This window comes from Somniosus microcephalus, chromosome 21, assembly GCF_052327205.1.
Source record: "Somniosus microcephalus isolate GS21.2 chromosome 21, FLI_Smic_1.0, whole genome shotgun sequence".
In the NCBI taxonomy this organism is placed as follows: domain Eukaryota; kingdom Metazoa; phylum Chordata; class Chondrichthyes; order Squaliformes; family Somniosidae; genus Somniosus; species Somniosus microcephalus.
In genome coordinates, this window is record NC_141007.1 from 53,795,490 (window position 1) to 53,856,437 (window position 60,948).

Sequence of the window (60,948 nt, forward strand, 5' to 3'; positions counted from 1 at the left end):
TGGTTTGTGTTGAGTAATTAGACCAGCTAGAGTGTATATCTTGTCACAACACATTTTCGTTAGTCTCGCACACAGCCAGGAAGTTATTTTGATCTCTGTGATGGCCATCTCAATGGAATACTAAGGAACATCTAACCAGCAAATATGAGTTTTTAAACCACATGCACCCGAGAAGATAACTGTTAACTGTAACAATTCACATCAGCACCAACAGTCACACTGCAAATTCAAACTATAATGGCACAGCTTTAAAACATGCTGGGCTGGATTTTCCGACCCCCGCGGGTGCGTACAAGATGCGTACACGCCCGTAGGTGCCGCGCAAGTGCCGGGTTTGGGCAGGCGAAGCACATGCACTGAAACCCGGCACTTGCGATCTGACAAGAATCCTCTTGACAGATCCTCCGCCTGCCCTGGAGAAGGGCCCCTGCGGGTGGAGAGTTCCGCTTTCTGCACAACTTCCGCCTGCTGAATGACTGGCAAATTCTTACAAGGCCTGCTTTTACCAGCTTAAGAGTTTTAAAAAAATAGAAAAATGAAATTTGATAATCATTTATAAATGAAAAATACTCTTCAAAAAAGGTAAGTTTATTTTTAGCCCCGTAAAAACACTCCGTTTTTTCTTAAATTAAATTTTTGTTTAAAATATTTAATTAAATGGCATTTTAATTAATTTTAAATATGTAATTTTAAAAAAATTATTTAATGTGTTGGTGTATTTTTTAGGTGATCCCCATTCATACAAGTATGAATGGGGAATTCCCTTCTTCCACTGGTTGGGCTGGCCCACATGATCCTAGGAGCACCCACGAACCGCTTGCGCCCCTGGGATACGTGGGGCTCTGCCCGCGCGGACCTGGAGAGGCCCAAGATCGCAAGTCGCCATTCCTCCCGGGCTACCCGGTAAGTTCGCAAACATTTTGCAGGTTGGAGGCGTCTGCCCGCGGGAATCCTCCGATCGCAAATGTTGGCCAATTCTGTTCAGAGTAACTTGGATGTTCAAAGTCATTTGAATATGGAATGATAGCCAAAATGTTACTGGCATCACAGCAAAAGCAGCAATATTCATTCATGGGATGTGGGCACGCTGGCAAGGCCAGTATTTATTGCCCATCCCTAATTGCCCTAGAGATGAAGGTTTTCCTATCAGTTTGATACAAAAGAGTGACTTGCTCGGCCATTTCAGAGGGCAGTTAAGAGTCAACCACATTGCTGTGGGTCTGGAGTCACATATAGGCCAGACCTGGTAAGGACAGCAGATTTCCTGCCCAAAAAGGTCATTTGTGACCCAGATGGCTTTTTACAATCTGGTAGTTTCAGACTAGCTTTTTATTCCAGATTTCTTTAACGAACTGAATTTTTAATTCCACAGCTGCCGTGGTGGGATTTGAACTCATGGCTCCAGATCATTAGTCCAGGCCTACTGGACTAGTAACCACTATGCTACCATACCCACTTGTGTACTGAACTCTGTCCCTTTCAACAATGGGGTAAAATGGGCAACAATGGAGAACTGCAAAAATCACATTTGTGCAGTTGTTCAGAAGTAGCGGAAACGACATTAAAGCAACTGTGATGGTGTAATATTTTACATGTGGTCAAGGTCGTTCCATCCTCTGTCATCGAGTTACAGTATGCAGACGCGCTTGTGTCTGCACTCAAAGGAGGTCGAACTCCAAACCATCGTCAACACCTTCACCGAAGTGTGCGAGAGCATGGGCCTTACACTAAACATCCGTAAGACAAAGGTCCTCTACCAACCTGCCCCCACCACACAGTACTGCCCCCAATTATCAAAATCCACGACAAGGCCTTGGACAACGTGGACCATTTTCCATACCTTGGGAGCCTACTGTCAACAAGGGCAAACGTCGATGATGAAGTCCAACACTGCCTTCAGTGTGCCAGTGCAGCCTTCGGTCGCCTGAGGAAGAGAGTGTTTGAAGACCAGGACCTCAGACCCAACACTAAGCTCATGGGCTACAGAGCAGCAGTGATACCTGCCCTGCTGTATGCCTCAGAGACATGGACCATGTACAGCAGGCACCTCAAAGCACTGGAGAGGTACCACCAACGCTGCCTCCGCAAGATCCTGCAAATCCATCGGCAGGATAGGCACACCAACATCAGTGTTCTCGCTCAGGCCAACATCCCCAGCATCAGAAGCGTTGACCACGCTCGATCAGCTCCGATGGATGGGTCACATCGTCCGCATGCCCGATAAGAGACTCCCAAAATAAACGCTCTACTCGGAGCTTCGGGCAAGAGAGCCCCAAGTGGGCAGAGGAAACGCTTCAAGGACACCCTCAAAGCCTCCTTGAAAAAGTGCAACATCCCCACTGACACCTGGGAATCCCTGGCCCAAGACCGCACAAAGTGGAGAAGCATCCAGGAAGGCGCCAAACACCTCAAGTCTCTTCGCCGGGAGCAAGCGGAAGCCAAGAGCAAACAACGCACATCAACCCAAGCACCCCACCCACCCGCCCCATCAACCACCGTCTGCCCCACCTGTGACAGAGACTGTAGGTCCCGCATTGGACTCATCAGTCACCTGAGAGCTCATTTTTAACGTGGAAGCAAGTCATTCTCGGTTCCGAGGGACTGCCTAAGAAGTGGTGCAAGGTTTCATTTACAACTTTCCCAGTCTGACCAAGACTTTCCTTGACATTGGGGGATGGCCCATTTAGACAAACAGTGCAAAAATCACACTACTGGCCTGGAGCAATGGGCTGAGGATAAAAAATACCAACAGTTAAAGGCACCAGACAAAACCCCTCTCGAGTAGTTTTAGTGCCTTTAACAGCATTGGCATCCTTAAGTTTACCTTACAGGGTTGCCTCAGACAGTATGCAAGTTGTCAGAACCAATCTTCTAAAGTAAATGGAATACACAAATTAGGGTTGTATTCCCCAGAATTTAGCAGGTTAAGGGGTGATCTGACCAAAGTTTTCAAGATATTACAGGGAATAAATAGGGTAGATAGAGAGAAACTATTTCGACTGGTTGGGGATTCTAGGACGAGGAGGAATAGTCTAAAAGTTAGAGCCAGACCTTTCAGGAGTGAAATAAGGAAACACTTCTACACACAAAGGGTGGTAGAAGTTTGGAACTCTCTTCCACAAACAGCAATTGATGCTAGATCAATTGTTAATTTTAAATCTGAGATTGATAGCTTTCTGTTAACCAAAGGTATTAAGGGATATGGGCCAAAGGCAGATATATGTAGTTAGGTCGCAGATCAGTCATGATCTCATTGAATGGCAGAGCAGGCTCAAGGGGTTGAATGGCCCACTCCTGTTCCTATGTATATCAATGGTGTGGAGATGCCGGAGTTGGACTGGGGTGGACAAATGTAAGAAGTCACACGACACCAGGTTATAGTCCAACAGCTTTATTTGAAATCACAAGCTTTCGGAGCGCTGCTCCTTCTTCAGGTGAAGTGGAGAAATGCATAAAGACACAGCTTATATAGTCAGAGAATCATGTCAGATGTTTACAGGTAACCTTTCCAACTGCCATTTATCACACCTCGGCAGAGAGATAATCACAGCAGTCAAAGGTGTGAATGGTGTCCAAACAGGTCAGTCAGGGAAACATTACATCAAAGAACAATGAGGTGGGGTCACAAGGGGTCAAATATTGCAGATGCTGGTGTCTGTATGAAAAACAAAAAACAGACAAAAAACATTTTTTTTTGGCTGGAAATCACAGCAGGCACCTGTATATCAATTTCAGAGAAAGCCACAGCACGCATTACACTTATAGTGACCAAAGGGAATATTTTTGTCTATGATGGATTAATTATTCAATTCTTGTTTGCTGGTCATAGGGTTAAAATGAGTTATACCAGTTACTTCTGGAGGCTGAAGCAAAATCACATCCTAATCAGGTATGCCAATCAACAGTGATGCATATCTGCAATTTATTCCTGTAAAACAAAAGATAGTTTAATATGTTAATATATGTTGCGTGCAAAGCCATTGGTGCCATTTTCTCCAGCAGTGTGTCCGGTACTATTTGGATAAATAGAAGTAAGTGCCCTACAACTATAAGTCTTAAGCCTTGAGTTTCCAAGACTGCTAAAGATTATCTTGACCGCCAAATAATCTTGGTATTTGGAAGCCTGTGAGCAGCTGACCATCTAAACATAGTTATGAGAAATACAGTTTTTAAGTGTCCTTTATTCTAGTCTATCCTCAGAATTTGGAAACATAGAAACATAGAAGATAGGAGCAGGAGTAGGCCATTCAGCCCCTCGAGCCTGCTCCGCCATTTAATGAGATCATGGCTGATCATCCAAACTCAGTACCCTGTCCCTGCTTTCTCCCCATATCCCTTGATTCCTTTAGACTTAAGAAATATATCTAACTCCTTCTTGAATATATTTAATGAACTGGCCTCAACTGCCTTCTGTGGTAGAGAATTCCACAGGTTCACCATTTTCTGGGTGAAGAAATTCCTCCTCATCTCAGTCCTAAATGGCTTACCCCTTATCCTTAGACTGTGACCCCTGGTTCTGGACTCCCCCGCCATCAGGAACATCCTTCCTGCATCTAGTCTGTCTAGTCCCGTTAGAATTTTATAAGTTTGGAGCTATATCTCAGACTGTATTGGATCAGCACATCATTCAACCTGAACCCATAGGGGCACAAAGTTAATCAGAGGCTCTGTGGTAGTGTAAAGCCGTGTAAGAAGCACGCAACATGTTTCAATGATCAGTTTTATGTTTAACAAAGAAGTTTTGTTATTTTTGATATTTTAATAAGAATAGTACTATAAATATACTGTTTCAACTGAATATTATTCCTTTACCGAGTTAATGTTAACTAAACCTGTCTTGTAGTTGATAGCCTAACCTACATTCGGATAGTATTTATTCTTCCCCCTACCAAAGTCTAGGCGATTACATGATTTATTCCAGTAAACCAGAATACAGTGACTACACTTATCTGGATATGGGACAGTTAAAAGGCACACTCTGGTTCGTAGGGAGCAGAAGGCCCAGCAGAGTGACAAATGGTGCAAACCCAAGGAATATATCTACTGTAAAAAACCCAAAATGTAACACCTACCCACCAGCATATTAATTGGCCTGAAAAACTTCCTTCATATTTGTAAATAAGGAGTTATGCAACTCCATTGCACAAAATGATATATATTGGACTAAGTAGCACTGTGTCAGGCAGGTGTTAGGCTGGATCCAACTGCATATTATTCCATCGCCAGGCTACAACTGGGATTATCACATTATATATACACTCTACTACAAATGTAAATTCTTCTGTGTAAAGCAAGGTAATCACGTTTACTGCTTTGTTTTAACCATATTTACTGTTTGTGCATAATTCATATATATATATATATGCGCAAGTTTGGGCAACAATGGTTTAACAACAGCGAAAACTTACATGCATCCAGTTGGATGCCAACAGCAACAATGGTGCCAAGGGTTGTGTAAGAAAATTAACACAGTATGAAGAAACTGGAAACAGCAGTGAGCAGTTACATTCAAACTATATACAATCAAATTCAATTCAGCTGTGCAATAAAATGAGTAAATAGACAGTTTTGTAGGACCTGTTGCATTCTTACCTGTGTTCAGTACTTTCTGTTGAAGGATTCTTTCTATAGATTTTGCTCCAAGCAGAGAATGGAACACTCAACTACATCAGTTCTGATCTGCCAAGAGTTGATGTAACCAAGATAAAATTCAAAATGCACTTCAACTTATAAATTAACCAAGATTAGAATTTCCCATTTTTAACTTTCCCTTACAATACAATTGTAAAACACTAAAATAATTTTCAATCTATTGTTGCAACAAATATTCACTGAAGTAATAAACTCCAGCACCCAAAAAAACAGAAGGCAAGATCCACCTCAACTTTCAGAGAAAACTAATTAAATCTCTATCCCTATTAGTGAATCAGGACATGTGACCACTAAAAACCCTTAACTTGGAAGTAATTAAATTAAACTGTTTATTCAACAAATCTATTTTCACACTATAATCTGTAGTTTATTACGAAAAGTCATTTTAAACAGAATTAATTTTTTTTTAAATCCCAGCAGGCCCTGGGCACTGGCATATTTATAAATAAAGTTTGCTGAGTCAAAAGGCTGTTTCCCTTATGCTTACTGAGAATAGTATTCACTGAAAGAAAGAATTTGAATGTAAACATTGAAAGATGCAAGAGTTGATAGCTGGTCTACAAAAGATGAGATTTGATTTTGAAATTGTCTTGGAACAGCAGAGAGGAATTGTGGAGTTGCCCTTTTCCGGCATGGACAGTAAGTGGCAAATTGTAATCTGGAACTAAAACTGGGGGGGAAAAATCAAATGCTTGTTCTTAAGATGCACTGCTGCCTTAGTATTTAAAAAGTCTGTTATTGTTTTCATAGTATTGGGAATCTAAATGTATTGGAACTAATTTTAATATTGTGGCAGAGCCACCAAGGGTCTCAGAACAATTAGTAATAATCCCTTTAACTACAGTGTAGTGCAGCCGCGGACTGCACCTTTAAACTGCCTGTTAACTGTACTGTATTGTGTTTTCCTGCACTCCACGTGATGATGTCATGACACTGATCACGTGACCACCAGTGGTGCGAAGAACGCGATGACGTCATGACGTCAGCTTCCAGAATCTTCCAGTAGTCGTCGAGTGCCCAGCAAGCTGATTAGACCTGTGTACCGTTTCTCCTGTAGTTTCCCTGTTAACTTCGTTGTTCATTAAAACCTGTTGATTTGATTCATCGAGTCGAATACCTTATTAAGATAGGAACCTCCGTTCCTACATTGGTGACCCCGATCTCGTCGGACAACTTTCATCGAGGATGAACACGAACGCCGTCGCCCTTAAACTGCCACAGTTCTGGGAACAGCAGCCAGCAGCATGGTTTTTCCAGGCAGAAGCACAGTTCGCTCTCCAGGAGATCACAGCGGATGCGACCCGTTATTATTATGTGGTTGCCGCTCTCGACAGTGCCACGGCCTCGCGGGTCGTCAGCATCCTTGGCAGCCCACCGGAGGAGGGCAAGTACGAAGCGCTGAAAGCCCGTTTGCTACAGGTATTTGATCTTAAGTCGGAGTGGGCACACAAGCTTATTTCCATGCCCGGCCTCGGGGACTCTAAACCATCAGAGCTGATGAGTCAAATGCTCACGCTGTTGGGCGCGGAACCCCAATGTTTTTTATTCCGTGAGCTTTTCCTCCGCCAGCTACCCGAACCGGTTCAGGCGGCCTTGGCCAACACTGCCATCACAGACGGTGCTGAACTCACTGCAGAGGCAGACAAGATATTTACTGTTATTCAGCAATGTTGTGCAGCCACGAGGCGCCTTTCCCCTACGCGAGCGAAGCCCAGCCCTCCCCCAGCAGAATGGTGCGCGTACCATGCCCGTTTTGGCACCAAAGCTCGATGCTGCCGGCCTCCTTGCAGTTTCCCTCAAGAAAAAAAACTTCAACAAGCCCGCGTCCTCCCGGACGGACGACAAGGTCTGAAAAGCACGGCAAGTTAGCTATGGGGCGGGCTCAGCGGGCAAACTCATTTACGTTACGGATTCCATTACGGGCCGACGATTCCTGTGCGACACTGGTTCACAGTGCAGCATCCTGCCAGCTTCAAAGCTGGACCTACTATCCGGCGGCCAGGGGCCTTCCCTCGTGGCAATAAATGGCGCAGCCATGCGTACGTTCGGTAAACGGACGGTAAACTTAACCTTCGCCGGTTAGGTTTTGTCTGCGACTTTATTACAGCTAAGGTCTCACAGGCCATCCTGGGGGCTGATTTTTTCTGTGCCAACGGTCTGCTGGTCGACGTCCAACACTGCCGACTCATTAATGCGTCCACTTTCCACGCAGTGCCCTGCCACCGCAGCACCGCCGTGTCCTGGTCGGTGGCCTGTGCGGTTCCGTCGCAAGACGGGTTTACGCGCCTGCTCGGCGAATTTCCGGAGCTCACCAGGCCTACTTTTTCCGCTGCAGGCACACGGCACGGGGTGGAGCACCATATCTCCATGACCGGAGCACCCGTTTACGCTCGGGCGCGGCGATTAGAAGCCGGCAAGCTGGCAGCCGCAAAGGCTGAGTTCCAGACCATGGAGCGCCTCGGGATCATCCGGCGTTCGGACAGCCCTTGGTCCTCCCCACTGCATATAGTACCCAAACCAGGCGGCGGATGGCGACCTTGCGGGGATTACAGATGCTTAAACGACGCCACGACACCGGACAGGTATCCTATTCCCCACATCCAAGATTTTTCGGCACATCTGGCTGGCAACTCTATATTTTCTAAAGTGGATCTCGTGCGTGGATATCACCAACTTCCGGTGCACCCTCCAGACGTCCCCAAAACGGCAGTCATCACTCCGTTCGGCCTCTTTGAGTTCCTCCGCATGCCATTCGGTCTGAAAAACGCAGCGCAAGCATTCCAGTGGTTGATGGACTCTGTCTTACGGGACCTGCCCTTCATTTTTGTATATTTGGACGACATCCTAATAGCCAGCAAGGATACGACAGCTCACATGGCCCATTTACGTACACTTTTCGCCCGACTCAGCCAACACGGCCTTATTGTCAATCCGGCTAAATGCATATTTGGAGTATCCAGCATTGATTTCCTGGGACACAGGATTACCCCAGAAGGCGCCGTCCCACTAGCCACCAAGGTAGAGGCAGTTGCCGCATTCCCGCGGCCTCACACAGTCAAACCCCTGCAAGAGTTCTTGGGGATGGTAAATTTTTATCATCGTTTCGTCCCCAAGACGGCCCGGTTAATGCAACTTCTGTACGAAGCACTAAAAGGAAAGTCGGGCAAGGATGTTCTCACTTGGACACCGCAAATGGACCAGGCGTTCCACAATACCAAGGCGGTGTTGGCGGATGCAACTATGCTAGCACACCCACTCCCGGGCGCGACTGTTGCCCTCACTACAGATGCCTCCGACTACGCCATCGGAGCAGTTCAAGAGCAGTGGGTCGACGGGAGTTGGCAGCCGTTAGCCTTTTTCAGCCGCCAACTGCGCAAGAACGAGCGAAAGTATAGCACTTTTGACAGAGTTGCTGGCCCTGTTTTTGGCCATCCGGCATTTCCGTTTCCTTCTAGAAGGCCGTCCGTTCACTGCATTCGTGGACCACAAGCCACTCACCTTCGCCATGGCCAAAACGGCGGAACCTTGGTCAGCTCGGCAGCAGCGCCACCTCACGTTTATATCCGAATTCACAACGGATTTGGGGCACGTGTCAGGCAAGGATAATCTCGTGGCGGATTGCCTTTCCCGGGTTCCATTCCAGGCAGTCCACCTGGGCATCGATTTCGTCGGACTGGCAGAGGATCAACTGGCAGACCCAGAGGTACAAGCGTTTAGGACCACTCCTTCCAATTGGCAGGTTGCAGACGTGCCGTTTCAAGCGGCAGGAACCACGCTCTTGTGCGACACATCCATGGGGGTGCCCCGGCCCATTGTGCCGGTCGAATGGCGCAAGAAAGTATTCCAGGCAATCCACGGGTTATCTCACCTGGGGATGCGGGCTTCTCAACGGCTAATGTCCCGCAAATTTGTTTGGAAAGGCATGCATTTGGACGTCCGGGACTGGTCAAACGATTGTGTCGATTGTCAAAAATCCAAAGTTCACCATCACTGTTGTGTATGTGTACCTTTAAGAGAATAACTGGTCTCAGACTGCAGTACCAGCAGTGACCACCCCTGTATAAAAAGGCGCTAGCAGCCTTCTGTAGTTTCCGTTCCCGATTGTCTCCATTCAGTAAAGACTTGTTAAACCAACTCCTGCATTCCATGTCTCCATTAACACATGGATTTAATACTGGCGACGAGTAAGAAACGAACTTACCTGCAACTCGGCAGCACCTCAGACGACGTTATTGACGGTCGAAGCCAGAAGAGAGAAAAATAAAAATAATAATCCACAGAAACTCGAGAAACGGGCGTCGACCGTGGCAACCGCCCTCCAAATCATCGACTTGAAAAGTGCAGGAGAGACTGTCGAGAGCCAGGCTTGGTCTCCAGTCTGTGGTTTCCCAGCCAATCGGGCGGGTGGCAGGTAGTGCACTGATCCTTCCTGGGCTGCGGCGGGCTAGAGCTCGATCGGGTGGCTCTGCAATGGGGCCGGGCAGCAAGTCGGGAAGCAGAGAGAGAGAGAGAGAGAGGGTGGAGCACACAGGGCGCGGCCGGTGCTTCGCAGCCGGGCAGCGTTCGGACCTAAGAAGAGGGAGGGAAGTGTCCCAGAGGGTCCGCTCCACGACGGGAACAGTTAAAAATAAAAATACCACGGAGAGCGGCGTTGACGGCAGCGGCGGGAAAGCGCGGGAGGCGCCATCTTAACTCGGCGGGGAAGAAGGAAAAGCGCGGGAGGCACCATTTTGATCCATCGGGGACGAAGGAAAAGCGCGGGAGACGCCATCTTAGATTTTCAAGATGCCAAAGACTGGCGATATCACTGCCTTCGATAATGCAATAGAAGACTGGACCACGTATGTGGAAAGAGTCGAGGTATATTGCGAGGCAAACAAAATAGCCGAGGAGAAAAAGGCATCGGTATTGCTAAATTTAATGGGCGCAAGAACGTACAGCCTATTTTGGGACCTGATTACTCCAGCCAAACCGAAGGTGAAGAGTTTTAACGAAATTGTTGCTGTCCTACAGGAACACCTAAATCCTACACCGCTGCTGATAGCAGAAAGATTTAAATTCCACAGGAGAAATCAGCATAAAAATGAGAGCAATGCTGATTACCTTACGGAACTACGCAAGCTATCAAAGCACTGCCAGTTCGGAGCAGGACTGGCAGATACCTTACGGGACAAATTTGTCTGTGGACTCCTGAGTGAAGGAACCCAGAAGAGGTTACTCTCAAGAGAAAGAGCTGACGTTAGATAAGGCTTTCAGCGTGGCAGTATCATACGAAGCAGCAGCAAGGGGAGCTGCGGAAATACAACAAAAGCCACAGGAATACGGCACCCATGAAATGACACGGGGATTTGCAAAATGTTATCGCTGCGGCAGAACAAACCATGACCAGAAGGACTGCTGATCCAAGGACAAAATATGCAGGCAATGCGGAAAGATGGGACACATTGCACGAGTTTGCAGGTCTGAGAAGAAGACCAACGACAATAAAAAGGCTACTAAGGAACCGTACAGGAAAGTACAAAAGATGACGGACAGTAGTTCCGAAGACCAGATGAGCGATAGTGAATCCGGGAACAAGAGACTAAGCTGTCTCAAACTTCACAACGTAATCGCAAAAGAGGATCACCGAACCATTTGGGTCACCCTCATGATAGCAGGGTCCCAAGTCAAAATGGAATTGGATACAGGATCAGCTCTGACCGTCATGAATCGACGAGACTACGAGCGGCTATTCTCACACATACCCTTGAGAGAGACATCCATTGTCTTGAGGACGTATACGGGGCAAAAAGTATACCCCAGAGGAAAAATAAGGGTGCCTGTCGAATACAACGGCAAGAAAATACGGAAATTGTATCTCTACATTCTGCAAGATGGTGGACCACCGTTATTGGGACGTGAATGGATCAGAAAGATAAGTTTAGACTGGCACTCCATTCAGGCACTGACGGTGGCTGGTAAAAAGGATGACGACGTCACTCCTGGACGATTGTCAACAATCTTAGCTGACGCCAAAGAGGTATTTCAACAAGAACTGGGCATTCTTAAAGGTGTAACCGCCTCGATAAAAATAGAGGAGAATGCAATTCCCAAGTTTTTCAAAGCAAGACCGGTACCATATGCAATTCGCCCAGCCATCGAGGCAGAGCTGGAGAATCTGGAGAATGCAGGCGTGTTATCTAAGGTAGACTGGAGCGAGTGGGCGACACCCATCGTTCCTGTCATGAAGAAAATGTTAAATAATAAGCCTGAGGAGCCAAGGAAGGTTCGCATCTGTGGGGACTTCAAGGTGACAGTGTACCCAGTCCTTCACACAGTACAATATCCTCTTCCAAGGATAGAAGATATCTTCGCCTCACTATCTGGAGGGAAGCGTTTTACAAAAATTGACCTAGCACAAGCATATTTGCAGATGGAGGTTGAAGAATCCTCTAGGAAGTATCTCACGATAAACACTCAAAGGTCTTTACCAGTATAATCGACTGGTATTCGGAGTAGCATCAGCTCCGGCGATATGGCAAAGAGCGATGGAACAAGTCCTGCAAGGGATTCCGAGGACTCAGTGTTACTTGGACGACATCCTAGTGACAGGTGAAGATGACAGTGAACACCTTGCCAACCTAAAGCAGGTGCTCACTAGACTACGTGAACATGGGCTACGAGTGCGAGTTTTTTAAGAAACGGATATCGTATTGTGGCCACGTGATTGATGAAGAGGGGTTGCATAAGTCCCCTGACAAAATTGAAGCGGTAGTTAAGGCTCCAGCACCTGAAAATGTGTCGCAACTGAGGTCATTCCTCGGATTGGTGAATTACTACCATAAGTTTTTGCCGAATTTGTCCACAATTCTGCATCCACTGAACGCCCTACTATGAACGGGAGTAGCATGGAAATGGAGCGATGAATGTAAGCGGGCCTTTCAGAAGAGTAAGGACCTAATCACTTCAAGAGAAGTATTGGCTCACTGCAACCCATCACTACCGATAAGACTAGCGTGTGATACGTCTCCCTACGGCATTGGGGCGGTACTGTCACATAAATTCCTTGATGGTTCTGAGAGGCCGATAGCTTTTGCGTCACGCTCGTTAACTTCAGCCGAGCGTAACTATGCCCAGATTGACAGAGAGGCCCTCAGCCTAGTGTGGGGGGTGAAGAAGTTCAATCACTACCTGCATGGTCAAAAATTTACTCTAATAACTGATCATCAAACTCTTGTCTCCATTTTCAACCCTCAGAAGGGCGTACCGATAATGACAGCACAACGGCTACAGAGGTGGTCCCTTTTCCTAGGGGCACACCAATATGACATCGAGTACAAAGGAACTAAACAGCATGGGAATGCTGATGGATTGTCGCGCCTACCATTGCCGACGGTGGAAGAAGAACTTGCAGTGGATCCAATGGAGATATTCCACTCGACCATAGTCGAATGTCTCCCTGTGACGAATGCAAGCATAGAAAAGGAAACACGAAATGACCCGACACTATCCCGGGTCTATGATTTAACAGTGAAGGGATGGCCAGCACATGGCGAACCACTGCTGCCAGCATTCTCGCCGAGAAGAGAACAGCTGTCAGTGTGCAGAGGAACCTTGATGTGTGGATCCAGAGTAGTAATTCCACCCAAATTGAAGGATAGAGTGCTCAATGAGCTTCATGAGGGCCATCTGGGAGGGGTAAAAATGAAGAACTTAGCTAGAGCGTTTGGGTGGTGGCCGGGAATCGATAGAGAAATCGAAGAGATGACCAAGAGCTGTACAGGATGCCAGAAGGTCCAAAACGCCCCACCACAAGCCCCTCTACATCCATGGGAGTGGCCCTCATCTCCATGGCAAAGGGTGCACATTGATTTTGCTGGTCCCTTCATGGACTCGATGTTTTTAATTGCGGTGGATGCACATTCAAAGTGGCCAGAGGTAATAAAAATGTCCTCAACCACCACAGAAAAAACTATTACAGTCTTACGAACCATATTCGCCAGGAATGGGCTTCCTGAACAGATTTGCTCTGACAATGGACCACAGTTTGTGTCTGAAGAGTTCCGGAGGTTCTTAAAGAACAATGGTGTTAAACATTACACATCTGCCCCATATCATCCAGCCACTAATGGATTGGCCGAGAGGTTTGTTCAAACATTCAAGAAGGCTATCAAGGCAATGTGTAATGAAGATATACCCCTACAACACAAGGTGGACAACTTCTTGTTTGCCTACCGGAATGCGACACATGCGGTTACCAACCAAACTCCTGCCATGATGTTCTTCAATCGAAGACTACGATGCCGCTTGGATTTGGTTAAGCCGAACATCAGAAGAGATGTGGAGAACAGGCAGTTTCAGAATATGAATGAAAGACCGACCAGGAGTTTTAAGATAGGTCAACCAGTTTTGGCCCGGGACTACCGCACTGAGAAATGGCAGCCAGGAACGATTTGTACACGGCAAGGACCTCTCATGTATAGCGTGGACGTTTGAGAGCGCATTGTAAGACGCCATGCTGACCAGATTCTAGAGTCACGGGAAAACGTCAACTCCACACCACGATCTGATACACCTGGCGATGAAACCGACGTACCAATTGCATCTACCGCAGAATCGGTGATATTGGAAGCAGATGAACCAAACAACGACATTGATCCCGACTCAACCTTGCCAGAAGAACCTGATACCCCAAAGAGGCGTTATCCAGACAGAATCAGGAAGCCTCCTCAAAGACTGAACTTATAATTGCTTAAACTCAACCAATGTATCTAGCAACCGTAATTGTGATTGTAATTAGTTATCATTTAGTTGTTAAATGAATGTTATGTACTGTTTATCTAAAAGGGGAGGAATTGTTGTGTATGTGTACCTTTAAGAGAATAACTGGTCTCAGACTGCAGTACCGGCAGTGACCACCCCTGTATAAAAAGGCGCTAGCAGCCTTCTGTAGTTTCAGTTCCCGATTGTCTCCATTCAGTAAAGACTTGTTAAACCAACTCCTGCATTCCGTGTCTCCATTAACACACGGATTTAATAGTCACGTCCAGGCTCGGTGGCCAACTTCCCGGTGCCTGAGCGCCATTTCGACCACATTCACGTGGATTTAGTAGGTCCCCTTCCCGGGTCACGTGGATTCACACACCTCCTGACGGTGGTAGACCGGACCACCAGGTGGCCAGAGGCGATTCCCTTGGCCGCTACCACCGCAGCAGACGTCGCCAGGGCGTTTCTTTCATCGTGGGTGGCTCGGTTCGGGGTGCCATCGGACATCTCCTCGGACCGCAATTCACATCAGAGCTGTGGAACGCAGTGGCACAAGGCCTGGGTACCAAGCTGCACCGTACCACTGCGTACCATCCGCAGGCAAAGGGTCTGTGCGAAAGGTTCCATCGGTCTCTCAAAGCGTCCCTCCGTGCCAGCTTGAGGGGACCCAACTGGGTGGACAGGCTCCCATGGGTGATGCTGGGCCTCCGGACAGCCCCAAAGGAGGATCTTCAGTCTTCATCGGCTGAGCTGGTTTATGGCCAGACAATGAGTGCCAGGTGACTTTCTCCCTCCACACACCGATCCATGGTCTGCAGCTCAACAGCTCCTGCTACATCAGGAGGCGGCTAGGAATTTCCTGCCCATCCCAACCTCACAGCATGACCTGCAGAGGCCTCGCGTCCCGCCAGAGCTCATGAGTTCGAACTATGTCTTTATTAGACAGGACGGTCACAGAGACCCGCTCAAGCCGCCGTATACCGGACCTTTTCGTGTCATCTCATCAGGGGAAAAGTTTTTCACAGTCGAAGTCGGTGGAAAGTCCGATACCATCTCTATCGACCGGCTCAAACCAGCCCACCTAGATCGGAGTGAGCCTGTCGTGGCCGCCCAACCGCCATTGGCCGCCAGACCAGCCGTGCACCAGCCCACCGTCAAACAGCCCGATTCGGCCTCAGACGCGCCTGCACTTCTGACTACCGTTTCTGCCTCGCCCGAGACGCCACTTCTGCTGCAATCCGGCACTGGTTCGTCTACTAACGCCCCGTTTCCGCTGCCTGAGTTTCGTCACCGTTCGGCCAGGATCATTAAACCTCCTACTCTGTTGACAATGTCTGTTAAAGTGGATTCTGGGGGGGCGCCTGTGGCGGAGCCACCAAGGGTCTCAGAACAATTAGTAATAATCCCTTTAACTACAGTGTAGTGCAGCCGCGGACTGCACCTTTAAACTGCCTGTTAACTGTACTGTATTGTACTTTCCTGCACTCCACGTGATGTCATGACGCCGATCACGTGACCACCAGTGGCGCGAAGAACGCGATGACGTCAGCTTCCAGAATCTTCCAGTAGTCGTCGAGTGCCCAGCAAGCTGATTAGACCTGTGTACCGTTTCTCCTGTAGTTTCCCTGTTAATTTCGTTGTTCATTAAAACCTGTTGATTTGATTCATCGAGTCGAATACCTTATTCAGATAGGAACCTCCGTTCCTACAATATGTAACTTTTATAACTTTTTTTTGTGTTGAAATTCCTGATTATCTTGAAAGAGGTCGGTTTTTAAGAAGGGTTCGGAGGTAAAGGCCTGGATTTTCCGGGGCCTATGCCACATACGCGGCCGTAAGTGCCTCGCAAGTTCCCGGTTTACGCATGGGCTGCGTATGTGTGAGAACCGGGAACTTGTGATCTGTCAAAAATATTCTTGATAGATTCCCCGCATGCTCAGGAAATGGACATTCACTGGCGGGGAGTTGCCCAGCAAATGCCCATGAAACTCTTATGCCTGGTAAAAGCAGGCGCGAGGCTGCCTTTTACCAGCATAAGGGTGAAAATAAATCATTTTAACATTCAAAAACCTGTAAAATAAGTTTGTTATTTTTGGGCCCTTAAAAAAAAGTTTACATTTATTTTTCAAAAAACTAAGTTTTTGTTTTAAATGTTTAATTAAATTGTATTTTAATTAATTTTAAACATGTAATTTTTTTTATTTCAGTGCTGTAAAAATCTATTTTTTGGGTGATTCCTATTAATCTTATGGGGATTCTGTAAATGGAATCCCCATAAACATAATGGGAATCCCCTTTCTGATTGGTTGGGCCAGCCCACGTGATCCCAGGGATGCTTGCGAACCGCCTGCGCCCCCCGGGATACGTGGGCCTCTACGCAGCCCTGCGCAGAGAGGCCCAGGAGCGCGAGTCTCCGTGGATCCAGGACCATCGGGTAGGTGCGTAGATTTATTGCGGTTCGGAGGCATCTGCCTCCGACCACAAATTCAGGCCCAATGTTTTCCAAAATCTGAAATTCTTAATGAAAATTTTGCCTCATTGTATAATAAATTGTCCTATTATTATTTATTTTGTTCAGATTTCATCCAGTACTTTGAAACTTCAGTTTCAGATATTTAAAGTGGACAGCAGTCTCCTAATGATACCATGAATTTAAAGTCACAAGATCTGGTGCCCATATTTAAACTCCTGTAAGCTTGGATCCCTACTTCAATTTGTATTTTGCTCTCTCAACTATTCCTGAATTATTTTGTGGGAAGAGTGTCCGATTCAAAATCCAATTCCAGCTGTTGTGAATTGGGTCTTTTAATAATTTGAAAACAGAAATATGGACTAATTGAAATATGTCCATCTGTTTATGACTGTTTTTTGGGGTTCTATTGTCTTGTAATATGACAGCATCAAACAGTAAAATGCTAGTTAATCATTTTGGTTCCAAGCTACTAAGCAATATTAGTACCTGGCCCTAAGAAGCTTATGCTATCCTCCTTGGAAGCAGGGATTGGGCATTAAGGGTCTCTTTGAGGCTGGGTTGGCTCCAAGATGGCAGGCCTAGAATTGGGTGATTTTGTAACCGAGACAAACCTTTATGGCAGGTTCAGTACTTCAAGACCGAAGCAACACAGATCTACAGTACGTCAGGGGACTATCGATGATTGACCAGCCAGTCTGGCTTCTTGATGGAGAGGGATTCGATCTGTTTAGAACCACATAACCCTGCAAGCCAATTTCCTAAAGAAGAGGGCAGTCCTCACTGGCCAGGCAACGGGAAGCTTACCAGATGAGCTGTGTGGTTGTACTTGGTTTGACATCAGCAGTACCCCAGCACCTATTTCAGAAGTCACTGAACCTTGACTCTTGGATCTATACCCAGGTTCTTTGGTTCAGATATGTTAACTATGGGAGGAGAGAGTGTGCACTCCATATTAGACAGATGAAAATTCTAGTTATGTGGATTTCTCGGTAGTTTGGTTTTCAAACTCTTGTGTGGTTTTTTTTGTGCTTGTCATACTACAAAAATGCTTATTTATTCTTTTAATTATAATGAGGCACATCTCAAATGAAGTATTGTGGCATGTTAGATGTATAAGTTTGCATGTGCAGACTGCAAATTTAACATCTTCAATGGTTTTCAACGGTTAATTTTAAGACACTGTCAGAAGATTATCAGAAGTAGGTTGCTACTGCTGTAGTGCAGTAAAGGGAATAGCTATAGATGAATATTACACACTGTTTAATATTGGCAGGTGCAGGGAAAAGTTGATGTAGGATGTTAACTGCAAAGATGCAAGAAATCCATTCGCCTGAGCACTACATGGAAGCTCACTGAACAAACAAAATATATGTAGAACCAAAAGGCTGGAATGAAGACAATAAGAGAATAGTCTTGCAGTTGTGTAAATATTGTGATCTTTCTTTGCAGAATCTGGTTCAGCAGTCTGCGAGCTTTTCATTAAAGGTGAATGTTTAAAAGGTAAGATATTAATTGATCTGAAAAACATCATTCAAATACAGAGAATGTGACCTGTTTATGTTTACGAACAGAACTGCCCTCCAATAAGGTAGAGTCTCAAATGGAAATGTTCCATAGATGTAGTATGGGATGCTCTGTGGCATTGTCATTAACACATTGGCCTGTATTTTCCGATGCCTACGGGTGGGTACGAGCTGTGTACACACCCGTAGGGACGTCGGAAATGCCGGTTTCAGGCATGCGAAGCGCATGCGCTGAAAACCGACATTTCCGATGTATCAAGAATCCTCTTGACAGATCGGACGCCTGCCCTGGAGAAGGGCCTCTGCGGGGGGAGAGTTCCGCTTTCTGGAGACCCTCCGCCCGCTGTAAACCCTTAGAAATCTTATGCCTGCATAAGAGTTGTAAAATGTAAAAAAAAAAATCACTCGTATAATTTTAAAAAAATTTTAAAAGGTAAATTTATTTTTAGCCCCCTAAAAAACTTAATTTAATTTTTTGAAAAAAATAATTATTTGTTTAAAATATTTAATTTAATGTAATTTTAACTCATTTTAAAACTATGATGGGTTTTTTAAATGTTGTTTAATGTATTATTATGTTTTTGGGGTGATTTCCATTCATATATTTGACAGGTCTATCTGTCAAAAGTATGAAAGGAGATTCCCTTCTGCTATTGGCTGGCCTGACCCACGTGATCCCAGGGACGCTGGCGAACTGCCTGCGCCCCTGGGATACGTGGGCCCTGCACATTTCGACTGTGGAGAGGCCCAGGAGCGGAAGTGTCCGGACCTTGGGAGCCCTCGGGTAAGTTTGTAGATTTTTTTCGGATAGGAGGCCTCCGCACGCAGGAAGCCTCCTATCGGAAATTATGGACCATTACCTTAGGAATGTAAGGGTAATGTTGACCCACATGCTGCTCCTGGTATGAGTCTGTTTGATGGTGTCACTGGTGCAAAGTGGAACTGTGTGCTATTTTTTTTCAAAGCAATTTCATCGGTCACCAGTCATTTTGGTTACAGTATTTTTAGAGTTGACTTTTTGAACATTGAACATTGGTAAACAAGATACTTAGCCTCAGGAAATGTGCAAACCTGATGGTATACAATTGCCAGTGTTTAAAGTTACAGAAACATAGATTTAGAAAGGATTTGGATTTAACCACAATGAAATGTTACTGGCTCATTACAGATATTTTCAGCTCAACACTTTTTTTAAAAAAAAGGTATGATAGCTAAACATTGTTAAAATGTACATTTTCACTCTGTGTACCTGCTGTTACTCTCCTGGGAGACATGCCACTAGACTTATTCAGGGGATGGACATTTACTTCATATAATAATCCATTCCATTTTTTTTTTAAATGCTGTGCCTTTTTAAGGCTCCCGCTCCCCCAACCCTGCTAGACATAAGTCCCCGACTGAGATAGTGATTGGGTATCTTACTGTCAAGTCACTGCTGCTGCTGCAGATTATCAATTCCGCTGTGCTTCGCCCACCCCTCATCGTCAAATAAGTAATTTTTATTCAATAAATCTATCCCCCTGACAATCCAATTGAACTCTGGAACTCTGTATGTGGGGATACTATAGGTGTGAGTTGTATTTACAATTCCCTGGCAGTGACCATGGAGCATGTACATGCTGACTGTTTTTGTCTTAGTCTAATGCCATCAATCTTATTTTAATGGGGAGACCATGAGCCAGTGGGGCCTGAAACTCTCGTTGCTTAATGTCTCCGCCCATTTGTGTGTAGGTATAATGGAGAATGATCACCTTCATTTCTTAACATGGATGACATTCTGTGAATTCAAATAAAAATTGAATTTCAGAAAATTATTATAGTAACATTCAAAATCAACCTTGAAAATTGACACTTTAAAGTTAATTGTGTAAGATGACAGCAATTAATTACTACAATAAATGTAAAGGAAGCATTTGATGTGATTTACTAAATGGATAATTGCTAATTAATTCCTCATTACAATACCTATGATGAAGACTACTGTCTTACAGTGACTGAATAAGTCAATTTCAGTTTTGTTACTTGCAATTACAGGATTTTTCAGTGTTTGAGAATTCTATTCCATGATTGTCAACTTTTCCATGAAAACTACAAATCAGCGGCCTTCCCCGTGACATCTGCTTAGTAATAGACCTCACCTACAGACTGAACTAGATTCATTTTTCTCCTATTCTCTTACTGCACTGATTCCAATACTTGGGTAATTTTCCAGTCTTGCTACAGTTGTAGTTAATGCTATCTTTTTGGTTGTTGCAGCAAAGATGTGCCCATTTCGGCACATGTGTGGTGACAAGTCCATTGTATGCAAACACTGGCTCCGAGGCCTGTGTAAAAAGGGGGATCAGTGTGAATTTTTACACGAGTATGACATGAGCAAAATGCCACGGTGCTACTTCTATTCAAAATATGGTAAGATTTATTTCTATGCATAACCTTAGGATAATAATAATGACCGACTTGAGATACCAAGGGTAGAAATTTTCATGTTAGATGATTGGTAGGATTTTTTTTAAGAGACTTTTCTAAGATCCGAAAAGACTTGTTAGGACAGCTGACTAAAAGTGGTAAGTAGACAACACAGTTGAAATTAATTGCCATAATTGCTTCTAATGTTGAACATTATAAATAAAATAGTAGGGCTGGAATCTTGCCCATTCATAGTTAATGGGTAGAAATTCTTGCTGTCTCATAAACTTCTAAATTAGAACATTTCTAAATTGTGATGCAGAAAATAAGTCTGAATGCACACAATTAATTTTTACACTTCCCTGACCAGGGTATACATAAAATGGGAAGCTTATCAGTTAATATCTGTAACGAGTCTGATTTACTTTTTGGTACTGTTCCTAATTGACCAGTATCACTGCAAGAGGAATTCGCTGGTCTGAGAGATTTCACATAAAGTACATTCTTGAATAACTTTTACTGTATTATTCTTAAATAAGATTAAAGAAGTTCCCAAATGCTTCAGTGGGTAAATGTCATTTGATGTAGTATTCAGGTACACAGACTGCAAAGGCTTCAAGTTCAATTACTGTCTGCCTTCCTGAGGTGGCATTGGAGCACCATGATGGCCTCTGTCTCTGGTCTAAGGAAGAGAAAAGTCAGCCAGGTTTTCTGTTCATAATCATTATGAAGTAAATTATACAAGGTTGATGAGGCACAATAGGATTGGGGTTGGCTGCAATGCCCTGCTGACACTTGAGCCTAGATTTCTGTCTTTTAATGTCCCAGCAGTGGAGGTTTAACTGCTGGGCGCACCTATTGGAAACCGGAGCATACTGTCCACAATATTCTGTCCATTAAAATGAATGGGCAGAAGATCATGGGGGAGATCGAGGGGGTGGAGGGGGGAGGGAGAACATGGGTGGGGGGGGAGGAGGGAGATTGGGCAGGGGGGGAGGAGAGAGATCGGGGGGGAGGAGAGAGATGGGGTGGGGGGGGGAGAGATTGGACAGAAGATTATGGGGGAGATAGGGGGGGGGAGGGAGAACATGTGGGGGGGAGGAGGGAGATCGGGCGGGGGGGAGGAGAGAGATCGGGCGGGGGGGAGGAGAGAGATCGGGGGGGAGGAGAGAGATCGGGCGGGGGGGGAGGAGAGAGATCGGGGGGGGAGGAGAGAGATCGGGCGGGGGGGAGCAGGGAGATGGGGGAGGAGGGAGATAGGGAGATAGGGCAGAAGGGAGTAGGGGAGGAGGGAGTAGGGCGAGGAGGGCGGGGGGGAGGAGGGAGGAGGGCGAGGAGGGAGGAGGGCGGGGGGGAGGAGGGAGATTGGGGGGAAGATATGGGGGGTTGATCAGGGGCGGGGGAGAAGGGGGATTGGGCGGGGGGGAGATCAGGAGGAGATGGGGGTGATCTGGGGGGTGGGGGGAGATGGGAAGGGAGGTTGGGGGGTGTCCGATTGTGGGGGGAACTGGGGTTCGCGATGAAGGAACGCTGGATCCAGCAGTTCTAGCTTTCCTTTAGCTGGCGGGTTCCCCCGAGGCCAAGGAAACCCACCCGCCCACTGTTAAATTTAAAGTGGTGGATCACCATGCGGCACGCAGCCTCATTATCATATTTAAAGTGCCAACTCACCTCCTGAGAGCGGTTTGGCCGCCTGCCCCCCGCCTGCAATCCTGCCTCTGTTAAAACTGGAACTAGGCGGGTTGGAGGCGGGATTCACATTTTTAACACTGTAACCTCCCATCCAACCCCAACCCACCCGTTTTTTGTGGTTAAAATTCCCCCTCCAGCGAGTTTGAAAAAGGAATCCATTGCAATTCAAATTAGGCCATAATTGCCTGTGGGAGGGGAGGTTAAAGAACTAAGTGTTGCTACCACTTGCATTCACCTGTTCCTTTTTAATAACAGCAGTATGCTTGTTCAAGCTGTTCATATCTAAGAATCAATTTGTCTTCATTTTTCTTTCTTTACTGCTTCCCAAAAGACCTAGCTAAGATTGGGAACTATTGGTGTAGAGAATAGCAGCCGCAATCTGTTCTATCACCACATAGTATAGTTCTGACGAAGGGACATCGACCTGAAACATTAACTTTATTTCTCTCTCCACAGATGCTGTCTGGCCTGCTGAGTATTTCCAGCATTTTCTGTTTTTATTTCAGATTTCCTGCATCTGCAATGTTTTGCTTTTGTCCCGCATAGTATAATATTGGTGCACTGGAATGCTGAGCCACTATAACTTGCCTATTTTGGATGCAGGTGAATGCAGTAAGAGAGAGTGCCCCTTCCTACACATTGATGCAGAGATGAAAATTCAGGACTGTCCCTGGTATGACCAAGGATTCTGCAAACATGGTAAGTAACTGCTGATTTTATCTTTCTTTATGGTCAACACTGTATTCATTATCAATTTTTCTAGTGCTAAGGATTCAAAAATGTTAAGTCATTGCGAGGACCAAAACCCTTCCTATTCTGTATATAAAATATGTTTTTCCACTCTTCTTGAGCAGGATGTCCAGCAGCTGATAAAATGAATAACATCCAAGGGGTAGATTTGTCCCCTGTTCTGCTTTTGGTTTCTATTCCTGTGTTACTAAAAATGAACAGTTTTAACTCGTACTGGCCATCTGCAGAGCAGTGAAGTAGAGTTGGGATAGCACAATCCTTCTGGAGTTTATCTGGGGAAATAAGTTAGTATGGTGCTAGACTGGAGTTTTGTTCATTTGTGGTTAAAGGAAGGTGGTTGTAAAGCTGGCTTCAGATTGGCAAGGTGTATAAGAATGATGAAGACACAAGAATACAGGGATGGGTATTTCCTGCTGTCTTATTGTTGGTAAATTAATGAGGATTGAATACAGCAACTCAGTAGGCCACAGAATGATAGACATTTGCAACAAAGAAGGAGGTCATTCAGCCCATCAGGTTGTGATGAAATATGTCATTCATCAGACTCTGTATTTAATTACATATATTGTATTGCCTGCTCCTGTGTTTTCACCTTGTATTGTATATAGTGCACCGCCCCCTTTCTCCCCATTGGGTGTGTCGGCTCCGCCCATACCTGGCCCTACTTAAGACAAGCCCAGGCTTGTCTTGCAGCAGAACACCAGAATGCTAGGTGAAGACACCGGCATCTTTCTTTGCTAATAAAAACCTTGTTTTATCCAGTTAACTTTGAGCCTTGAAGTTATTGAGGCGCATCAATTTTATTAGCAAACTTTCAACGATGGATCAACTTTTGAAACCGGAACGCTTGGATTTGGACCCGCATGCTTCGGATGCATCGGCACGGTTTGGACACTGGTTCCAGTGCTTTGAATTTTTTATGGCCAACTCCGAAGCCGTCACAGCCTCTAAAGCCACCGGAGATGTGAAACTCGGGATCCTGCAGAATCGGGTAAGCCACCGGGTTTTTCCACTCATCCAAGACGCCGCCACCTACCTGGATGCCTGCAACATTCAAGGCCCACTATCAGCGGCCTACCAACGAGGTGTACGCCAGGCATCTGCTTGCTACCTGCACACAGCGACCCGGAGAGTCGCTAGAGGACTTTCTAGTCACCCTAAAAGTGCTTGGCAAAGACTGCAAATGCAAAGGCGTGAAAGCCACGGTATACACAGACGAGCTTATTCGGGATGTCTTTATCGCAGGCCTTAGCTCTAATTACATCCGGCAGAGACTGCTAGAGAAAATGGGCCTAGATCTGACACAGGCTGTGGACACAGCGCGATCGCTGGATGTGGCTCAGAAGAACTCTGACTCCTACTCTTCAGGCCGCGCGGCCCACGCCGCCTCTGCTTCCCCGCCCGGTAGCCCAACACCGTCGGGGCCCTGCTGTCCCCCCAGAAGCCCTACGACCGCCGCGACGCATCGGGGCCCCAAATGCTACTTCTGCGGGCAGCCGAAGCACACCAGGAACCTGTGCCCGGCGAAAGGCACCACCTGCTGTAAGTGCGGTAAGAAGGGGCACTTTGGGAAGGTGTGCAGAGGGAACCCCGCAGGCAAACCCGCCACCGCCGCGTGCGCGCGGCCATCTTGGACGCCATCTTGTCCGACCTCGTGGGGTCCGCCATCTCGCGAGCAGACATCGTGGACGCCATCTTACCCGGCCTCGTGTGGCCCACCATCTTGTCCCGATCAGGGCCCTACAGTGGCGTCGATCACAGTGGACCAGTCCAGACCGCACCCACTATCCAAATCGATGGTGGACATCGAGGTAAACGGGTGCAAGGTTAAATGTTTAATTGACAGCGGGAGCACGGAGAGCTTCATTCACCCGGGTCTGGTACAACGACTCTCTCTAACTGTAGTCCCTACTCAGGGCACGATCTCTATGGCCGACAAAACCCAGATATCGACTATTGTGGGTTACTGCGCGGTACGATTGTCTGTTAAAGGCACTGTATATAATAATTTTAAACTGTTAATTATGAAGGATTTATGTGTGAGCGTGATCTTGGGCCTGGATTTTCAGTGCCACCACCAAAGCATCACGCTCAATTTCGGTGGGACCCAGCCGCCCCTCACAGTGTGCGGTCTGGCTACCCTGAAGGTAAAGCCGCCTTCGCTATTCGCGAACCTTACCCCTAACTGCCGGCCAATAGCGACCAAAAGCAGGAGGTACAGCTGGGAGGACAGGCGGTTTATCGCGACCAAGGTAGACAGGCTCCTGAGGGAGCGCATTATTGAACGCAGCAACAGCCCGTGGCGCGCCCAAGTGGTGGTGGTGAGGGGTAGCGAGAAGAAGCGGATGGTGATTGACTATAGTCAAACAGTCAACATCTATACCCAACTAGACGCCTACCCGCTACCCCGCATATCCGAGATGGTGAACCAAATTGCCCAATACCGGGTGTTCTCCACTATCGACCTCAAGTCAGCGTACCACCAGCTCCCTATCAGACCAGAGGACCGTTCGTACACCGCCTTCGAGGCAAACGGACGCCTCTACCAGTTCCTCAGAGTCCCCTTTGGGGTGACGAATGGGGTCTCGGTCTTTCAGAGGGAGATGGACCGCATGGTCGATGACCACCACTTGCAGGCAACCTTCCCCTATCTCGACAACGTCACCATCTGCGGCCACAGCCAACAGGACCACGACTCAAACCTCGCGCGGTTTCTCAAAACCGCACAAAAACTCAACCTCACTTACAACGAGGACAAGTGCATTTTCAACACCACGCGCCTCTGCATACTAGGCAGCGTGGTGGAGAATGGGGAAATCGGACCAGACCCCGACTGATTGCGCCCCCTACGGGAGCTCCCCCTGCCCAACACTCCCAAAGCCCTGAAAAGGTGCCTGGGGTTATTCTCGTACTATGCCTAATGGGTCCCTAACTACTCCGATAAAGCCCGCCCCCTCTTGAAAGCATCCTCTTTCCCGCTCTCTGCTGAGGCCTATGCTGCCTTCAAAAGCATTAAGCAGGATATTGAGCGGGCCACGCTACAGGCAGTGGACGAGAACACTCCCTTTCAAGTGGAAAGTGATGCGTCTGACTTTGCCTTGGCGGCCACCCTCAACCAGGCGGGGCAGCCCGTAGCTTTCTTCTCGAGGACCCTCTGGCGGCACTACCTAGCCGGCAAACGCTTCACCCTACTTACCGACCAGCGGTCGGTAGCATTTATGTTCAATAATAAACAGAGGGGGAAGATTAAAAATGATAAGATTCTTAGGTGACGGATCGAGCTCTCCACCTTCGAGTACGACACCATATACCGGCCGGGGGCCCTTAACGAATCCCCCGACGCCCTCTCACGAGGGATGTGTGCCAGCGCCACCGGGGATCGGCTACAGACCCTCCACAACGACCTCTGCCACCCAGGGGTCACACGGCTGTTCCACTTCATAAAGTCCCGCAACTTACCCTACTCGATTGAGGAAGTTCAGTCTCTGACCAGGAACTGCCGCACTTGCGCCGAGTGCAAGCCTCGGTTCTACCGCCCTGATAGAGCCCACCTAATCAAAGCTACACGGCCCTTTGAGCGGCTTAGCTTAGATTTCAAGGGCCCCCTCCCGTCCGTTGACCGCAATGTTTACTTCCTGAACATTGTGGACGAATACTCCCGTTTCCCATTCGCCTTCCCCTGCCCAGACATGACCAGCGCCACGGTCATTAAATGCCTCAACAGCTTGTTCTGCCTGTTCGGTATGCCAAGCTATATCCACACGGATAGGGGGATGTCCTTCATGAGTGAAGAGCTACGCCAGTACATGCTGTCCAGGGGGCTCGCCACGAGCCGCACCACCAGCTACAACCCCCGGGGTAACGGTCAGGTGGAGCGAGAGAACGGGACAGTATGGAGGGCAGTCACTCTAACTCTAAGGACCAAGGGCCTCTCTATCTCCCGCTGGCAGGAAGTCCTCCCAGATGTGCTCCACTCAATACGGTCACTATTGTGTACCGCCACTAATGCCACGCCCCATGAGCTAATGTTTGTGTTTCCCCGGAAATCCACCTCGGGCGTATCCATACTGTCATGGCTCTCCACCCCAGGTCCGGTACTTTTGCGGAAGCATGTGAGGGGCCACAAGACGGACCCTCTCGTGGAGCCAGTGCACCTGCTCCACGCCAACCCACAATATGCGTATGTCCGGCACGCCGACGGACGGGAGGACACTGTGTCCATAAAAGACCTCGCCCCAGCCAGTAACAACGACTACAACAACAACTATTACCCACCCACTATTTTTTCATCACCCCTGGAAGAACACCAGCCAACGGTACCCCCACCACCTACTCCTTCAACAACCCCGGTGGCGCCCCCGGCAGAGACCCAGGAGGTCACCCGGGACACCCAGCCGGCACCCGCGGCACCGCAACCGTTACGTCGGTCACAGAGGACTATCACACCCCCGGACAGACTAAATCTGTAGAAGGGGTGAATGTGATGAAATATGTCATTCATCAGACTCTGTATTTAACTACATATATTGTATTGCCTGCTCCTGTGTTTTCACCTTGTATTGTATATAGTGCACCGCCCCCTTTCTCCCCATTGGGTGTGTCGGCTCCGCCCATACCTGGCCCTGCTTAATGAATCACACTGCACTAGCAGATAGAAACAACTTTGCAGTACATAAAGTAACACACAAATTTGTTTCAATTTCTACAGACTGAACCTACAACATTGGGAATTTCTTACAATTTCTACACAAATGTGCGTAAAATTGTTGAGCCTGGCCTGGTCATCACAGCTTTTCACTGAGAAACACTATATACACAATACAACCAGCAGACTGGCCAGCAATTCCAATGAGTGCTGAGAACTCGTACATTAGTTTCCCTCATTGCAAGTAACGCCAAAGAGAAAATGGTTCTGATTGGAAGACCAATTGCAGAATAGGAGAATTGGAAAGCATTTCAGTAGAAACCTTAATAGGCAAAATCACTCTAGCACAAGACCAAACAGAACCTTATCTTTTAGTATTCCATTAATCTAAGTTTGCTCAGATTTAACTGATGAAGGTTTTTATACAAGGTAAGATGTTGTAGAGGATTTACATGGTCTTTATTTAATAAATCACTTGTATGTTGTAATAAAATCTCTTGGAATGATTGCTTTGTTAAGGATATTTCTGATTATTTTTGCACTCTGTTTGCATTGCTAGTATATTTGCCTATGTTTCTAAAACCCTTCTTGAATCTCTTTATTTTCATTTGCTGTAGGTATTTCATTTGCTGTAGGTATTTCAGATACAAAAACTGAAAATACACAGCAGGTCCATCGTCATCTGAAGGGGGAAAGGACAGGTTAATGTTTCAGGATGAGATCCTTTGTCAGAATTATCATGAAGGGGTTTCAGTATAAAATGGCTACCTATTCTTCTCTTTGCTGATGCTGAGTGACCTGTGTATTTCCAGCACTCTGTTTTTATTTCCAGCATTTGCAGTTTTTCTTGTTTCATCTCGTATATATTGCAGATGGCCTTCTCAGTTTATTATTCATGGAAATGTTGACAAAAAGGAACCTAAATTTCGTGTTTGAAATTTTCATTTTTGTGTTTGAAGAATCTTTTTATTTTCATTCAACCATGTCCATTTAGTTTTATTTGCTTATTAGTTCTTTTCCTGTTTATGATTGGGAAATTGCTTACTGGGAACTAAGAGCAGCATCCATCACAATCAGAGGGCTAAATCCAAGACACATTTGGTACCTGGACTGGCCTTGTACTGGACAGATACTTTGTTTTTATAAATAGCTTGTCATCTGTATTTCAAAGAGTTATTCAATGGTCTCAGAAATAAGACAAGGAATGTAATGTATATATGCAGCTGATTTTTTTTTAATTGACAAAGTGTTGACATTTAAAAAATTGTGGATGTATTAAATTTAAATTTTACAAAGATAGTGAGAAGTAACAATATAATAAATTAAATCCACTCCACTTGAACTGTTTCTGTGGCAGGCCCACTGTGCAAAAATAAACACACCAGGAAGGTAATGTGTGTGAATTATCTGGCTGGTTTCTGCTCTGAAGGAACAGAATGTAAATTTTCACAGTAAGTATTATACAAATTTATATTGAATAGTGCCCTCCTTGGCTTGTTGTAACAGCTATGATACTAGGTTAAGATCAACTATTTCGGGTGATATGAAATTAGGTAGAATCCTACTACATAGTTAAATGTTAAGGAAATCTTTGTTAAAATATCAAATGAGATCTTCAAATTTTGTATTCATCAACTTTGAGTACATATTTATCGGCAGCTTGGCTCAATAGGCAGCACTCTCACATCTCACTAAGAAGGTTGTGGGCTCAAGCCTCACTTCAGCACTTGAGATGGCAATTCAGTGCTGTACTGAGGGAGTGCTGCATTGTTGGAGATGCTATCGTTCAGATGAGATATTAAACTGAGACTGCCTGTTGATGTACATGATTCCATGGCACTTTTCGAAGGTCAGGGAGTTCTCCATCAACCGACGCCATCTGGTCATTTGTTGCTTGTGGCATCCTGCTGTACACCTATTGGTAGCTGTGTTTGTCAACATAACAAAAATGAATGCACTGCAAAAGTTATTGATCCAATGTGAATGGTTTTTGAGATATTCTGAGGATGTGAATGGGGGCTACATAATTACAAGTTCTTACTTCACATACCATATGTAGATCGTCTGTCCAACTGCAAAATCATAGGGATGTATGTAGTCTTCCCTTTGCTGAAAAAGCATCCCCAAGTAGCCATCCCCATTCCTTTCAACTGTTAATGACAACATGAAGTTAATAGACTGAGGAACCTTTTAACTTACCAAAAGTAAAAAGGTGCAGGAAGGGGAAGGAAAAAAATGCTTCAGTGCAATAACCATTTTCTTCTGAGGCCAAATAATTTAGATGTGTTTGTCTTTTTTTAGTCCAAGTAATGAATTTACTGAATGGAACACAGATCTAAGCAAGGTAGGTGTCAAAAATATAATTTTTCTTTAAAATAAGTGAAGTACTGGTTGGAGAACTTATGTAGTTATTAATACTGAAATTAAGTTAATGTATTTAATGACGATATCAATGTTTGGAGTTGGAAGATGTGTTGACAAAACAGAAATTGTATATATTTGAGAGGTGTGTGTGTGTGTGTGTATATATGTATTTTTTAGTTAAATTCGGGGACAGTCGACTGAACTAAGAACCAACTGAGTTAATTATTTAGCTGCAGAATTTACAGTGACTGTGGAGCTAACCATATTGTTTTTGGAATCTTAATGGTGATGTCCCAATGGAAGGCTAAATGTTCTCTCTACTTCACTGTAGATGGTACACAAGCACTGTCGAATGTATGGAGAATAAATATATAAGCTTTTGAATTCACAGAATGCTCATTTATTAAGCACATAAATGTCAAGGACAAGAGCCAGCAGCTTCTAGCCTGACTGATTGATTGTTTCAGAACATTTATCACTGTTTCTAATATGTTTTATAGGTATCTCCCACTAGTTTTAAATTTATGTCTGCTATCTTAATTTGAAGCCTTTAAATTCTAATTGTAATTTTGAGCTAGCACAAATGCCTCGTTTCAATTACCACAAGGACAGAACCTGTAACATAATTCAAGCTGTGTGTTAAATTACACCGCAGTCATCTCGATCAGTGACATCCATTCTGTTTGTTGCATTTAATTTGAAATGAGATAGCAAAAGAGAAACGATGACACCCCCCCAAATATCAGTTGGAAAAGTTGAGAAAGGGCTAAAAAGAGAAATGCGAGTGAAATGCAGAATCTTAAAATGGGGGGGGAGGGGGGGAATGAACAAAAGCAAGGATTACAAACGAGAGTAAATGCTGAAGGGTGAAATAAACCAGGAAATGCAGAAAGGAAAATAAATCTGCAAAATTAAATGATTGAATTACAGGTTCTTTCACCAGAAGTATATTTTCGCAGTTACAACTAAGCTCCATGCTCTTCTATCTGCATGTATGTGTTTCTAAAATTTGAATCGCTTCGATTGTTGCTTCGTTCTGATTAGGTTGGTCGATTAAGTGAAGTCGACACTGAAGTTTTAAAAAACACGTGTTCCCACACCACTGATTTCCCTCGGCTCGCTTATATTTTTTCTCATGACGTTGCAGCTCCAGTTGTATCGCTAACTTCAATCATGTTTTGAAGTGCTTCAGGAGTCCCATTTTCGTTCAGGAGGGGCAGACAGTTCTGTCGACCCCCCCCCCCACCCCACCCCAGAAGTTCTAGTGCCAGCCTTCACAAGCTGTGCTGTTGTTGGGGGTGGGGGGGAATGGAGAAAACAAGAAATCCTCGAGTGGGTGATGAAGGAAACGTGGAGAGAAACCCCGTTTTTAGGGAGGAATACGGAAAATCCACCGTTGGAGGGAAAGAAGGAGACACGTATTTGGAGGAATAAGAAAGGGGGAATGGCGGAGACTGAGACTATGGGAGAAGGAAGGTCATTTTATTTTCGTAAACATCTTTCCCTCTATGCTGCTATGTTTTGTGTTTGGTGTGTGAATGGGTGCTGAACCAGGGCTGGGTACGGGGTCTGCAGGAATCGGGCCGAGGCTTCCAGTTGGTCTGCCCGAGTCCTTGGGCATAGCCAATAGTGCAACACCACCGGGAACTAAAGCAGCCGAAGCCGCGACAAGTGCAGGGCTTCCAACAGACCGTTCTTCCAGTACAAGCAGTGTAGTAGAATCTGTGCATCTCGGAGAACTCCAATACTAAACAGTAAAGAGAGACCGGGTTTAAAGGTGTGTGTATTTGGGGGTGGGTCCACAAGGCTTCAGATGCAGTACAGCACATGCCCTCTTACTGCATGTCCTCCTAGCATTTTTAAAATATATCTCTCAGTAAAAGAATTCCTTTGGGTAAATCAGTAAAGGATTACTTGTACAAAAGCAAAATACTGCCGCTGCTGGAAATCTGAAATAAAAACAGAAAATACTGGAGATACTCAGCAGGTCAGGCAGCATCCGTGGAGAGAGAAACAGAGTTAACGTTTCAGGTCGATGACCCTTCGTCAGAACTGGAAAAAGCTGGAGATGGAACAGGTTTTATGGGTTTGCTTAAAAACCTGTTCCATCTCCAGCTTTTTCCAGTTCTGACGAAGGGTCATTGACCTGAAACGTTAACTCTGTTTCTCTCTCCCCACAGATGCAGCCTGACCTGCTGAGTATTTCCTGAATTTTCTGTTTTTATTAAAGGATTACGCGTGATAGGCATGCAGAACGTGAGAAACAAACGGGAGATTTCCCTTAAAGATTTTTTTTAACTAAGCTTTGCCAATGCAAAAATAATTACCTTTCGGAGATAACTAGCTGGCTGGAAAGTTTTCTGTTCAATGGAGTTGAATTTTTGAAAGCCATTTAATGTTTGCATCGATTCACTGATCTCTGGTCGCTCAGCAGTGCCAATCACTCATTTTAACATGGAATATCGATCCAAATACGCATTTCTTTCAGAATGCACACTGATAAATACGTACAATTTCACCTACGTGGAATAGTGCACCAGTAACCGAAATGTAAAATCGGTCTATTTTAAGAGATACGATCACTATTCGAGACACCTGCAGCTGCTCTGAATTTACAGAGAAATTAATGATTAAACAATTACTTCCTACAGATCTTGCATTGAATGTTTAATATATTTCCCCGGCAAAACACAAGCCACGAGCTTTGAAATGGATTTGCCCACCAATATCGGGAAACGATTACAGTTAGTGCAGGTACATGCAAACAGGCGAGCTGCCCATATTACACCCAAGAGTACCTCGAACACAAGATAAATAACCTCACCGATTTGTGGCGAATACAAATGAGACTCATGGGTTGAATACGCGTTTTATTAAACCAGACTAAAAAGTGGAGGAATAATAAGCTGCTGTTCAAGTGATCGAAATCAGGATTGATGGCAAACATTCGTCAGTGGTCATTGGCTGCGCCACTTCCGAATTGCAACTGTTCTTGCCGTGAGCTCTCCAGCAAATTTGCCACGGAGGATCGGAGCGCAAAGCTCCAATTTAGGGCATTCAGGGACAAATGCTCCATACTAGCAAATTACGGAGCATGTATCATCATATTCCTTCAAACTTATACTTTTAGAAAGCCATGGAGTTACAAGAATATACTCTAGAAAATTTCCAGATGATGATCATTTCACAATGTATCCTGAATTCCTCATGGAATTGAAAGTACTAATCTGAATTTGAGGTTAGAACATTCGATCCAGGATTGTGGTAATCGTATAACAATGGTAATAATGTGGCTTCAAGCATTTCTCCTCGGACCCATGTGGCACTGGTTTCTCTAGCAGTAAGGGCAGAAACTATTTGTGTTCTATTATAGGAAATTGCTGCGCTCTCGCTCTTCCCAATGGACAACACCAAAGAGGCAACGTTCAGCCAAGGCTACAAGTGTCTCAATAAAGTCACGTGCTTCAAGGTATACATTAATGTTATTTTACATATCCTGGCTATATATTACCATTGATTGCAAACTGGCTGTTTTAAAATGTATTTTCTATCCAAGTGATTAATTCCACAAGTTAAAACTTTGACCACCAGTGTTAATGCTAGTTGTTTGATAGTGGGGTTACTGATTCATCTCATAGCTTTCCAGTTTAAAACAAAACAGCGCATCACTTCTCTGATACAGCTGTAATCCGACCCATATGGGGAGGGGAGGGTGTGGGGGGGGTGTAGGAATCAAGCCACGTTCAAATAGCTTTTGGAGAAGGGTTTGTTTTCTGCCCTCTTCCATCCTAGATTAGCAATCTGAGTTTTGTGAAATGTTGAAATTACATGTGATTGTTTTGAAGTGGAAAAAATAAAAATGCCTTAACTTTTTTTGATTAAGCTGTGCTCATATATAATTTAGTTTGGAAAATATGGTACATTCATTGAGTTCCTCTTAATTTATTTATTACAATGGAATGAGTTAAACGTGATTCATTAAAATAGTTTAAATAAACACTGTTCCATAAGCCTGCACATGAAAAAACAAATATCCTTTCCTGAATTAAATGGAACTTTATTGCATAACTCAAACTTGTGTGTTTCCCTTCTCCCTCTCCATTTCTTTCAGTGTAAAGAGAAGGGCCACTATGCCAACAAGTGCAACAACAAGCGTCAGACAATAAACACACACTGGCATGTCGACTAGGGCAACTGTAAATGGGACTGAAATCGAGGACTCAAAGGATCTAATGAGCAGAAGGATTTTTCTTCTTTATCCAATATTACAAAAGTTCAAAAAAATCTATCCAGATTGTATTCTTCTTAACCTTAAGCAAAATATATAAAAGACAAATTAAAACTGTTCCACTGGAAACTAGACTATTGCAGTGGGTCGTGGTTTCCAGTTTTCTTTCCTTCTCTCAAAGGTTATGCACTTGTCGCTGGGGTAGTTTCATGAGTGGGTCCTCGCCCAAGTGGCCATGATCCATGTGTGAACCCTGACACTGTTGCCAGACTATTAACAGGCAGAGGCATCCAAACTGATCCTCACCCAATACTTACACAGATGCACTTAAAGCAGGGGTCACTTGATGGTGATCAGGGGCAATCTCCCTGGCCAATTTTTCCCTTCCCTAACCTGGCAATAGTACGACCATCCCCAGCTAAGTAGACTGTAGGTTAAACCTGCATTGTGCTGCTCCATGTGGCTTGGATACACACTGGATAAACTTGCGGAGCCATTTAAGGAGCTGAGATTTGTATTTTTGAATCCCATGTCTTGTAGAATCTACGTAACCCCTTAATACTACATAGGGAGCAAAATCACTTGAGAAAAATGTAATTTGAAAATAATTTGGGATCCCTCTGCTTAGTTTTACAATGTTGCTTGAAATGTTCTGTGCTTCAGAACTACAACACATCAAGAATGCAGGAGTACAATACTTCAATAGAGTACTGCCCCTTTCAAACTAAAAAATATGATTTGTGGATTCAACTTTATTTGTTAAACCAATTCCTTGCTTCAGGACATTTTCCTAGATATTGCTTTACTTACTTTTCAATGGTAACTGTTCCATCTCTCTCCAAAATGTCAGATTTTTTTTAGAACAGCGGGTGTGAGAAATGGTTCAGTGGGTACCGTCTGAAATGACCTGACAATAGGCTAAATGACTGGAACAGACCGTCTCAAATTACTTATCCAACTGCTCATCATGTGAAGTGGCCTCATTTCTCCTTCTGGACACTGATTCCAACACCTGGATGGTAGTACTGGGTTTCGGTGAACTATGATTTTACTGCTCCCATTTAATAATGCTTGAGCAGAGGTCACTGCTATTATAGCCTAGCTCTCAGCAAATGTGGTTGTGTGTTGGAAGACAGCACAGGAAGATAAGTTTATTTAAACTGGCAGCGTCGAAAGCTTATCCTAACTTAAAGCCATGTATTTTTTTTAAAAATAAACAGCTGTTGACAACAGCTGCATCTGAGGACTTCTCCACACCACTTGATGAATATTTGATGCCGGTTGGTGTCAAATAGCAGCAGTTGCCTCGGTCAACAGTCAATGAAAGTCAGTTGGCACAATTACACGTGCCATCAGGAAAAGTAATTCCAGCCTGTGACCTGGACAAATGCCACTTCCAACACATGGACTGCTTCTTGTGCTCAATCCAACTGGCATTAAACTTGTCTTTTATGTGGCACTACTAGTTGCATTCCTCTCAACTGTGCTGAGAAAATTATGCTAGAATAGACCCAAGGAGGTTACTGGCCTCAAGACAATAGTGTATCTAGTCTGTAATGGTTGTTCCCATTGTTCAATGGTCTTTGCGTTCACAGCCACTCCAGTTCTGTTCTTGAACGATGGATCATGTATGGGAAGCCTAGATATAAATCACATTTAAACATTAGATACTCTGAGCACTAGAGGTGGCCATTTACCCATCATAGTAATGTGGTAAAGGAATGCTAGAGGCTGGGAGTACCTAATGCATAGCCCTCAGGCTCCTTTATATCAAACCTGTAAAGCTCCTGTTGGTTTCTATCTTGTGGGCAGTCAATTTAGACTTCCCAACTTTGGAGGAGTGAAAAAGGCTTCATCTAACTACCCCAATTGGAGCATTCCTTACCAGGCCTCCAATTTTATTGGTTTATTATTGCATAAACTTATGTCTGTACAAGTGCATTTTTTTTTTGGATTATTATTAGTAAAATGACACCCATCCACCATGAGGAAAATTCAGACCTTGGAGTCAGTTGAGCTTCCATCTGTAATGTACATGTCCCCTCTGAGGGTTATCTACAGTATCATGGTGCATCATAGAATTAGTGCGCTGTTGGGAGCTACAGCTGGATGGGAGATCTACTGCAATATAGATTTAAGAACTGCTCCGTTTAAACTGCACCCATAGCCAAACTTAAAGTAACCCCTGATTAGTGATTTCACTTCTGATATGAACTGGGGTCTACAGTGCCTGTGGGGTTCATTAGATCACCATTAATCCATCTACAGGAAACTTTCGATTTACTGGCACCTAAATAACCGGAAATCTCGGTTAACCGGCAAAATTCAGGAGTAGGTTCAGGTAAGTTTTACTTCATATTACTTGCCTTCCTCGATCTGTTGCTGTGCAATTGGGTGTGGCTGCAGCTGTTGCTAAGCTACAGACACGCTTGGAACTTGTGGCCATTGTTCTGCACCTGTTGCTAAGCAACAGGGTTTGTTGCTTTATACGGAGCTCTCAGCTCTCCGTATCTTTTACTATAGCTCTTGGTTATCCGGAATTTTTGATGAACCGGCACCACGTCGGTCCCGTATTTAAAAAAAAAAAATAAATAAATAAATAAAAAAAAGTTTCCTGTACTGTCATTTGTGTCCATTTAAATTTCTTAACTTAGTGATACAGATTCTCATCCTGCCACATGGGACCTTTGGATATGCTGTGTCTGTTTACATTTTAAGCCAGTCTTTTGTTATGTCTCACTCCAGTACGATATTGAGATGAAAGTATAGGGTACCAGAGTTTTTAACACTTCAAATTCCAATTGCACAAGTCCATAGTTCCACCAGCAATGTGCTGGCGTCGTCACAAAACTAATATGCTCTACTGCCTGAAGATAAAAGGTGAACAGTAAGGCACCTCTGACATTATGTATACATAGTAGCAAAAGTCCCAATACCAGACATAGTCCAGAACCCAATTATAAAAAAATTAAATTTCCAAGAAAAATATATATTTATACAAGTAAATAGTAAAAACTTCATTCTAGCTTATTAATACAGTCAAGCTCCTAGTACAATTTTGATGAAAGCACAAGACAATTTTCCCCAACATGTTTCAAAATTAAACCAACTCCATAGTGCATTAGAGCTGATTTTAAACAGAACTCTGCTGGTCAGGTTTTCTTCCATCGATATTGCCTACATAATGCTGAATTTTCCTAGACTAAAAAAGACCTGTGATGGGTGGTAGAATCCCAAAAAAGCTTAGAAACAAATTGATTGTGCTTACTACCATTTATTTAATTAATACTTGCAGGCCAGACTGTTAATACTTTTTCTGAAAGTCACATTTATTTTTATGAAATATTTAATGATTTGTTTTTAATTCTGTTCTTACCTGCAGTAGTCAGGGAAGTGCATTTTCAAATCACTTTACATAAATATCAATATACAAAAATTATTACAAAAAGTGATACTTACAAATAAGATCTTTATTGCCGCTTGTAATTTTACTCAAAGAAATTGCTTACATAATAAAGCAGCTTTGGTACACTCACCTTTTCCTTGCCCTCCCCTACACAACAAAGGGACAGTAACTAAAATCCACTGTAAAATGTTTGATATTTTTTCTTGCTGAGGCCATTGTTCTTGACGTATGAGTGGAGTGAATCAGAAAAACATGATAGTCTTGGGTTTTCAGTGGTATTTTCTCCATCAATCGTGTTCTGAAAACAAAGGTTTAATAACTTGTTAAAACACGAATGGCTTTTGACAGGAACCTTCCTTACTAGATCGTCTAGATAATGCACAGGAATTGCCACTTTTGATTTTTGTCAGGGGGTGGGAAGATTTGTCAATTGAATGTTCATTTATGGTCATTCACACATTACTAAAAGTAGTTCTGGAACATAATTAGCATTAGAAAATTATAAAATCAATTTCCAATATGATGGTGTTAATATTTTTTTTTAAATTTCTACATTCCCATTGACTGTCAGAAGACACAGCTGTACTCACTGATGTAATCATAATTCCAGATGTAGCGGAGGGTTGCATATCCCACAAGCAACGTGATCACACCTCTGACTCCTCCTTTCCTCACGTTAATGTATTTATTGTAATACCTACTATAACCTGCAAGGAACAAGATTCAAAATAATTATCTCTCCAGTTTTACTGACATTTGTTTGTCCTTTCTGTTCTATGAAGGCAGATCGTTTCTAGCTATGGAGTTCTAATCATCAATCAATCGTCAGCCGAGGCTCAGTGGGCAGCACTCTCACCTCTGAGTCAGAAGGTTGTGGGTTCAAGTCCCACTCCAGAGACTGAGGGAGTGCTGCACTGTTGGACGTGCCGTCTTTCAGATGAGACGTTAAATCGAGGCCCCGTTTGCCCTCTCGTATAGACGTAAAAAGATCCCATGACACTATTCGAAGGGCTGGGGGGGCTCAACATTTATCCCTCAATCAGCATTGCTAAAACCGATTATCTGGTCATTATCTCATTGCCATTTGTCGAAGCTTTCTGTGCGCTAATTGGCTGCCGCATTTCCTACATTACAAGACTGACTACACTTCAAAAGTACTTCATTGGCTGTAAAGTGCTTTGAGACATCCTGAAGTCATGAAAGGCGCTATATAAATTCAAGTTTATTCATTCATCAGCACTTCCTAACAGGAAGAATATAAAGATCTGTTTTCAGAGGGCTGTGAGGATTCCAACAAGATTTTCTGAAGTTAGGGTTGATAAAATTAAAACCGAGATCTTGTATCTTGTTTAAGCCAGAGGTGTAGTTCAATGTTTCCATTTCCTCCCCCATTTATACTGTGCGACTATTTCACCAACAGGCGGAAAAAAAAAAATGGCTCCATTAGCACAAAAAAAGCAAGACCACTAAACATCCCCACTACATCCTGCTTCTATTCCAGTCACAGTTCAAGCGGTTTTCATAGAATCTGCTTGGAGAATGACCCCCCCTCTTAGAAAAAGTTGCCAACTCGCTGCACATATACAAGCTGCAAAATGAATGTACTTCTTCCTAACTTTACCGCGGAAAGCTACGTCCAAGGCGCAGCTCTGCAAAACTGCTTCAAAGAAATGGGCAAAGGGTAGACAATTTTCCACTGCAAGCTCATACATAGCGCTAGCAGACACATAGCACCATTAACAAAGGCAACGCTGCATCAAATTTTAAAATTCACTTAAAAATGATTTGCAACAATTAATCTTTGCTCTGAGATTTACAGTTACAAATGGGTGTCAAGTTTTGTTGATTTAAGTCCATTTGTCACTCAAAGGATTAATTTTAAGCGCAGTGTTCAAATATTGCAACTACTTTAAAAAAAAAATTAAAAAATGTAATGCATGTATCAAACATAATACCCATAATTCTTAGACATAATTCTCAGGAGTTCACATTAACATTACATGAAACAGATTTTAATTTCTATACAATTGTACAAATCAAATAAAATGTATAGAAGAGTGATTACCCAATACAAAAACGGATCCAAAACAGTTGTGCATTTCCAGGCTACCTCACTAACCCTGCGAAAGAGTTTGGAAAGTAGACTGTGGATTGTAGGAAGCAGCCGAAAGTAGTTCCTTGAAGGAAAAGGTATAGCAAGTGCTTGCGACCATAGTGGACCAGAATAAACCAATCCAACATGGCCCAATTACTTACACAGCAAGCACTTGTATTGCATTGGTAAGATGAGCCGCTGTCAGGTTATAGAGATTACACTTTTCATGTAAATATTTGACCACCTTAGCATCCATAGTAAGGAATCACAGACATAGGTCAGTAGAACATGCAGTATAAAGAGAGAGATACGTTATAATATACTGAAGCAAAGTATCATAAAAATTAGATCGTTTTGTATTTTAAATATTTTAGAATTGCATTTTTCCCCAAAGCAAATATGGATTTAAACGTGCGATTAAGGCATTTTACAGATGATCAATCATCAACAAATACGCAAACATGGCAGAACTGTAGTGGAACATTCTAAATATACAGCTGATTGTTACCTTTTGTATTTTCACTCCGAGAGGCAGATAGCCTTATGGGCGTTTGCAACGGTTTAGTTTGCTCAGGAAGCATACTCAACCCAATGCTATGGTACCCTGGATACAGTTCAGGAAACCACTCCATTCCTACCCCAGCTTTCCTGCAAACACTGGGGTGAAGTTCTTTAATCCTTTCATCCAAATATTGTGTTTTTGTGGAGCTCGTTGATAAAAACAAGTCTTTGTTCCAACACTTTTCTTTTTGTGACAAATGCAAATATTCAGACTGTGCAACACCATGTGCGTTCACGTCACTTGGTTCTAGTTTCTTCATTGCCACATAACCAGTATGTGGATTTCCTTCATATTTATTTAAGTCCTTCACTCGCATAGAAGACATAATTATGCTGCCATTTCCATGATTGCTCATGGATGAATCACAGCCAGAAGCACTATGACTAGTCTCTAAAATGTCAGCTCTATAACCATCTTCCTTCACACTTGTGTTCACTTTCAAAGTAAAATCCTGCTTTGCACTGGTAGTTGTTCCTCTACACAAATTCTCTTTAATGTGATGCCACACACTAGTTTTGATGTTGTTTATTGAACTCTGTTCATATATTAGTTTATTTGAGATTATTCCTTCTGTGACTTCATTCTGGTTACTTTGACATCTTATGTCAGTCTTGGGAACCACATTCTCTTGTCTTATGGAGTGAAGTGAATTCGATCTGACGGCACCAGGTGACTGAGGTACGATGTCATGGGACTGCAGATCCAACACAGCTGTCTCCTTCTCAAATTCTGGTCGAGTCTGAATATGTTCTAAATTAAGAATGGAGTTCACTTTAGGAAAAAATATATTTTTTGATATCAGGTCAGCACTTCCTTTTTCATTTAGTGGGGGCCTTGGTGAACTGTCCTCAATATTTTCTTGTACTTTCCTTATAGAGTTATTACTTGCAATCTTTTGAGTACTCTTCACTTTTGTTCTGGTAGTGCCTTTTAACTTTACATCTACTTTGTCTTGGTCTTCTTTTAAAGAATGTTCACTTAACTTTGTTTTTCTGACCATTTCTTTTGTTGGCTCTTTAGGTCGTCCTTTAGTTGTCCTACTAACAGACTGTTGACGTTTTTTTCCGATTGGCTCCCTGTTGTCCATCAAATCTCCTTGACTTGACTGTGGTTCATTAATACCCCAACTCCAAACAGTTTGTTCAGAAGTGCACGATTCATTCCCCAAACCTATTAAACTCTTCTGTTTTTTTGTTGCTGCTGTTTTTTCTTTCTGTGTTACTGTTTTTGCGAAGTTTGCTTTAACTTTTATCTTCTTGTTAGGCAATGCTGGAGTTGTAACTAATTTGCAATTCAATTCTAGCTGTGGAATTGCAATCGGTACCTCTGTCGTTTTAGAATTGGATTTGCTGTTCACATTTCTGGCCATCTTACAGTGAGGAAGATGTGCTTTTAGCCGCTTAAAAGCTTTACCACAAAATGGACACACTTGCATTCCTGGTGAAGCATTCTCCATTTTCAGATTGGACAGAAAGACAGAATAGTCTTAAACCGATAGTGTGAAATGCACAAAATGGTCTTGATTAGTTGAAGCTGTTGGCATTTTTGGCACCTGTAACAATACCATGTTCAAAGACAAGAGTTTCCCCAAATCAATGGTAGAGGTTGCAGTATTGCTACAACAGCAGAGTCTTTCTCTTTCCTTGGTGTTTTCATTAATATACTGTAAGTTTCATAAATGACCTGTTCATCTAATATTTCTTCATCACAATATGACCATTTTAGGATCAGCTCCTCTCCTGAAGATTAAATGTTTTCCATTAAAACAGGAAAGTATATCAAGTTGAAGATAATGACTCAATGGATGTGTCACGCTAACTAGGTTATAGTTCAAAGCAATAACATCATTCTTATTCAGACTGTTACACTTTCACTTTACATACCATGACTGAGAACTCAAGTGCAAACAGGAAAATCAGAACAGCACCAGTTTTTGGAAGAGTTTTTCCAAGCACAAATCACGTCCTCTACAGATCTACTAAATTACCCCTTTAAGCAGTTCGAATCAGGTTTTTTTTCTCCTTATTTGCAGACGCAATATTGGCTGGTCCAGATCATGAATTCAAATTTGCCACAAGTTATTTTGTAAATGATTTTAAATAAGTTTTTGTATTTTAGAAGCCATTTTTCTTGGGATACTTTTCCATTTCAGCCTTCAAATGCTGCACAGGGTGGAGATAAGCTTTACCCAAGACAGGATTAAAAAAATATATTTAAAGCAATATCTTCATTAGTGTCAGCCATGGCTCAGTTGGTAGCACTCTTGCCTCCGAGTCAGAAGTTGTGGGTTCTTGAGCACAAAAATCTAGGCTGCCGCTCCAGTGCAGTACTGAGGGAGTGCTGCACGGTCAGATGAGACGTTAAACCAAGGCCACATCTGCTCTCAGGTGGGCATAAAAGATCCCATGGCACTATTTGAAGAAGAGCAGGGGAGTTACCCTCGGTGTCCTGGCCAATATGTATCCCTCAATCAACATCACTAAACAAATGATTATTTGGCCATTATGTCATTGCTGTTTGTGGGAGCTTGCTGTGTGCAAATTGGCTGTCGCGTTTTCTACATTACAACAGTGACTACACTTCAAAAAAAGTACAGGAAACTTTGTGCTATCCGGAAGTTGAATGTCCGGCAACTTTGATCTAACGGCAGAAATCAGCAGCCATTTTGGTTAGGTTTTTTTTCTGCTTTTCACAGGCAGGCTCTGGAAAGCGTCTTTGTCGCTTAGCAACAGCTTCAGAGACGCTTCCAAGCTACTGGGCCGAGCGTTTACAAGCTGTTGCTGAGCAACAGTGTTTGTGGTCAGATACTGCGATGAAAAACTCCCATCTGATAACATTGACACCGGTCTATCCGGAGCTTTTAAAAAAACGGCAGTAGCTCGGTCCCATGGGTGCCGGATAGCACAAAGTTTCCTGTACTTCATTGGCTGTAAAGCGCTTTGGGGCATCCTGAGGTCATGAAAGGCACTATATAAATGCAAGTCGTTCTTTTTTCTTCAGGCCATACCAAAATAGGAAGTAAAGAAAATAATAAAGAACAATGCAACCAGAGTCAAAAGGATTTGGACCTTTTGTGAAGCGGAGTCAGTTTGGTGTTTGCTGTTCAATGTAGATTACTGGTTGATCATTACAGGAGCAAGGAACTGGGCACGATTATTCAGTATGGCAAAGAATTCAAACGCTCAGTGGGGGGTGGGGAAAAAAGAATGAGTAAATTAGGAGTAAGAAAGGAAGTTGGGCATCATTTGATTTACACAAAGGGTAATAGATTTGTGAAATCGGTTCATGGAAGAATATTGAAGTAGGCAATTTAAATGAGTTCAAATAAATTAATTTTGACCTTGTTGGGCCCCAATAGCATTTCCTTGTACCTAAAAATTCTAATGTTCTTACAACCCTGGGCAAAATTGGCAACTACCTAGCAGCTTGAGATTTTATAATCAGCTAAGTTTCAGCTCTAAATAGTTCTAGGCTTCTCAGATGATTTATGATCCCTTTCCGTTCTTCAGGCAAGACGATCAGAAGTGGTGGGCTCAAATCCGAATGACCGAAACAGCTAGCTGGGGAGAACTTGGATCATAGCCCAGCTCGGGCAGAAATTAAACAGTTGTTGAATCAAGGCTAGATTAAAGAACTTGGGTAGAGTTCATCACCAAGTCAACTATCCCTGGTTGGTGGAAGGAGCAGACCTTTCTAGTCCAGAGAGTGGGATCTTAGATTTCCTAATCCTTGGGCTCAGCTACTTCCTCTGGTCAAAAGTACTAAATATGACCGGTTGTAAATGTGGGCGGGGAATGAAAAAACCTCAAAACACATGGCACCGGCAACACCACTACAGGTCACGTTACATCATCCTTCATTTAAAAAAAATTGATCCATGGGACCAATTATTTTGGAGGAGGATGGGGAACTGTTCTAATATATATTGGCAGAATTCAGCTCAGACCATTTTAACAAATACTGATGGCATTTCTCACTTCACGGCATCTCCAGCCTGGTTCCCTACCTCTGCCTGTACACTTGTCTTGTACTGCCTGTCTCTCTTCCACGGCCACATTCGCGCCCGGGTGGCCCTGGAGATGGAGCACACGGTGTCTGCCAGCACGCTCGAGGCCTTCTTCAGGCAAGACGATCAGAAGTGGTGGGCTCAAATCCGAATGACCGAAACAGCTAGCTGGGAAGAACTTGGATCATAACCCAGCTCGGGCAGAAATTAAACAGTTGTTGAATCAAGGCCTCCCTAGAGATAGTAGATGCATTGCTGGTCATCTTCCAGAACTCGATAGACTCTGGAACGGTACCCATGGATTGGAGGGTAGCTAATGTTAGCCCACTATTCAAAAAAGGTGGTGGAGAAAAAACAGGGAATTATAGACTGGTAAGCCTGACATCGGTAGTGGGGAAAATGCTAGAGTCCATTATAAAAGATGTAATAGCAGAGCACTTGGAAAGCAGTGACAGGATTGGGCAAAGTCAACATGGATTTACAAAAGGTAAATCATGCTTGACTAATCTACTGGAATTTTTTGAGGATGTAACTGGTAAAGTAGATAAGGGAGAACCAGTGGATGTGGTGTATTTGGACTTTCAGAAGGCTTTCGATAAGGTCCCACATAAGAGATTAGCGTGCAAAATTAAGGCACATGGCATTGGGGGCAAGGTATTGACTTGGATAGAGAACTGGTTGGCGGACAGAAAGCAAAGAGTTGGTATAAACAGGTCATTTTCCGAGTGGCAGGCAGTGACTAGTGGGGTACCGCAAGGATCGGTCATAGGACCCCAGCTGTTCACAATATATATTAATGATCTGGACGAGGGAATTGGATGTAATATCTCCAAATTTGCAGATGACACAAAGCTGGGTGGGAGGGTAAGCTGTGAGGAGGATGTTGTGAAACTCCAGTACGATTTGGACAGGTTGGGTGATTGGGCAGAAACATGGCAAATGCACTATAATGTGGATAAATGTGAGGTTATCCACTTTGGTGGCAAAAACAGGAAGGCAGATTATTATTTGAATGGCAATAGATTGAGAGAAGGGGAAGTGCAAAGAGACCTGGGTGTTATTGTGCACCAGTCGCTGAAGGTAAGCATGCAGGTGCAGCAGGCGGTTAAGGCGGCAAATGGTATGTTGGCCTTCATAGCAAGAGAGTTCGAGTACAGGAACAAGGATGTCTTGCTACAGTTGTACAGGGCCTTGGTGAGACCGCACCTTGAGTATTGTGTGCAGTTTTGGTCACCTTACCTGAGGAAGGACGTTCTTGCCATGGAGGGAGTGCAGCGAAGATTCACCAGGCTGATACCTGGGATGGCAGGAATGACGTATTAGGAGAGATTGTGTCAATTGGGCTTATACTCACTGGAGTTTAGAAGATTGAGAGGGGATCTCATCGAAACCTATAAAATTCTGTCAGGTCTGGACAGACTAGATGCAGGAAGGATGTTTCTGATGGCCGGGGAGTCCAGAACCAGGGGTCATAGTCTAAGGATAAGGGGTAAGCCATTTAGGACTGAAATGAGGAGGGATTTCTTCACCCAGAGAGTGGTGAACCTGTGGAATTCTCTGCCACAGAGGGCAGTGGAGGCCAGTTCATTAAATATATTCAAGAAAGAGTTGGATATATTTCTTGAGGCTAAAGGGATCAAGGGATATGGGGAGAAGGCAGGGACAGGGTACTGAAATTGGATGATCAGCCATGATCTCATTGAATGGCGGAGCAGGCTCGAAGGGCCGAATGGCCTACTCCTGCTCCTATCTTCTATGTTTCTATGTTTCTGCGACCGGTGGGTACCGGAGTGCATCATCACGCCCGGGAATACAATTTTAATTTAAGTTGTTAAGGTTCTTTTAATGTTTTAAGTTACGTTACAGTTTTATTGTTTTAACCAGAAGAGTACACTTGTCTCAGTTGAGTCAGCATATGAAGTCCAGCTGTACTCCGCCAACTTTGCTTTGTAAGCGATTGGCTAGGACACGGGGAGGAGCAGACGGGGCCTCGGTTTAACTGAAAGACAGCACCTCCGACAGTGCAGCACTCCATTGGAGTGTCAGCCTAGATTTTTGTGCTCAAGTCTCTGGCATGGGACTGTGAACCCACAACCTTCTGACTCAGAGGTGAGGGTGCTGCTACCCACTGAGCTAGTAACGGCTACTTGACCGCTAAACTAAAAGGTATAGAAACCGTATTTTGAATTATTTCAATCGATATTACATCATAATTTCTGACTCACGTGCGGCATCTTCTCTTAAAACTCTCTTTAATCGCCCGATTACGTTTGTTTTCTTTGCTTCATTTTTTTTTAAAGCAACGAAAACTGTCAAAGTTTTTTTTTGTAAGAAAATGAGGCCGTTTAGCTGCGACACCTGTCACTCATTGAGCAGCGCATCCTTCGGGAAACCTCGCACTTTAACGCCGGGCCTGACGGACGCTCCCTGTTCCAGGGCCGAATTTCCGGTCCGCCCGCTCTCGGGTCCCCCGCGGGGCGGCGCAGAGGGATGTAAACAGCATTTTCTGTTGTTATTTCGGATTTCCAACATCTGCAGTATTTTGCTATCAATGTAAACAGGAAAGCGAAAGAGTCCACGAGACTGGCAGTGCCGAGGTCAAAGGAGGAAAGGAGATAGACAGCGGGAAGCTACCGGACTCTACCAACAGCCTCGGCCTTTTTCGGCTTCAATTTATTTTTTGGGCCGAGTACCGACCGCGCAGCCGCAGTCTGTGGCCCCGCCTGTGGACCGCGCAGCCGCAGTCTGTGGCCGCCTGTGGACCGCGCAGCCGCAGTCCGTGATCGCCTGTGGACCGCGCAGCCGCAGTCTGTGGCCGCCTGTGGACCGCGCAGCCGCAGTCTGTGGACGCCGCGTCACGTCACTATTAACGCATCGGAGGGCCGGCCCCGCCCCTGGCCTGAGGACGGCACAGACGCAGCGAGCAGCAGCCGGGGGTAGATGTTATCAGACGGCAGGTGAGTGGCAGCTTAGCTTCCCTTGACTCCTCCGGCACGGGGCCCTACCAAGTTTCTTCGGCCGTCGACGCCATGAGTGAGTGAGTGAGTGAGGGGTCACGGGTCATAATGGGCGGCGGCGGCCGCCGCTGTTTGTGGCTCGGGTTGGGCTGCAACGGTCGAGCCACATCGGCGCCCCGTTACTTGGCCAGGGAGGGCTATCTGGGGGCCGGGGGGGGGAGAAAGACCTGGGGATGTGAGGCTGAGGTTTATCGCGGTGTGAGGGAGACTCGAGTGTCTGGGGGAAGCAGGTCAGCGGCTGTAGCAGGTGCCCCTTTAAAGCGGGCTGCGCCTCCCTATTCTGCCGAATAACGCGAGCGAGTGCCGAGGCCCAATGGCGTAGGCGGCAGCTTGTGTGTAAATGCATGTTTTCAGGCATTTAACTGAAGGAAGGTTTGTGCAGATCGATCTCGTCATCTTTCGCCTGCCCGGCCTTGTGCTCGTTAATATTACCTCGGATGGGGATTTGTTAAAGGGACATTGTCCCTTCCCAGCCATAAATGTATTGTCTGGGGTTTTTTCTCCTCCCCAATATGGTGGCAACTCATTGTGAATTTGGGTTTGATCAACCTGCAGGCTACAAACGGTGTATTTTGGCTTTGTGGTCTTGAGTGGATGCAGCACTAACGCTATAATATAGCTTTATTATAATAAATTGAGAAGATGTACAATTTGAAATGATCAGGATTACATCACCATTAGTTTCACTTTGTTAATGTTCTTGACATCAGTGAGTGGACACATTTATTCAGTAGTTTGTTTACAGACAACCAATAAACCCCCTTCATATTAAATTATCAAGTGTGAAAATTAGCTGTGGCTAAGACTTTTCCCCCCAGTTAGGAGGAACATGCTCCTTATTATCTAGATATGCCGTGCCTTTTTTCTGGGAAATTGTTTAGACAGATAGCATACCCCCAAATCAAGGCTCATGCCCTTTATTGTCCCAAGATGATATTTTGGAGGTGCATAATTTTTTTTTATTCATTGATGGGATGTGGGTGTTGCTGGTTGGCTAGGCCTGCATTTAGTGCTCATCTCTAATTGCCCTTGAGAAGATGGTGGTGAGCTGCCTTCTTGAACCGCTGCAGTCCATATGGTGTAGGTACACCCACAATGCTGTTAGGAAGGGAGTTCCAGGATTTTGGCCCAGCGACAGTGACGGAACGGCGATACAGGTCCAAATCAGGATGGTGTGGCTTGGAGGGGAACTTGTAGGTGGTGATGTTCCCATGCGTCTGCTGCCCTTGTCCTTCTAAGTGGTAGAGGTCGCGGGTTTGGAAGGTGCTGTTGAAGGAGCTTTGGCGAGTTGCTGCAGTGCATCTTGTAGATGGTACACACTGCAGCCACAGTGCACCGGTGGTGGAGGGAGTGAATGTTTAAGGTGGTGGATGGAGTGCCAATCAAGTGGGCTGCTTTATCCTGAATGGTGTTGAGTTTCTTGAGTGTTGTTGGAGTTGCACTCATCCAGGCAAGTGGAGAGTATTCCATCACACTCCTGACTTGTGCCTTGTAGATGGTGGAAAGGCTTTGGGGAGTCAGGAGGTGAGACACTCACCGCAGAATTCCCAGCCTCTGGCCTGCTCTTGTGGCCACAGTATTTATATAGTGGGCTTGTTTATCCATAAGTGAGTAATTACCTAGCTGCTTTTCTTTTTTTCTCTTTCTGATAAGTAACCTCACTGAACAAAGGCTAGGTTCCAATAGAAAGTAGAGCTGAGCTTCAGTCAACCTTCCTTACAGACAAGATAGAAACATAGAAGATAGGAGCAGGAGTAGGCCATTCGGCCCCTCGAGCCTGCTCCGCCATTCAATGAGATCATGGCTGATCATCCAAATTCAGTACCCAGTCCCTGCCTTCTCCCCATATCCCTTGATCCCTTTAGCCTTTAAGAAATATATTTAACTCCTTCTTGAATATATTTAATGAATTGGCCTCAACTGCCTTCTGTGGTAGAGAATTCCACAGGTTCACCATTCTCTGGGTGAAGAAATTCCTCCTCCTCTGTCCTAAATGGCTTACCCCTTATCCTTAGACTGTGACCCCTGGTTCTGGACTCCCCTGCCATCGGGAACATCCTTCCTGCATCTAGTCTGTCTATTAAAGGAACAGGCATTTTTGGTACTCCAACAATTATATGTTTGATAATCTGGATTAACAGACAAGTGACTCAACCCCATTGATTGGTACCATTTCAGTATCCCAAAAATCACCTTAAAGCTTAGCACTACAAAATAAGTAATTTGCTCTGTGGTACTACGGTGATTAATTTCACACCACAAATCTTGGAAATTCCTGTGACTTTTATCCCCAACCTTTGCTCAGCCAGCAACTGGTTGAGAGGCTGGTGTTAGAATGCCAGCCTTTTTCCTCAGGATGCAGATTTAAATTCAGCCCAGAATGATGGGATGAAAGTGTAAGAACTAACGGGCATGAGTGAAATGAACCAGCCTGTTCATGGATACAAGTCCAAAGCAGATTTGCTTTTTAATTTAGCAGCAGCTGTAGCGTCTCAGTCACAAGAAATGGAGTCACTCTGGTGCAGTTATGGGTGTTCTGAGATGAGAGTTTGTGTGCCTGATATTTCTTAGTGGATCACAGAAGTGTTGAATGTCCACTGCAATTGAGTTTCATGAATGGCACTTAGAAGATGAGACCTACTGTCTCCGCTTCAATACCCAACCGAGGACCTGGTCCTCTAAACTTAAGCATGCTGTATTCAGGTTTATCATTATCCTTGTTAAAATCTTACTATAATAGGTAAATCTTCCCACTTTTGCCACTGCATATCTTAACACCTGGAAAAGGTCCTTCGACAATGCACCATAAATTTTAAATACAGAACATCCCTTTCTACACCCTTGTTGCATTTCTGTTTTCCATCACCAGCTATTGTTGGAAGCAGTTTTGCTGTGGACTTGTATCAGCTTAGAGCTAAATTTAGATTTCACAAATTCACTTTACCTGTACAATGGTCATATTTTTATCCCATCAGCCTTAGCTGCATTCATAGCTGGGTTCCAGAGATAAGAGTGTGGTCTCGCAATGAATTATTCAGTCAAGTTACCAAAAACATCGATTTTTTTGAGGTTGTATCTATCCCTAATTTCTAGTTTCAATCCCTCATTGAAATGTTTAGGATAATGGGTGAAAAGAGACATGTGAAAAGTATGAAATATCCTTAATACTTATGACAGATTAAATTGAATGTCTGACATTAAATTGCTGCACTTGTAGAATAACACTATTGTATAGAATACAGAATTTCGTATTTGAGTCCCTCATTTGTGAGGGAAATGCTGAACTCAGCTGCTTGAATGGAGGGCCCTGAACAAGGCTTTAGGTTTGTAAAATGCCAGTTAGATAACCTTAAGGTATGATCTCTTTCAACTCTCAGTATGGGATATGGGGGTTGGTCATACAACTATATCTGTATATAAATTCTGTAATCTGTCTCGCTTATAGTTTGGGAGATGTAAATGAATGGCTGTCCCTAGTCTGGATCATGGGTCGTGTATCCATATACCCAGAGTAAAATACATTGATGGTCAAAGCTCCATAAAATGAAAGACAATGTTTTGAGGGAAATGATCAGCTTCTAATTGTTGTGCTAAATGACCAGTGATGGGGTGTCGTTGATCTGTGACGGATGCAAAACTCAATTCAGGCAGTTTTTGCTTCACCAGACAGGAAGAAATGGAACTAAAGAAGCCTATGATATATTGCAATACTTAACTTCCTGCATCATTGGCCCTTCCAGTCATCACAGTGAGAAATGATTATATGGATAGTACAGTACAAACATTAGGTGATGAGTTCTGAGGTACAATTGTATCCTATACGTGGACTGACCTGATGACTTGTAAGCGATATCATTTATGAAGCACAGACAGTTCTACAAGGCTCCTCACTCTGCAGTTTATTTGCCTTGTCTCTCTTCAAAATTGACATCTCCCTGTAACCTGAAAAGTTCATTGATGTTATACCGTGTATATTTAGGAACAGGAGTAGGCCATTCAGCCCCTCGAGCCTGGTCCGCCATTCAGTTAGTTCATGGCTGTTCACTCCATCTACCTGCCTTGGTTCTGTAACCCTTAATACCCTTGCCTAACAAAAATCTCTCTCTCAGTTTTGAAATGTTCAATTGACCCCCAGCCTCAACAACTTTTTGGGGGAGAGAAATCCAGATTTCCACTACCATTAGTGCGAAGAAATGCTTTCTGACATCACCCCTGAACAGCCTAACTCTAATTTTAAGGTTCTGTATTTAATTGTATATCCACTAACAATCCTGTTCAGCACATGGTAACATAATTTCACAATAGGATGGACATGTGTGGAACTATAATTAAATGCAGTTTAATAATCAACTTACAAGTACATGGTTAAAGTGGAATGTGGTATTTTTTATAGTTCGCCAACACTGATGGAGATGGTATTTTACTGTGCCAATTCATCAATTTTATTTAGAAGGAGAAAGCTAGTGATACCTGGGATGGCAGGAATGATGTATGGAGAGAGATTGGGTCGATTAGGCTTATATTCGCTAGAGTTTCGAAGAATGAGGGGGGGATCTCATTGAAACTTATAAAATTCTAACAGGACTAGACAGACTAGATGCAGGAAGGCTATTCCCGATGGCGGGGGAGTCCAGAACCAGGGGTCACAGTCTAAGGATAAGGGGTAAGCCATTTAGGACTGAGATGAGGAGGAATTTCTTCACCCAGAGAGTGGTGAACCTGTGGAATTCTCTACCACAGAGGGCAGTTGAGGCCAATTTTTTAAATATATTCAAGAAGGAGTTAGATATATTTCTTAAGGCTAAGGGGATCAAGGGATATGGGGAGAAAGCAGGGACCGGGTACTGAATTTGGATGATCAGCCATGATCTCATTGAATGGCAGAGCAGGCTCGAGGGGCCGAATGGCCTACTCCTGCTCCTATCTTCTATGTTTCTAGTGGATTTGCCAGTATACAACCCAACGCTGAAGCCTCTCACCCTTTTAGTGACAAATTCATATCCTAGGGGACTGGTGAAATTTACAGGAAAAATATACTGGAGTTTGGTATGAGGAAAATTGCAGAACTGCCACATCAATAAGCATTGTGTTCAAACAGCTGCATCATTTCCATAATCTGAAATAGTCCCACAAGCTCCAGATTTCAGCAGCATTTTAACATTGGCACATGTCTCTATAGATTGCTTTGTAGTTTACAGGGATGTGCAGAAATAATAGAGTGGACTGCTTCAGAAAAAGCATAATTTGGCAGCATTATTGCACTAAATAATGTCAGAAAATGTAACCAAACATTCTTGCAGCTGATTCGTACCATTCTTCAAGTTTTAACAACATTTTGAGCAGGAGACAAAGATTGAAATGTTAAGTAATAAAACTTTGGGCCAAACTGCAATTGGAAAAACAGGAGAAAACAAAATCATTCCAAGTATGTTAGCCAGCCAGGCTCGGCACCAGAATTTGGGTACAGTGTGTACTTGCCAAGTAAATGATGCAAATGTTCACTTGTGCCATCTAAGGAAATGCTTTTAAAACCACAAGATCAATCATGGTTGAAGCATTCTAGAGACTTGAGTTGAAATAAAGAACTTGCATTAATATAGCGCCTTTCACAGCCTCAGGACGTCCCAAAACGCTTCACAGACCATGAAGTACTTTTGAAGTGTAGTCACTGTTGTAATGAGGAAATGCATCAGCCAATTTGCATACAGCAAGCCCCCACAAACAGCAATGAGATAATGACCAGATAATCTGTTTCAGGTGTTGGTTGAGGGGTAACTATTGGCCAGGGCACGGGCTAACTACCCTGCTCCTCTTCGAATAGAGCCATGTGTTCGTTTATATCCACCCAAGAGGCAGACATGGCCTCGGTACAACATCTCGTCTGAAAGATGGCCCCTCTACAGTGCAGCACTCCCCTCAGCTACTGCACTGGAGTGTCAGTCTGGGTAATGTGCTCCAGGCTCTGGAGTGGGGCTTGAACTCACGACCTTTGGACTCAACAACAACAACTTGCATTTATACAGCGCCGTTAATGTAGCAAAACGTCCCAAGGCGCTGAGCAAGAGCGATATCGATAATAACCGAGCCACAGAAGGAGATATGTGGGCAGATGAGACAAAGCTTGGTCAAAGAGGGAGGCTTGAAGGAGGAGAGGTGGAGAGCTGTAGGGAGGGAATTCCAGGGCTTGGTGCCAAAGCAGCTGAAAGCACGGCCGCCAATGGTGGAGCGATTAAAATCGGGGACGTGCAAGAGGCCAGAATTGGCAGAGCGCAGCGATCTCAAAGGCTTGTAGGCTGGAGGAGGTTACAGCGATAGGGAGGGGCGAGGCCATGGCGGGATTTGAAAACCAGGATGAGGATTTTAAAATTGAGGCGTTGTTGGACCGGGAGCCAGTGAAGGTCAGCAAGCACATGGTTGATGGGTGAACGAGACTTGGAGCGAGTTAAGATACGGGCAGCAGAGTTTTGGATGAGTACAAGTTTATGTCGGGCGGAGGATGGGAGGCGAGCAAGGAGAGTGTTGGAATAGTCAAGTCTAAAGGTAACAAAGGCATGGATGAGGGTTTCAGCAGCAGATGCAGGGTCGGAGTCGGGCGATGTTACGGAGGTGGAAATAGGTGGTCTTGATGGAGCGGGTATGTGGTCGGAAGCTCATCTTGGGATTAAACACAACACCAAGGTTGCGAACAATCTGGTTCAGCTTCACACTTGCCAGGGATGGAAACGGTGGCCAGGGAACAGAGTTTGTGGCGGGGACCAAAGACAATGGCTTCAGTCTTCCCAATATTTAGTTGGAGGAGATTTCTGCTCATCCAATATTGGATGTCGGACAAGCAGTGTGATGAATGCTGCTTAAGCATGCAGGTGCAGCAGGCAGTTAAGAAGGCAAATGGTATGTTGGCCTTTGTAGCGAGAGGGTTTGAGTACAGGAACAAGGATGTCTTGCTGCAGTTGTACAGGGCCTTGGTGAGACCACATCTTGAGTATTGTGTGCAGTTTTGGTTGCCTTATCTGAGGAAGGATGTTCTTGCCATGGAAGGAGTTCAGCGAAGATTCACCAGGCTGATACCTGGGATGGCAGGAATGACGTATGAGGAGAGATTGGGTCGATTGGGCTTGTACTTGCTGGAGTTTAGAAGAATGAGAGGGGATCTCATTGAAACTTATAACATTCTGACAGGACTGGACAGACTAGATGCAGGAAGGATGTTCCCGATGGTCGGGGAGTCCAGAACCAGGGGTCACAGGATAAGGGGTAGGCCATTTAGGACTGAGATGAGGAGGAATTTCTTCACCCAGAGAGTGGTGAACCTGTGGAATTCTCTACCACAGAAGGCAGTAGAGGCCAATACATTAAATATATTCAAGAAGGAGTTGGATATATTTCTTAGGGCTAAAGGGATCAAGGGGTATGGGGAGAAGGCAGGGACTGTGTACTGAATTTGGATGATCAGCCATGATCGCATTGAATGGCGGAGCAGGCTCGAGGGGCCGAATGGCCTACTCCTGCTCCTATCTTCTATGTTTCTATGAATCAGACGGAGAAGGGGTGCAGAAAGATGGTGGTGAGATAGAGCTGAGTGTCATCAGCGTACATGTGGAACCTGATGGATGATATCGCCGAGAGGTATCATGTAGATGAGAAATAGAATGGGGCCAAGGATAGCTCATTGGGGGGACTCCAGAGGTAACGGTGCTACCACTGAGTTAAGAGAGGGAGCGTTTGATTGATTGTGCTGGTACAGAATCTAAACAGGACACTATCATCTTGTAGCAAGCAAAAAACAACTCGAGATTGTGCAGCAGAACCAGCTGTCCCATATATTGATCTCCATCCAATGAATGCAGCACAAATAAGATATTTCTCACCAAAATGAACACTGAGGGAATTAATGATATGGGGATAGGGTGGGAAAGTAGAGTTGTGGTAGCAGATCAGCCAGGGTCTTATTGAATGTTAGAGCAGGCTCGAAGGGCCAAATGGCCTAATCCTATTTCTTAGTTTCTTAAGAAAAACATTTTTGGAATGTTCACCCATTCCATTTTCCAGAAACGACATCCCTCCTTCCTGCAGTCACGGCTAAAACCACTGGCGGGGTGCTAGGTCTGACTGACTGTGGCAGGCGGGGGGGCGGTGAGGGGTTGAACTCGAGATTGGCTGAGTTCCAAATTCCTCCTACCCTTTGTTTTTCGCGCACAGTGCAGTGGAAATCTGAAAGCTGGGAATCGGGCAATGCCGGCTGACTCGGTCTGAAGTGGGAACGCACAGATTTGGAGAGTGAAGACGGGTGATCGAGGTTCCTGAGAGCGAGATGGAGGCAGTCCCCACAAAGCCATGCTGGCTGACCTCAAAATAATGGGGGGGTCATAACCCAACCCCCCTCCCCGGCTAAAACACATTGCGACGCCCAGTGCTGTATTGAGCTGTACAAACTGACAAGTTAACCTACATAGTCATCAGTTTTGTACGAACACTGTGGGCGTCTCCTTTTTTAATTAACTTTCACACTGAGCCCTGAATAACTTGCTATTCTCAATCTTTATAATTTTTGAATACAGCTTTAAAATTTTATCCAATTATTATTCAAGGATTATCTTTTGAGAATCTTAAGAAAGCCAGTGAACTGAGGAGTGACTGGTTAAGCTTAAGGAATTGTGTACCTTAATTGGTGTTTATAGATTAAAATTAAGGTCCTGTTCTCTCTCTCCTCTTCCCCCTCCTCCAATTTCAGGAAGCGAAGACGGAGCTGTAACGATGAAGAAAACCAGCCTGTCCCACCACCGAAACGCCTCAGCAACAGTACTTTGCTGCAGGATCTACCGAGAGACAGCTGGGACTGTGAGGTTAGAAATCAATTGTAAAATTGTAATATTAAGTAACCTCCTGAGGATGATGCCCTTCAGTCAAATAGTCTGCCAAAGCTAACTGTCCAGGCTAACGCACACATAGGCACTTGGTTGAGGTAATGGTTTGCTCCTGCTCTGCAACAGTATCCCGGCATGAGTCACTACCTTTTAGGAATAGGGGGAGGAAGGTGAAAATATGCACATCGCCAGGACTTGGGACTTTTTTAATATTCGAGCAAGGATTGGAATTTTACTTAACGGAGAGCTGCTTTGGTAAAATTGAAACTTCTGATTTTTTCTTTAACAACTGCTCTTTACAGTATTTTAGAAATTACATATGGAGATGCCTTTAGTAACTGACCTTTTCTCAAAAATGCTGTTCTGCACAACATGCAATGTACTTATATGGCCTTTTTATTTTGTATTTTTTTAAAAAAAGGACATGGGTGAAAGCGTTAATTATGAAGATTCAGCCCAGAGCTATCAGAATCTGGATATGGGGCGGGGGGGAGGTGGAATTCTTGATATTGGGTGCCTTCATTTAAATTCGTTCCCACATTTCTCAGTGGGCAGAAGTCCATATCACACCTGACTGCATGATCATAACAAGAAAACAGTGGCCACAGCGCCAGTGAACTTGTAGCAAGTTCTAGGTGGTGCTCTAGTCATCTAAATACAGTTTGAAAAGACTATCTTAACCATGGAATGTGTATGTGAAATATGATGGTTTGAAGATGGTTTTTGTCCCTTTCCTCATCAAGGAAACAAATAAGAGAAAGTTTGATAATTCAGCTAATATTTTTGTTAAATTTCCTCATCCCTAATATTTTCTCTCCTTGCCCCCTTCCATACCCAAAAGCAGAATGAGGGACAGATTTACATCTTACTGCACGTAGGTAAATTGGAACGACTGAGCCTCGTGCAGAGAGGAAAATTGGGGTAGGAAGGATTGTACACCAATGGTCCCTCTGAAATGTTTTAGCCCGCGCGGCTCCTTTTAACAGGCTGCGCGGGCTGTTCAAAATTTGGGATCTAGATCCGCCAATGAAGGAGCAGCCTTTTCTAATCCTATAGGAACGGGAAGTTCAAACAGCAGAAGAAACACCAGTGAGCCAGCAATGAAGAGTGGATGGTGGAGCAGAGTAGGCAGCAATAGAGAGTACGCAATAGAGCAGGGAAGATCTCCTGTATGACTGTTGCATAGAGAAGACCATCCTTGCCCAGTACACTAGTCTGCCTGGATTTGGACTGTAATGAATAAGAAGTGGTTTCCCTCCAGCCTGCCAAATTTAGCAGATGTCAGCTTAGGACCCAGGTTCCTGGCGACTCTGCCAGTGCCTGTCTCACTTTTTTTCCCAGCTGTCTTTACTAATTGCTTGTTCCAATATAATTTATATAATGATGCCAGAAAGTTAAATGTTTAACTGGTGAGCTTGATATTCTTTGACTGTGACATTGCCTATCCAACTGTGTTTCTTGACTGAAGTTTCTCAGCGTTGAAGGTTACCATTTGTTCAGCTGCTGTCCAGTTCTGAATTTACATGGTGCACTGTTGAACTGGTTATGGAGCAACCTGTGAAAGAATGCTGCAGCTATTGACTAATTTTTTTACTTTTACAAAGGAATGCATATGCATGCATTATTTCTCTCTGCTTTAAAATATATGGGGATGGCATTGGTATTCACCTGATGGTAAGGGGTTTTCTGGCAATTTGCAACAGCCATATGATGTACCAAGATGCCAGTATATGAGGAAATGTGCACATTTAATTTCTGTGTTTAAAGGTTTCAGCTGTGTATACTGTCTGTTCCAGTAGTACTCTAGAGTTGCTCTCACCAGTTAAACCCTCTTCTTTCTGCAGTCCTCGAGCAGTGACAGCAGCAGCATCATCAGCAGTCCTGACAGACCCAATGGACACTTACCAGCTGAAGCCAATTTAAGCCGGACCAAGCCAGGCAACAGCTCGACTATGCTTCAGTTTTCTGATTCCAGTGAACAGTCTACACAAGGCCCGTACTTCCAAATCAATCAGATCCTGAGGGAGGCACACTTCTATAGCTTGCATCAGCGTGGACACCAAACGTGACCAGAATGTGGGACTGTGTGCCTTCAATGAAGGACAGGGACTGTAAATGTAATCTTTTGCAGTGGATGTTTGTACTTTAGATGATTTAAATTGCACAATCTTTTCCCTTTTTGCTCCATTTGGTTAAAAAAATTACCATCTCTTCACTCTTTAAATGCCCTTGGACAAATGTAATATCAAAATTGTGGTGACTATAATAGTACAACTGTAGCCTTGATTACTTCATTTACCCTGTCTGGCACAATTCTAACTCACTAAATCTGTTCTCTACAGAATTAGTCTGCAAATGAGCAAAGTCCTCCAGTACTGTTGAGACAATAGTTGTTGAAATTGCTTTGTAATGAAGAAACAACAAGAAGGCATTTATTTTTCATACGCAGTAGAGTCACCTTGGTCTAAGAAGCTTTTTTGCATTCCCAGTGCATTTTAAAAAGTGATATGAATCTGGATTACAACCAGATTGAAGGTGTTTTAAAAATGATCTGAACTGCACTAGGCTTACAGCAGTTGCCCTGGTATTTTACAACCAGTTTTTTCTCGAGCCCCTCTAATGCTAAGCTGCAAACTTCCAGTTACTGTGAATTTGCAACTGTCCTTCAGAGAATGAAGCAGATTGCGGAATTTATATAATTACTGGAGTAAAAACTGATGTCTTGTCTCTGGTGCAGATCTAGGCTGTAAACTTGGAGTTTCCCATCAGGCTGGTATAAAAGATTAGATCTGAGAACCTGTTTAACCCAAAAAAAAAAGTCAAGATGGGTTCTGTTAATCCTAGGCTATATAGTTCTGGGGTTGCATTTGGTACAGATCATCTTAACCTGTACTAAACCTGAACATGTCCTTAAATGCAAATACAGCGTAAAAATTGTGGCTACAGTTGTAAGCAGTTTCCAGACGTCTGTATTTTGCAGCTTTTACGTGTAACTGTAATTGGTGTGACACATTCAAATGGCTGTTGTGAGCTTCCCTGATGGCTCAGTGAGTGGATTGTGAATAGCTGAACCATACAGACCACAAAGGTTCGATCCCTGGTCTGCGCTGTTAGTTGGTCTCGGTTGGGACCGCAGTATGGGTTCTACTGATTATCTGACAACAACCCCTGCTGGAAATGTGCATGTGAGGACAGGTTCAAGCAAGGCGCAGCATGAGGTTCAGCTGCAGTGACCCCTGTGGTCAACTGGGCTGCTGACAGCTGGGTGAGGTACCAGAGGATGCCTTTGGAACTGTATCCTAGCAAGGAGTCACATTTGTAGGGGGTGGGGGGGGGGGGGGGGGGGGGGAGAGTGGCAAAAAGATTAAAATAACTGTCTTCTATTTTTAGTTATTTATGTGTTGAGATTGGGTAAAAGTGTAACAGGTATGACACAGTTGATGACATTCCTAATTACTCGTGAAAGCCTCAGGGTGCACATGCCTGACTCTTGATTTGGAATGGGGCTGGGAATTTGTTCTTTGTCAGGGATTTTTTTTTTAAATTTGTTCTAGAGTCTGAGATTTTATTTTATTTGTAAGCCTATAGTTACCAAGTTTAACCTTCAGAAGTGAGTACAAAATTATTGTAACCATTTACATTCAATAAAATTAATGAGATCATTTGAAATACAATCACGAATACAGTGATGTGGAAGTCCACAGTACATGAACAGTAGCTTTCATAAAATCTTGGGCACTAAGTAGCCACGAGATCAGGTATTAATATCCAAGACTCTCTTTGTGTGCTTTTTTTTTTCTTGCCTACAACCCTATCTTTTTATATGCCACTTGCACTGAAGATCAGGTTCAGTTTGGAGAAATTTATCCAGAATTTTAAGGTATACGATTCTGAACAACTTGCTCTTAAGTTGTCCATTCCTGGATTGCGGAAGCAGCTTGACTCTGCTAAAATATGTCTGTTAATTACGAGCAGTGGTTTACTGATAAATAAATGCATCAATTTGTCCTTTAGGGTTGGTGGGTGGGTTCTACAGTCTAATTGCACTCTTGTTTTATTTTTCAATAAATCACTGATCAATTTAAATCTGGAACAATTGACTTTACATTTGAGCTGCACTTTATCTCCAAACTAGTACATATGTTGATGGCTTCTGGTCTACAGGTAAAATGCTGTATTGATAATTTTTAGTTTATGGAAGTTAGTTTCTTATGGCAGAACTCGGATATCGCAGTATCACAGTTGTCTTTCTGATCATCTAGGACAGTATTACAACAAACAACATGTTGAGATCTGCAATTGCAACTGATATATTTTTGAGGACTATTCTTAGAAATGCTGCAGAACGGTGCATCACTGAGTGATCCGGTATTGTTCTGTGCCTGCAGTTCCTTGCAGTGACCTGTTTTCAATTATGTCATTGGGTAGTTGCCAAGTGGAGGCCACACACATCAGAGACAGCAAGAAAATAAATTGTACAGTACCTAATTCTACTAAAAATAAATTAAGAGCTGTTTCAC

General features: G+C 44.1%; 3 protein-coding genes across 5 annotated transcripts; 2 read left to right on the forward strand and 1 right to left on the reverse strand.

Moving 5' to 3' along the window:
- The first annotated feature begins 5,897 nt into the window (after positions 1 to 5,897).
- On the forward strand, positions 5,898 to 36,568 carry LOC147102803 (cleavage and polyadenylation specificity factor subunit 4-like). The gene is made up of 8 exons (XM_085963637.1): positions 5,898 to 6,291; positions 18,320 to 18,370; positions 20,650 to 20,802; positions 23,095 to 23,190; positions 29,244 to 29,337; positions 30,188 to 30,230; positions 33,624 to 33,719; positions 34,362 to 36,568. Exons 1-8 carry the CDS (start codon positions 6,189 to 6,191, stop codon positions 34,437 to 34,439), a joined length of 714 nt encoding a protein of 237 aa, XP_085819763.1. The 5' UTR covers positions 5,898 to 6,188; the 3' UTR covers positions 34,440 to 36,568.
- Positions 36,569 to 37,786: 1,218 nt separating this feature from the next.
- LOC147102804 (uncharacterized) lies at positions 37,787 to 47,281 on the reverse strand. Its single transcript, XM_085963636.1, has 4 exons — positions 46,773 to 47,281; positions 40,488 to 42,280; positions 38,475 to 38,591; positions 37,787 to 38,182 (listed from the first exon to the last, which is right to left on the reverse strand). The coding sequence occupies exons 2-4, from the start codon at positions 41,995 to 41,997 to the stop codon at positions 38,172 to 38,174; spliced, it is 1,638 nt and encodes a 545-aa protein (XP_085819762.1). The 5' UTR covers positions 41,998 to 42,280; positions 46,773 to 47,281; the 3' UTR covers positions 37,787 to 38,171.
- A 91-nt stretch (positions 47,282 to 47,372) lies between these two features.
- LOC147102805 (protein VCF1) lies at positions 47,373 to 60,514 on the forward strand. 3 transcript variants are annotated; one of them, XM_085963639.1, is made up of 3 exons: positions 47,373 to 47,504; positions 56,296 to 56,407; positions 58,273 to 60,514. In XM_085963639.1, the coding sequence occupies exons 1-3, from the start codon at positions 47,488 to 47,490 to the stop codon at positions 58,495 to 58,497; spliced, it is 354 nt and encodes a 117-aa protein (XP_085819765.1). In that variant the 5' UTR covers positions 47,373 to 47,487; the 3' UTR covers positions 58,498 to 60,514. The 3 variants fall into 3 exon arrangements, with proteins under 3 accessions (XP_085819765.1, XP_085819766.1, XP_085819764.1); XM_085963640.1 differs by lacking the exon at positions 47,373 to 47,504 and adding an exon at positions 47,562 to 47,584; XM_085963638.1 differs by lacking the exon at positions 47,373 to 47,504 and adding an exon at positions 47,592 to 47,794.
- Positions 60,515 to 60,948: the final 434 nt, after the last annotated feature.

What these genes read in the sequence shown, in the direction of transcription:
- LOC147102803 (XM_085963637.1), top strand. Translation starts at nt 6,189, where the DNA reads ATGCAAGAGTTGATAGCTGGTCTACAAAAGATGAGATTTGATTTTGAA. An exon ending in CTACTTCTATTCAAAATATG is followed by an intron (nt 20,803 to 23,094) that starts GTAAGATTTATT and finishes TTTTGGATGCAG; the next exon opens with GTGAATGCAGTAAGAGAGAG. An exon ending in CCAAGGATTCTGCAAACATG is followed by an intron (nt 23,191 to 29,243) that starts GTAAGTAACTGC and finishes TTTCTGTGGCAG; the next exon opens with GCCCACTGTGCAAAAATAAA.
- LOC147102804 (XM_085963636.1), bottom strand. Translation starts at nt 41,997, where the DNA reads ATGGAGAATGCTTCACCAGGAATGCAAGTGTGTCCATTTTGTGGTAAA. An exon ending in TCGGAGTGAAAATACAAAAG is followed by an intron (nt 38,592 to 40,487) that starts GTAACAATCAGC and finishes TGTTCCTTGCAG; the next exon opens with GTTATAGTAGGTATTACAAT.
- LOC147102805 (XM_085963638.1), top strand. Translation starts at nt 47,613, where the DNA reads ATGGGCGGCGGCGGCCGCCGCTGTTTGTGGCTCGGGTTGGGCTGCAAC. An exon ending in CGAGTGTCTGGGGGAAGCAG is followed by an intron (nt 47,795 to 56,295) that starts GTCAGCGGCTGT and finishes CTCCAATTTCAG; the next exon opens with GAAGCGAAGACGGAGCTGTA. An exon ending in GAGACAGCTGGGACTGTGAG is followed by an intron (nt 56,408 to 58,272) that starts GTTAGAAATCAA and finishes TTCTTTCTGCAG; the next exon opens with TCCTCGAGCAGTGACAGCAG.